This window comes from Adiantum capillus-veneris, chromosome 2, assembly GCF_014529385.1.
Source record: "Adiantum capillus-veneris isolate H3 chromosome 2, ASM1452938v2, whole genome shotgun sequence".
In the NCBI taxonomy this organism is placed as follows: domain Eukaryota; kingdom Viridiplantae; phylum Streptophyta; class Polypodiopsida; order Polypodiales; family Pteridaceae; genus Adiantum; species Adiantum capillus-veneris.
The window spans coordinates 131739829-131811917 of record NC_140932.1 but is presented as its reverse complement, the minus strand read 5'-3'; the positions used below and the strand labels follow the sequence as shown (position 1 = coordinate 131811917).

At 41.9% G+C, this 72089-nt stretch overlaps 1 protein-coding gene and 1 pseudogene across 1 annotated transcript; one reads left to right on the top strand and one right to left on the bottom strand.

The window, feature by feature from the left end:
* The first annotated feature begins 14859 nt into the window (after positions 1–14859).
* Positions 14860–45565, top strand: LOC147463642 (uncharacterized; annotated as a pseudogene).
* Positions 45566–49035: 3470 nt separating this feature from the next.
* LOC147463641 (uncharacterized) lies at positions 49036–51071 on the bottom strand. The gene has a single exon (XM_086489901.1). It carries the CDS (start codon positions 50848–50850, stop codon positions 49279–49281), a length of 1572 nt encoding a protein of 523 aa, XP_086346027.1. The 5' UTR covers positions 50851–51071; the 3' UTR covers positions 49036–49278.
* Positions 51072–72089: the final 21018 nt, after the last annotated feature.

Here is a 72089-nt window from a genome sequence, read left to right as displayed (position 1 = left end):
GGTTGCTTTCCCGTGGACGTAGCCCACATTGGGTGAACCACGTATATCGTGTGTACTCTCTCACTCTACTCTATAATCTTTTGTGTGGGAAATCTATCTCTCTCCATTAAGTAATCTACTTGAATATCTATTTAGCTACGTCATATTTCCTAACACATTAGGAGAAATATGAACCTTGCATGGGCCTTGTAAGGAATCCTAATTTTTAGGGATTAAGGCTAATGGTGTGTAGGGTTAAGGGGACAAGGGCATTCAAGAAGCTAGTTTTGAGTAGGCTTTTCTAGCCTTTTTTTTAGACACATGTAGGATGTGGACCTAAGAGGTCACCTTCTCTCTCTAGCTTTTTGAAAGTGAAGGGAGTAAAGAGGTGTGGCCACATCATCAAAAACGTGGATCACTAAGAGCCAAAATTTGACTTTTTTAAAAAAAAGTTATTTTTACTTATTTTTTACTTAAAACTCCCCCCCAACATATATCCATATCAAAAAAGTATTTTTTGACATTTTTTTAAACTTACAAGCACTAAAAGTCCAATTTTTCAAAAAAAAAACTCCCCCCCAAAAAAAAAACCTTTCTTCTCTCTTCCTCCTCCCTCCTTTCTCCCTCTCCTCTCCCTCCCTGCCCCTTCTCTCCTCCTCCTCCCCTCTCTCCCTCTCTCCCATTGTCCCCTTCTCTCCTCCCATGTTCCTCCCTCTCCCTCCCTGCCCCCTTCTCTCCTCCTTCTCCACTCTCTCTCTCTCTCCCCCACTACCCCCTTGTCTTCTCCCATGTTCCTCTCTCTCCCTCCCCCTCTCTCTTTTCATCCTTTGCTTCCTCATGCAACAACTACCATGGTGCTCAAGGACATCACAAATCGTATGCATACATATTTTCTTGTTCGCAACGTTTGCATCGAAGGCTGCACGTGAGGGTGAGCAGAGGTCATCCCAGGAACGTCGTAGCATCGGTGAGATGAATGTTGACGATTCTTCAATATCTTGCCAATACCATCACATATTTGAATAAAACACCCCTTTATGCAAGGTAACAATATACTTCTTACTTTTGATTGTGTTCTTCTTATCATAAACTTTGAAGTCTAAGGTGTTGCCTCTACTTGTTTTGTAGTGCTTGGCACAAAGGTTGCTTTTATGCACAAATAGTGAAAGGCTGCAGGTTAGAGAGGCCAAGTGTCACCACTTTTCCTCTAAAACAGTCTTCTTTGTTACATCTTGTAGGTAGGTGCTTCAAATCCATGCTTATTAGGGGTGGTAGTCTCATCCTAATGTATATTTTTATATTGTTTATTCCCAGCTAGATAGAAATACTTGCAAATTTGTACAACATATACTTAACAAGTGTCTTCATTATATAGCTTACAAATGTTGAATTCATACATGTTTTTGTTACAAGGTGACCTTTGCTATGCTAGTTGAGTGGCGTTGTTTGCAAGAACGGCTCAAGGAACTAGCATAACATGAAGCTTTTACGGTGGCACAAAGCTCTCCTCAGCGGCAATGTGGCTCCCACTACACCAAAAATCATTATGCTGACATGAAGAGATCCCTAGTAGGACAATGCAAAAACTTTTCATCAGCAGCAACACACTCTTTCCTAACATGAGGGCACTCCTACCAGAGATATTTTTATGTGATAGGTCACCCCAGGAGCATACCATGTCATGGAATGGATGTAAGAACTATGACCACACTACTCCTTGTAAAGTGTTCACAGATGTATGTTTATCAAAGTTAATGAGAAGAAATTTGGACTTTTTTGTTTGTTGATGTGTAAGAGCACTCTAGGTATACCATATTTTAGATTGTTTGATAAGTTAAATAAAATTTGTAGTCATTTAAAGTGTAATTTGTTTTTGTTTGGTAAGATTGTACATGAGAAGACATAATAAAGTATAAGAGATCTTGACGGAATAAGCCTCGATTAGATTCCTACCATGCACTTGTGACACCAGACCTCTCCTTGAACCTTTTGATTTCTATCATTGTGAGAAGTCTAAGGGTGGTCTATTTTCAAATTTTTAGCAATAACTTTTTTTTAAAAGGAAAAACTTACCACTTGATGCATAAAAATAAATCTTGTACTTGTCATTTTAGGGCCCCAGGGACCCTCAACATGAGGGGCCACAAGGGCGCGCAAATCAGCCATCCAAAAATTTTGGATGGCTGATTTGCGCGCCCTTGTGGCCCCTCATGTTGAGGGTCCCTGGGGCCCTAAAATGACAAGTACAGGCTTTTTTTGATGCATAGCCATGAGATAGAATTGGGCAAATTGATGTATTCATAGCAAACTCCCCCTCCCCCCACAATGGCAAATAGCTAAACATTGTATCATGCCATGCATAAAAATAAATCTTGTACTTGTCATTTTAGGGCCCCAGGGGCCCTCAACATGAGGGGCCACAAGGGCGCACAAATCAGCCATCCAAAATTTGGCCACAAGGGAGCGCAAATCAGCCATCCAAAAATTTTGATGCATAGCCATGAGATAGAGTTGGACAAATTGATGTATTCATAGCAAACTCCCCCCCCCCACAATGACAAATAGCTAAACATTGTATCATGCCATGCATTAAAAAAAGCTTGTACTTATCATTTTAGGGGCCCAGGGACCCTCAACAAGAGGGGCCACAAGGGCGCGCAAACTGGCCATCCAAAATGCTTGTACTTGTCATTTTAGGGGCCCAGGGATCCTCAACAAGAGGGGCCACAAGGGCGCGCAAACTGGCCACAAGGGCGCGCAAACTGGCAAACTGCGCGCCCTTGTGGCCCCTCTTGTTGAGGGTCCCTGGGCCCCTAAAATGACAAGTACAAGCTTTTTTTAATGCATGGCCATGAGTTAGAACTGGGCAGTTTAATGTGTTCATAGCAACCCCTCCCCCCCCCCAAATGGCAGATACCTAAACCTTGTATCATGCTTATCAACCATTTTTTACTTCCTTGTGTCCATCCCCTGTTCTTGGAAATATCTTGGTCCCTATTTGTGCCTGGATGGGCATTCTACGCGCCGTTGTGGTCCCTCTTGTTGAGGGTCTCTAGGGCTTCAAAATGACAAATAGGGGCTTTGTTTTAATGTATGGCCATGAGATAGAGTTGTAGTGTTTGATGTCCGGAGTATTCACTATGTCAAATTTTCCTATATCATGTCCGTTCACCACAATGGATTGAAAGTAGCCCTTATAGGCCTTACCTACACATGTTTCTGTAACTTTACAAGAATATAAATTCCCTTCTGTTGAACACATGTGCTATGTTACAATACTTTAGTGAACTCGCAAGGTCAAAGGCCTCACAAATTTTGTGCACTCAGAACATTTAGCACTAGAAATCAACCAAACAAGGAGCCAATTTTTACTTCCTTGTGTTCACCTCGTGTTCTTGGAAATGTTTTCGTTAAGCCATTTCTTTGGTATTTAAAACCACATGTGACCCCTATTGTTATAGTATCCGACCAAAGGTTTCTTGATTAGCAGTTATATAGGTTCGAGTGATACATATCTTCTATGTTAACAATGCATGTATCTATAATTTATGTTTACACTTTCTCTATCCAAATGAGCTACATAGTAAAAATCAAATCCGCAATTCAACAATTAAGTTCACAAGGTGATAGCTATTGGTATGATCTTTAACAATACCAAATAAATAGCTACCAATAGCGAATGAATAGGGATATTTAAGAAGGTTTGATACCAAAAACTTGTCAACACTACTCAAAAAGGTGGAAACTCAAAGGCTTTATAATATATATGATGAAACAACAATCAATAATAATTCACCCCTATATATCTACACCTCCATCTCAAGTTGTCATTTCTCTAAGTCAAGGTTGGCATAGGAATAGTATGGAAACAATAACATTTTGGAAAGCAAGAATTTAGCTTTCTCAACTTTTGAAATGTTGCTATTGATATATATTCAACATCCCCAAATGAGGACATCTTGACAAAGGTTATGATCCACTTAATAAGAATAACCATTAGTGATTAAACTGAAATCAAAATATTGTATGAATTTCTTCATGGTGGAATGATTAAGACTTGAAACTTCAAACATCTTACAGACAAATCAGAATATCCAAAAAAATCAAGAATATTTCTCAAATCTGTATGAAACTCCAGTAATCTAAATAAAATACTCTCACTCAGTGCAACACCATTTAACAAAAAGAAATATTTATATTTCATTTATAGAGGAATCCAGCCTCATAAAAATAATTACAAATGGAGACAATGTTGTTGTTGTTAGGCTTCTCTTACAAGTATTTGTCTTTCTCATCTAGAGATTCATATACACGAGTATTTGTGTGTCTATGACACTAGGGAAGATAGTAGTACTATAGGGATGGCTTTTCTAAGAGCTCCTAGAGAGTACCTATTGGCTCAAGATTCTACAAAAATCCTACTATTCTTATCAAAATCTTTTAACACGGTAGTGAAAGGTTCCTCACGGAAAAAAAATAGGGTGATTTCCATTGCTCATGTCCTCTCAAAACAAGTTGACTCTGTAAGTAAACAACAGATTATGTGAGCACAAAGTTATAAAGTACAAAATGATATCATTCTAATAATCTAATGACAACTATACAAAGAATAAATTATAAGAAAAATCTTTGATGACTCTCCATAGATAACACAACTTACTTACATTGTGAGACTCAATCACATGCTACAAAACTATAGATGGCGCACCAAAGCCATCAACAAAATAGAACCACCCAATGTTATGAGGTGTGAAGCCTAAACATTGAAAGCCATAAAGAGGTTAATTCCCTCCAGCATGATAAACTTAAAGACGGAGATGATCTTAAGCTCTGAATGTAAGCTACAAGGGTAGTTTTCTCACCATTCTATCTTTATGTTGGAGATGAATCCTTGCAATGCCCATGCACTATTCACACCTCCTGTTCTTGTGGTATGCAAGTCATGTGAGTTGATGCTTTTTCCACCTTCGGGAGTAGAGGTTTCCATGTAGTGCGAGTGAATGAAAGTAGAAGGAGGAGAATCTTGTTTCATGTTGTAATGGAGGTGAGAGAAGGGAGAGGAGCTAGCTTGGTGTGGAACTATGTGGTGGGCAAGGGGAAGAGATGGGGAAGAAGCTTGCTTGGTGCTACAATGGAGATGGGAGAAAGCTAGTAGAGAGATAATGTTGGACTATAGGGGGTGCATGTGGTTGTTGCAGCCATGGAGAGCTTGGAAAAGGATTTGTAGAGAGAGAAAACCACTTTTAGCTATAGAATAGGTTTGGAAAGACTTTGGAGGGTGGAAAATGATGTTTTGAAATTTTTTAGTGCACGTTTTTGACTTTTGGAGGTCAAAAATACTTTTTTGACCATGAAATAGGTCAGGGGACCTTTTAAGGAGGGAAAACTTGAAATTTGAAATTTTTTGAAATTTTGAAATTTTTAGTGTATTTTTGAATTCGGGCCAAAAAGTGGGGGAAAAAAGGTCAAAGTGATCCCCCTCCCCCTTTCCCCTAGCCACCTCCCTTACCTTCTCACTAGGTAAGAGGCCATTAAGAGGTGTAAGGCTACCTTGTCCCCCTACTTTTTTGAGGGTATAGAGTGTGTCCACCACCCTCTTCCTATTGGCTAGCCTCTAATTAACCTTAATCCCAAAGGGCCCCTAGAGGGTTCATATTTTTCCTAATAAACACACACACACACACACACACACACACACACACATAAATACTTGATCTTTTGTAAAGTCACACAAGCAAACAAAGCAGACTGTTTTATGAAAATGGTAGACGGGCATGCATGCACTCCAAATTCCACCCTCTATGCACATCATTGGCAAGAACATGAGACAACTTCCAATGGCAAGTTGAAAGGAAAATTGGAACAAACTCTAGAGAAGAAGTACATTTTCCTAGGCTGGACATTGTTGAATGTACTTGTCGTCTCTTTTGCACTTCCTCTCTCTCTCTTACACAGAATCTCTCTGTCTCTCTCCCTATGAATCTCTATGTCTTTGTCTCTCTCCCTTTGAATCTCTCTCTCTCTCTCTCTCTCTCTCTCTCTCTCTCTCTCTCTCTCTATCTCTCTCTCTCTCTCTCCAACACAATTAATGATTTGATCGTTTGCGCCATGCACGGTATTATATCAAATCGGAATTTCACTCGTATCAAGATGCTGATGATGTCATACAATCATTAAATGAATTGTACGACTCCAATCATACGGGAATTTTGTTATTTGTCTCACTGGCCACATATGCATGGAGAGAGAGAGAGACAGAGAGAGAGAGAGAGGGATCAGAACTACTTGTAAGGTTTCTTATCAACAGTCAACAAAGAGACACACAACCTGTTTTTTCAACTACAGCAACACATCAGGTACTATTTTGTCTTGACGTATTGCCATCCATTCATTTTTTCTCTGTGTGCCTAGTTTCATGTAGATTTAACGAGAGAGAGAGAGAGAGAGAGAGAGAGAGAGAGAGAGAGAGAGAGAGAGAGAGAATGCCCATCGCTTCAAACCAAGAGACAGAGAGCATGAGAGAAATCCTAGGGAGCATGAGAGAGACATCATGAGAGAGAGAGAGAGAGGGAGACAGAGAGGGTGCCCATCACTTGAGAGAGAGAGAGAGAGAGAGAGAGAGATACAGAGAGAGAGAGAGAGAGAATCATAAGCTGGGGTTTTCTTTGCTAATAGTGTGCGGGAGGTAATAAACTCAATTGATGCTGCCTTGCATGCCATTAGCAGCTAGAGAGAGAGAGAGAGAGAGAGAGAGAGAGAGAGAGAGAGAGAGAGAGAGAGATTATTATCTTACATGAAAATGGCAAGAACAAAGGGAACTATTAGGAAGGCTCAAAAAGGGCCAAGTTTGGCTACTAAAGTAGGGGGCAGGTCGGCTAGAAAGAAGAAGAGACTTGAAAAGCCTATGAAAATTTTGAAGGCTCCATGGATGAAGAGGATACAAAGACACCTAAAGTTGTTGAAAGAAATCAAGAAGGCACATAAATGCATTGAGCTATTGTACCTAAGCTTCCCTTTTAGAGGCTAGTTAGGTCAATATTTGAAGAGGCATGTTTTAACACAATGAGGTGGACGTCTTTTGCATTGTTGGCACTCCAAGAGGCATCATAAGATTTCTTGCTTGTATACTTCAATGATATAACTATTGTTGCAACACATGCACACATCGTAACCATTATGGACAAGGACACCAAAACCTTGAAGAGACTAAGATAGAGATTTGATAAACTGCTTGATTGAACGAATTTATAGACAAGAAAATGATGGACATTTTGCTTATATCTCCATCAAAGCCACACTGAAAGGTGAAGATTGTGGAGATCACCCATGATGTGAATACCATGGCCAAAGTTGAGCAAGAAAACCGTTGTGCTATGATAAGTAACCCATGGCCAAGCAAAAAACCCTAAAGTTGGCTATGGTGTTGTGCTTTCCTTCATCCTATCCCTACTAACTCTCTTTCTCCTCCGCCAATTCAATCATCTCGGTTTTACTTCGACACCCTTTCCTTTCTATTGGGACTATCATCCATGTTTTAGCTTATGGTTTCTCTCTCTAGTTTTAGCTCATCTCCCCTCCTCTCTCTCTACCCCCCGGCGTGTGTTGTTGTGTTGGTGCACATCCTTGACTCTCTAACCCCTCTTTTGCTCTTGACAGAGTTTTTTGCATGATTTCTATAGTGTTCGCCTTCAATGTAGTCTTCGACGAACAAGCTCAGGCGGACTTGGTGATTTGGAGACAGGGTACCGACTCTCATACTACACATGTCTTTGCTGGTGCTCATCCCTCTCCAAAACCCTCTCTCAAAGACTCCCTTCCCCACTCACCCTTGTCCCCTGCCTTGCAAACCCTATGTTGTGCCTCTCTCTCCGAGATCAAGCAAGTAAACAAGGTCCACCATGGCTGTATACGCTCCTATTATCTCTAGAAAATCCCAGCCTTTGACGTCCTTATTTTCCTCCAAGCGGCTAGCTGTTTCACCTCTGTCCACCTCTTGTTGGAGTATTGGAAATAAACCCTTGTTCCCTGCCCTGCAAACCCTATGATGCGCCTCTCTCTCCGAGCTCAGGCAAGTAGACAAGGTCTACCATTGCTGTATACGGTCATATTATCTCTAGCAAATCCCAGCATTCGACGTCCTTCTTTTCCTCCAAGCGGCTAGCTGTCTCACCTCTGTCCACCTCTTTCTGGAGTATTGGAAAGAAACTATGTGAAGAAATTCTCAGGTATTCTCTCGGCTTCATCCGAGGCTCTATGATTGTGCCCTACAACTATGCCTCATGTTCTGTTGGTCAAGAAACCTTGGTGAATCCTCTCCCAAACACCACATGTGCGTGCACTCCGCATCTTATCCTTACTGAGGAGGATCGCTTCAGCAAGATGCATGCAAGAGTCACAGCTGCCCTTCAATCACCTAGCCACACAAACCATCAACACAGGTCACTCCCATATTGGGCCCCTCTTACTGCTGATGCATTCTTGTATTGATGGGATCGGCATGAGATCTACTCAACCTATGCTTTTTCCTCACCATCTTACTTTACCCATACATTTTGGGATGGCAGCTAGAGTGTGCACACCCTGCATTTACCATACTCTACACCATAAACCCCCATTCTCAACCTCACATCCCTTTTCAAACCCTAACGTGGCTATCAAAGGTCTACTAGAAAACCAACATACTCCATGTTTCATGCCTACCTACAGGATATAGAGCTTGAATCTTTTCACAACCTGGATAATCAGTCCCAAGAAATATGCCTTGGTCACTCATTACACAAGAATCAACCCATTACTCAAATATTTTGCCTAATTTATAAATATCTTCCTAGCAACACTCATGGTCTCCGGCAAGTAGACATCTCTTCAGCACCCCTAATGGCTAAGTAACTACCCTCCAAACATGGACATGTAACTCAAATTGTGGCCCTGAGATAGCCTTATGATGTAATTTTTTAATCTGAGTTTTGAAGGCCATAACGGAGCTTTTGAATTCCATTCAAGGTTGAAGGCACATCATGCGTTCGGATTTAATCCCAGTTGCAGGGAGTACTAGTAGACTCTTATTACTTTTTCTTATCATGCCTAGTTTACATGACTAGTCATGCTCAAGCGATGCTTCATTAACCATGTCCGATCCTAGTATACCCTTACATCTCAAAATCACAATCCCTTACCTCACTCTACATCTTAGGCCCCTGTTACTCTGCTGGCTAACTAGTTACCCTACTCCCAGCCACTCCCAGCCCCAAGGCATATCTTGCTTCTATTACCATTTCAGAAAACCTGTCTAGTTTGAACGATAAGGCAACTGCCAACAATGCTTCTTCAACATGGTCTTCCTAACTATAGCTACCCATATATCCTAGCTTGGAAATCACACCCTCAGATTTACCCTTTCTCGTTACTTTTTGGAATACTAGTGGTAAAGCTCGCTCTATGCTAACTTCAATGACACTCTCAGATTTACCCTTTTCCATTACTTTTTGGAATCCTTGTGGTAAAGCTCCCTCTATGATAACTTCAATCTTTTCCAAATACTGGTGGTGGTAAAGCTCCCTCTATGTTACCTTCAATCTTTTCCAGATACTGCAGAACGATTACTATCTATAGCTTGGAAGAGTACAAGCGGTCAAAATGGAAGCTTTGCCAACCTTGGTACTGCAGATTTGCATGTAATCAAAATCCTGGAGCCCTAAAATGGAAATCCTAAACCCTCAAGAAACTTTCTTCATCCACGGATTGGTACTCTACACTTCTAGCTTAACAGCCCTTGCCTGATAAGCAAGCCTAGCGAGATCATTATATGACATCACATCTAGTATCCTTTCATAGTATGGAACACATCCATTACTATACTTGGTTTGAACCTTAATTATCAATCCTTTTTGTCCCCTTCCTTCGTAATGAGATGGCATCGGATCTGGAAATTGTTCAGGGTAAGAAACCGATCCATTAATGTACTTGGTTTGATCCTCAGTTTTGAATCCTTTTGCACCCTTACTTTATCATCAAATACCATCAGATCTAGCACCCTCTCATGTTACATAACCCATTCATTATTGTACTTGGATTAACCCTTGGCTATCAATCCTTTGGCCCCCTTGCTAGGGGCTTATGAACTTTCATTTCCTTACCGCTTGCTACCCAAATCCAAATTGGTGTTACCATCAAACCTATGAATAGAGATATCTTTGTGTCTGCCTGCAAGATTTCCTTTGGCATCTTGAACATATAGCCTTTCTCCCCTTTAGCTCTATGTGTTTGGACCCAAGTGGCTATGTTAAGCAAGCTTTGTATACCCACCACATCTTTTTCCTCCTATAAATGCTCAAAACTCAACCTAAGCTAGCCTTTACATTCACTAGCCTTACCTTTCTCCAAAAGAAATTGCCCACCTAAGCCTTTTTTAAGCAGCTCATCCCCTTAACACCTATCATTACTGCTCTTTTCTTGGGCTTCCCAGCTTGCTTTCATGAACACCAACAGATGCATCACATGGTTCTCGTGTAAATGGTTGCCTCATACAATCATAAATGATGGGGTACATTATAATCTCCTCCTCGTTTTTTGGTTTTCAATGGACATTTGTATGCTTCTTGAAAACCTCTAGCCCTTTGTCTAACCATAAAACCCAATATAATTGATGGTCCTTCTCAAAGGCAAACCTTTATCATGACAACTTGAATTTACCATTTCCAAGGACTAACATTCTGACTCTCAATCAAGAGACTCTACCATTCCCAATGAATCACACTTTCACTTTCAATCAAGAGGATTTGGGTACACATCCATTATGATTTAAACTCATACACCTCATGTCAAGTCCATAAAAGCTCCACCTAATCAACTTTTCCCTCCAAAAAGTGCTTATAAAAGCATAAACCTCAAGAGAGATTTTTTGTATCCATGAAATGCTCTGATGAGACTTTGTAAGTCAAAACGCATTGGCAAATGCCATGTTTTAGTGAAATCTTTCTTTTTCCTTTATGACTCCCTTCCCTTTCTTTATGGCTATGTGAAGTACTCGCACGCTTGGCTTCTATAACTAAATGAATTGTACAACTCTAATCATACGGGAATTTTGTTATTTGTCTCACTGGCCACATATGCATGTGCCTATGAGGTCAATTTGTTGGTGGAAATTGAGCAATTGATAAAGATAGAGAATTATGGATGAAGCAAGTGCAAGAGTATAGAGCAAAGGAAATGGTAAAGAAATTATAGCAGGAGAAGCAAATCCCAAAGTAGGCAGAAGACTTGGAGAATCCAGTGATTGAAGAGGAGAATCAAGAGACTGAAGAGGAGAATAATGGAGGTGTAGCAGAGGAGTTGACCCAAAATAGTTGTTTCTGAATGAAATTCTATTTAAGACATGCGAGCATATCCTATGCCTAGTTTGAATGATAAAAAAGGTTCCTACTTAGCTAGTAGGGAGTTTCTTTTGTTAGTCTATACTTTTTATGATCAAGGGATATGTGAATTTGGGTCATATTTCTTCAAAATCCACTATTGGGGTGTAACGGAAATGGCCTATGAACTTTGAGAATAGTGGAATTAAGAGAATTAGAGAGAATATTTTTGTGAGACTACTTTGAGAACATAGAGGGTAAACTTAATTGATGGTAGCAACATAATCATAGTACTTAATTAACTTGGCATGAACAATGCAAGCGAGAGAGTTTAGAGAACTTGACAAAAATTGAGGACCGTATTTATGTGGAGTCGGTCCACCCTCCAATAGGCATTTGTATTATAGATTCTCCCATCAAGAGAGACTTGGTACAATACAATCTTTGTGTTCCTTGTGACCTAGGTGATGCAATGAAGATAGAAATATTCATGCATCATGAGCATAATATAGACTTTGCAAAAAGATTTAACTATCCCTAGCCTCAATCCCAAGGCCTCAAACAACTTCAATGTGAAGAGAGCTAGCGGGGAATGAGGGTAGGGAAGAGGAAGAAGAAACATTTATAGGAGAAGGAAGTAGTTCATCACTTATCATCACTCTTCTTGCTAGCATACATAATAGCATAGTAATGAAAATGGAGAATATGGCAAGCTTAAGCATTGAAGCATGGCTTTTGGTTGGATTTGCATTCCATAGCCAAGACTGTTGGTGTAGGCTCTCAATTTCTCAACAAGCTTGGAGAAGGAGATGGAGTTCTTGCACTTCACCAAGTGAAGAATGAGAGAAAATGAGTGAGAGTGTGAGGGACTATACCCCCCAAGCACACCCCTTTCTTGCTTTGGTTGGTGCATCCATTCTAGGTTCCTCAATTACTGGTCCCTCCATTGCTTTTTGAGCTTGCACTCTTGTGACAACCTATATAGGTATCACCGATTCATTTTCAGAACCACTACTTGATGAGATTTCCTCTAACATGTTCAACATTTTTTTCATCGTTTTATTTGGGTTTTTTGGGCAGTCACGATTCAAATGAGTGATGCTACAATTTGGAAAATATACATTCACTCTAATTATCTCCGTATGAGGACAGTTTTTCATAAGGTGGTCACCGCACCACTTGCAGCATGGTCCTAATGGTTGTCGAGGCACTCTTGTAGCCTCTCTTTGTTGATAAGCAAGCATTTTTCCTGATAAGCCACCATTGGCTATGAAAAATAATGTCCTTTCATCTAGGTTGTATCTGCCTTCTCCTACAACATGAGCTGTTGTTGGTGGTCCAACATTACCGATCATGCTCTAAGTTTCCAGCGCTTTCGTCTCTTTGGGAAAATAGTATGTTGAACTAGCCCCATATCCACTTGTCTCTTCGTAAAATGCATGCACATGCACTAATGTTTGTTCCTCCGATTCTTCTAAAGTGGGTGCATACCTAATGCCTACTAGTCTTGCTCCTGGGAGAGGTGGTTGTCGCCCCAAAACTAGTTGTGGCCATTCAACCCCTACTAGTCTTGGAAAATTCCTTGCCCTATACCTAGGCATTGGCGGTGCTTGAGGAGGTGCTACCTGGGTTGGTGGGGCATACTATCACTCTCTCACATATCCCTTGTTGTAGTAACACTCTTCCATCACACTATTAGTCCATTTTTTTGGTTGCTTAGTCTGTGGCTTAGCAAATAGACGTACCCTTTTGAGCACTTGTTCAATAAGTTGCTACTAACTTATATTTGCCTTGCTCTTTTGTGTTGATTTTGTGGATTTTTATCCACTATGTTGTGATGAAGAATCATCATCTAAGTCTTTATAGTCACCTTCCTTGTAGACATCATAGTTGTCTACTAGGTATAGAGCTTCTTTGGTCAAGAGTTGTGCTCTTCTTCATATGCAGATACTTTTGAAGGTCCGTATTCCTCAGTCCTTGGATAAATATCAACATGAGTCTGGACTATGTTGGTAAGTCTTCCACAGGGCATAATTTTATGTAGCATTTCAGTCTTCAAGCTTCTTTTTGTACAGATTCTCTTTCTTTTGTTTGATTTTATGGATTTGCGAGACCGTATTGTGAGCTATCCCTCTTTGAGAGAATTCCTCAATAAACTCATCAAATACCTCCCCCATTGACTCAAAATTTCTATGTTCAACAAAATCAAACTAGGTGGAAGCATCTTCTTCTAGCGTCAACTCAAATCTTGCAAACTACCTGGAAAAGTCTAGGACTTCCTTATCTCTAATGACACGCACAAATGCTGCCATGTGATCACTTGGGTCCCTATTTCTAGAATATTTCTTGTTAACCCATTTTTGGACTTGAGATGGTATGATCCTACGATAATCCAGCAACCTAAGCATAGAATCCCCCATTTCTCCCTTGTGAAGCTCCTCAGACTAGGATATGATATGTGTTCCCCACCTAGGGATGCTTCTAATCTTTAATTCCTCATTGTTCTAGCAAGTGGTAATTGACCCTATCTTCTTGTTTTCGTTCTTGATGTGGTGCTTTAGTCCTGGTCAGATTTGGCATTCTCGTTCGACTCTCATCTTGATATTGTTCATGGAGTGGTGGTTTTGGTGGTGCTTCTAGCCCTCACATGGCCTAATATCCACGTCCTTTCGTGTCCAGGTATGGTGTTGCAAACTGCTTGAACATGCTTGAAATGATAACAGCAATGAGGCTTGTGAGTTCTGAGGGTTGGGCAATGGTTGTTTATTTGATTGCAATGTGGTGTCGTAATCATCTGAGAAGAGATTTGTAGATTTTCTAGGGGTTTCTACGGGATTCTTCTTCTCTTTAGATTCCAGAAGCATGTGCCAACAGTTCTTGCACTATCACTCTCCCTACATCTTTTAGATGAATTGGCTCGTATTCTCGTATGTACTTATTGACAAAAATGATATGGATTTTGTTACCATATACATGTGGTAGTGATGTGTGTGAACACACTAGGACCGCCGGGGCATTTTTTCCCTCTTTAGGAGGTTTTTTCCCCCGTGCATTGTATATACGCCCATCACTCTAGGGCTATCTATCTTTCCATAGCACACTAAGTAACACACTCTCTATTGTGTGCCTTGAGCTTCCTTTGTCTTCTCCAAGCTGTGTGGTTTTCTCTACAACCCTAATTCCAACAATTGGTATCAGAGCAGGTCACGTCCTCCCGGGCTTAGTCGCCAGCTGCTCTAGCACACGCCTGCTCACTTTCTCCGATTTCAGTGAGCTTTGGCGAGCGTTCGCAGGTCAAAAAAAATTTTGGAGAGCTCAAAGATCTTGGTCTGCTCAGAATTTTGATTTGGGCTCATTTCGGCCTCCGTTTCCACTATAGGCAGTACTGCACAAGCTATTTCGTCATTTTGTGCAGAATTTTTGTCAGTGCCATTTTCTACATAATAGGTGCCTTATAGTCTTCTACGGTTTGTGCTATATAGCACAGGTTATTCCTGCTCCAGTTTTCACATCAGGTGCAACATTTACCATGGCTGACAACAACAACACAGATGTGTTCAAGATGTTTGCTGCTGAGGATAGGTTGGATGGGGACAACTACCCTATGTGGGCTTATATGATGCAACATGTTCTTGTGTCAAAGGGTGTCTGGAACATTGTGCAGGGCATTGATGTACGTCCTGGTTCTGAGGATGAAGGCGATGTTGAGGATGTTGCAGGTCTTGCTGCAAGGATTGCAGCTGTTAGAGTTGTTTTGCCTACGGCGGCAGAACAAGCTTGTTGGCATGTTAAGGATGCGCGGGCTCATCCATTGATTGCGTTAGCTGTGAAGCGCACCATTGTTCCTCACATTCGTTCAGCAAAATTTGCAAAACAGGCTTGGGATATTCTAGCAGGTCTTTATGCAAGCCGCAATGAGGCTAAAATTGCTTTGCTGCGTAAAAAGCTGGAGTCGAAGATTATGCATGAGGAAGATGATATGGACACTTTCCTTGCTAGTGTCAAGGATATCAATGGGCAGCTTATTTCTGTAGGTGAAGTCATTTCAAACAGTTCCCTTATGCAGACTGTTCTTGATGCCTTACCAGATTCCTACCAGACTTTTGCTAGTACTTGGAGACTGATGACCCAAGGAAATCCTGAAGTTGTCAAGTTTGATGCATTATGCACATTGCTGTTGCAAGAGTCACTTTCTAGAAAAAACAGGACTAGGCAGCGTGCGGTTGAACAGGCTTTTATTGCTTCTCAAAGAAAGGGTGGTAACAGTAATGCAGCCACTTCTTATGGTTCTACTGCGACTGGCAAAAATTCTGTTCCTAATGCTTCTGCTGGCAGTACTTCGTCTGGAAATTCTGGTGATAAGGGCAAAAAGAAGATGCGTTGCCATTATTGTAAAGCCAATGATCACTTGATCAAGTCGTGTCCTAAGTTGAAGGCCAAAGAGGCTAAGAAGAAAGAGGGTGGTTCCAGTGCAAATGCTGGTTCCACTACAAATGCAGCCATTGTTGAGTCTTCTGTGAAAGGAGACTGTGTTGCTGATGTTGATGCAGAATGGGATTTTAGCGCAGAGTGCACTTACAATCCTGTTGTCCATGATGTATGCTGATGTTGATGCAGAATGGGCTTTTAGCACAGAGTGCACTTACAATCCTGTTGTCCATGATGCATGCTTGTCAGTTGCTGCAGATTCACATGTGTGGTATTTCGACAGTGGTGCTACAAAGCACATTACCTCACATCGTGAATTGTTTACCTCTCTCGATTCTGCCCCTCATGGGAATTCAGTCACTTGTGCCAACAACTCCTCTTATCCAGTTCAAGGAGTTGGAAAGATTGTGCTCACTGCTGCTAATGGCAGTTCCTTCACACTTGTTGATGCACTTTATGTACCTGGGATCAAGAAGAATCTCTTGTCTGTATCCGCACTTGCTAGACTTGGACTTGTAGTCAAATTTGTGGATGACAGATGTACAGTTCATGATCTCAGTTTCGGTGATGAAATTGTTGCATCTGGGCTTTTGTGTCGTGGGCTGTATAAGCTCACTTTGTATGACAAGTGTGGACAAAATTTTGCAAATGTTGTTGCAGATTCAAGGGCTATTTCAGATGCAAAACTTTGGCATGCACGTTTTGGTCATCTAAATTTTGCCAGTTTGCTACGTTTGCAGAAATCTGATATGGTTGCTTCTTTGCCACCTCTTGAAGCACCTGTCAAACATGTTTGTGAAGGCTGTACTTTGGGTAAGATGCAGCGTTCGAAATTTCCAAAGGATGGTTCAGTTCGGGCCACATGCAGGTGCAGCTTGTGCATAGTGATGTTTGTGGGCCCATGCAAACTCCTTCCTTGGGCAATTACCTGTACTTTGTGACTTTCATTGATGACTACTCCAGGCATGCATGGGTATTTCCGCTTAAAGCGAAGTCCGAAGTTTTTATGTGCTTCAAACAATTTCTGGCTATGGCTGAAAATGTCTCGAAATGTACTATGGGCACCCTCCGTTCCGATCGAGGGGGGGGAGTATATGTCTCATGAATTTAATGCATTTTTGGCTAGTCGTGGGATAAAACACCAATGTACAGTGCCTTATACACCTCAACAAAATGGTGATGCTAAGAGGAAAAACAGGTCACTGACGGAAATGGCACAATGTATGGTCAAAAGTCAAGTTGTGCCGCATTCTTTTTGGCTTGAGGCCATCATGTGTGCCACTTATGTACTTAACAGGTGTCCTACGAAAGCTTTGCAATCTATTACTCCATATGAAGCATGGCATGATAGAAAGCCTTCTATTGAGCACATGTGTGTTTTTGGTTGTTTGCATATGCTTTGGTGCCACAAGTGCAGCACAGAAAATTGGATGATAAGGTTGTCAAATGTATTTTTGTTGGTTATAGTGCTGAAAGCAAAGGTTACAGGTTGTACCATCCTCAAACAAAACGTATTCTGGTTTCTCGGGATGTAGTGTTTGTGGAAGATTCTGTTCAGCCCTTGCTGTCGTGTATTAGAGACAATAATATAAGCTCACAGGACATTTATGACACTTTGTTGCCTCTTTTCAGTGGTGGAAATACGAATGTAAGTTCCAATAGGGCAAATGTACAGCCTATGGGGGTTTCTGAAAATGTTTTAGATCAGCCTATTACTAATGCAGATGTACATGATTACTTGATGAGGAAAGGGCTGAAATTGAGCAGGCTAGAGGTATGCCAAGATGGCTGGTGCACACTTTGTGTGACAATAAATTGGATGCACCTTTGTATAGTCGTACTCGTTCAGGCTCTCGCCATGCATCTTATGCATCAGATTGTTATGCTTTGGCTGTGTCTAGCTTACATGATGTTGAGGAGCCTCTGTCTTTTGATGAAGCACAGAATTCAAAAAATTGGATGGCTGCCATGTAATCAAAATATGATGCACTTATAGAGAATGACACATGGACTTTATGTGATTTGCCTCCTGGCAAAAAGGCCATTGGTACAAAGTGGGTTTACATGTTGAAACGCAAACCGGATGGTGAGATCGATTGCCATAAGGCTTGACTTGTTGCAAAGGGTTATGCACAACAAAAAGGCATAGATTATGAAGAGACTTTTGCTCCCACTTGTCGTATGACTATTGTGCATTTTCTATGTGCATTGGTAGCTCATTTTGGTTGGGATGTACATCAATCAGACATTGTTACTGCTTTCTTGAATGGTGACATATTTGAGGAAGTTTATGTAACGCAGCCTCGCAGTTTTGTCATAAAAGGACAAGAGGACAAAGTGTGCAAATGTAACGAGGCTTTGTATGGGTTGAAGCAATCACCTCGTGCTTGGTATGAGAAAGCTGACACTCATTTGGTCAAACAAGGCTTTCGTAACAGTCCAACAGAAAGCACATTGTATGTAAAGCGTGAGGGTGATGTATTTCTCATTGTGGTTCTTTATGTTGATGATTTGTTGATCACTGGACCAAATGAGAGACATATTGCTGAATTTAAGGCTGATTTGAATGATACTTTCAAAATGAAAGATTTGGGGCTGTTGCATCATTATTTGGGTATACAGTTTAAGCAATGTGATGGTGGTATTGCCTTGTGTCAGAAAAGTTACATAGAGACATTGCTATGTAAGTGTGGACTTGAGGATTGCAAACCTATTTCCACTCCCATGGAAACAGGTTTGAAGTTAAGTCTACATGATGTTGGCTATCCTGCTGATGTCACTCTTTACCAAACTGTTGTTGGCTGCCTCATTTATGTATGCAACACGAGTCCAGATATTCAGTTTGTAGTCTCACAGGTCAGCAGATTATGCATAGCCCAGGGTCTAAGCATTGGCAGGCCGTCAAGAGAATTTTCCGCTACCTTAGTGGCACTTTACATCTTGGCTTGTTTTATCCCAAGGGGGGATCATTGCCGCTAGACTTACATGCTTTTTCGGAGTCAGATTGGGCTGGTTGTTTTGACACGCGAGTGTCCACAAGTGGTTTTTGTTTCATGCTTGGCAGTTCATGTATATCATGGTTGAGCAAGAAGCAACCTACTGTGGCCACTTCGAGTTGTGAGGCTGAGTACAGGGCAGTCTTCACAGCTACGGTTGAGTGTGTATGGCTCAGAGGCCTTATGGCTGATTTGGGTGTTGGACAGGACACTGCCAACACTATCTACACTGACAGTCAGAGCTCATTGGCAGTTGCGAGGAACCCAGTTTTTCATGCTCGCACAAAGCACATTGAGGTGCATTACCACTATGTCAGGGAGAGGCTCTCAGCAGGAGAGATCAGCTTGGCTTTTGTGCCAACACAGAACAACCTTGCAGATATTTTCACAAATGCATTGTCTCGTGAGAAGCTTGAAGCTTTCTGCAAAGCTTTGGGCTTAGTCCCCTTTGTGGACAGATCCTGTCCTCAAGGCATGGCACTTCCCTTTACTCATGTGCCAGCTCTCGTTCACCGCATCACTCCAGGGGGGATTTGTTACCATATACATGTGGTAGTGATGTGTGTGAACACACTAGGACCGCCGGGGCATTTTTTCCCTCTTTAGGAGGTTTTTTCCCCCGTGGATTGTATATACGCCCATCACTCTAGGGCTATATATGTTTCCATAGCACACTAAGTAACACACTCTCTATTGTGTGCCTTGAGCTTCCTTCGTCTTCTCCAAGCTGTGTGGTTTTCTCTGCAACCCTAATTCCAACAGATTCCATTTACAAAATCATACGAAAACAAGTATAGTACTTTGTCTTTGCTTAACTCATTTACATGGGGTTCCATGCAACGGTAGTAAGAGGTGACTCTCCCCTCTCCGTGCTTGTAAATACCAATATTTTTGTGAATGGTAGCCACTCTCACTACTCTCTTATCATGAATTTAGAAAGCTCTAGGAAGGGTGAGTTTATGAGGCAATTCTTGGCTCTCTATAACCATATTCCCTTTTTCTATGTTGTCTACATATCGATTGTAATTTTTTGAGTCTTTGACAATGAGGCAATGGTTTCCCTCCTCATTGCACGACCTATCACCATCATCGTTTAACATGATCTGCCAATCCTCTCACTCATCGTTCTTCAATACAGATGCATTGATGTCCTTGAACATTAGTATACACTAGGGCTCCATTAATGTTCATTCCCTTTAGGAAGATTTTTGTGTATTTTGTCATGTTTAAGGGTTTTTGTGAGGTGCTACCCCCCATAGTCCCTTGCTATTGAAAATCTCCAAGTTGTTGGTTAGCCATCCACTAATATGATTCATCAAAAGAGGTGTCAATATCACTGCCCTCCTCTATGATTGGTGCTAGCGGATCTATCCTTGCTTGGTTTAAACTTTCTTCTATCGACATTAAGCTAACATGATCTCCTTTCACTCTTCGATCTCTCTAAAGACACCTACCAGATCTCAAATTCATCAAAACTTTCACACACACAACTATCAACCCAAACATTTACCTTCGAAGTCTACTTGCAGTTACTCTTTGCTCTAATTTTCCTTCAAACTACTTTCTCTACTTGTAAAGTACTTTGTACTCTAAATGATCACCAACTTGGAGGATCCTTGGTTCTGTCTATCTGTACAAAACTTTATGCTCTGCAATTCTTCGTCAAAATAGTGATTCTCACATAAGTACTCTATGATGTTGATCGATATAACTAGAAGATGAATTCCAACCAAACAATTATATAGAAGGACTTGATTCCCTATGTGAGCTCTATACACTGTTGTAAGGAGACAGATGGGATCCTAGGATCACAAGGAAAGCTCTTGGACAATCAAAATCAATACTTCAGCCCTAAAATGAGCCTCCAGACTTCATATGTGTATGATGTCTAAGTGCTCAAAATTAGCCCAAAAACTTGAAATTTAGACTCTCCTTGATGTGTTATGTCCAAATATAGTCCTACTTTGTGCTTATAACACCTGTAGGCATGTTTGTTGTCAGCTTCTTCTGGAGGTCTTCCAAGTCAAAGATGATCCAAATTGGATGAAACTTGATCTCTTATCTTTTTTTATGGCGCTAAACACTTTGATAAGCTCTAATGTAAACTTTGGTCTCTAAAAATGTCTTTCAGACATCATATGCTATGATGTCTTTTGTTCAATGATGAGGTAAAACCTTCTCCATAGGTCCTCCACCAAACAAGCAACTCACAGTCGCTTTCAAAACTTAATTTAAACAATTTTTTTTCTAGATATGATCAATTCAAGAATTCACTTCGCCTTGATCCATCTCTTTGCCTTTACACGCCCAAAATGTATTTGCTTCATAACTTCTATAGATCACAAGGGTGCACTCAGAGGTGTCCTTTGACCCCAAATCTAGCCTCTAAGACATCATATTGTATGATGTCTATCTGATCATATTGAAGCTCTGTTCCTACCACAATTGCCCCTTGATGTGTATAACATGCACATGTGCTCACATCCATTTTTGGAAGTCAAACTTGCACAAAATCACCACTTTTTGACAAGGAATTTCCCAGAAAGAGTAAAATACTCTCAATACTCGGTCTATATGTCCAAATGAAATGAAACTTTGTGTATGTGCTCAACACAACATGTAGAATACGGGTATAAAGTCAAAAAGTCAATTTGGATACCAAAATCACTCTTCAGAAATCATACGCATATGGTGTCTGTTGATGGATTTTTGTCCAAAACTTATCCAGAGGAGGGCCAAAAGTCTCCAGCACTCGTTTTCAAGCACTTTTACCAATTTCCATGCAAAGATTTGCTCAGAATCACAAGTTTCCATTGTTTTCGTTTTTGACACTCCGTCTTTTGTCTTTTGGGTACTAAGTGTTGGTCAAAACTTTACTTTCAAAGTGTACTTACGATGAAACACCCTTTTGAACACTTCGGTGCAGTCTGTTTTGTCAAATTTGGCCTTTTGCTAGCCCTTAGAACATCAAACACGTATGAAGTCTAGAGTCACAAAATTGCGAATTTTCTCAACGTATCTCTTGTATATGTTTTCTTATATGCCCAGCATCATCTTGTCATGTACAAATATCCCCAAAATCTTGTTTGTTTCATGTTTACCCTAAAGATCAAAATTTTCCAGAATTTTAAACGCAAGCAAGCACACAAGCAAACAAATCTGTGATGAATAGCTCTAGATCATAATCAACATGTCCTATCTACAACTAGTTGTATGCATCATATGGGGTGTTGCATTTATGATTAGAAAGCGCTTCATTGTCTCACACAGACTAGCTATCGCTTTTAGTATCACCTCATAAATCACTCACATATCATCAATGCTAAACCACGGCTAATACTACCTATGGCCAAAAATCCAAGCGAGTCACACGCTCCCTAGCACTTCCCTAGATCTCAAGAGTCCAACTCCTAGATCCTACCTAAAATAAAATAATAAGATTCTGATGAACCAGAGGGACTTCTACCTCATAGGAACAGTCTAAGGTCACCTACCTAGGGCTCTCATCCCAGACAATGACACCAATGTTGGCGGATATGCCGCAAGCAGATGCTAGCAAAAAAAGAACTAAACCAACATACCAAAATGTCGGCCAAGGACGTAGCTTGACCCGCAGGCATGTGGAAGAAAACAGATGGTTGTCAATCACCTACTCGATCTTCTAAGACAATCGCTACTTGAGGAAATCAAACCCAGACAGTCTACGTGCTTGTGACTGCAATACAACATACGACGATCAAGCTACCAAAATCAAGACCAAAGTCCTCAAATTGCCTCGAAACTCACAGGGAATCCTCTACCTACCAAGAGGTCACTACCCTATGGACTTTGAGCATATATCCCACCCGTAACCACTTGGTGCAGAAAATGCGTATGAAGACGAGCAATCTATTACAGGTCGTTGATGCTCAACATGCATGATTATAATGTGTATCTCTTGTTTCCATGAACCTACAAGTATAAAGAACACGCAAAACAGACAGATGGTTTGCAAGATAACTCACTCAAAAGCTCATAAAAGCTCGCCTCACGATACGGAACTGAAAACTCACAAGCTTGGAGTTGGTGTGTAGCCCTTGTCATTGCTAACTAGCTCATGGTGTTGGCGTTGCAATGTCTACTCCATAGCGCACATAGCAAAGAGATAATACCTCTCTCTCTCTCTCTCTCTCTCTCTCTCTCTCTCTCTCTCTCTCTCTCTCTCTCTCTCTCTCTCTCTCTCTCTCTCTCACACACACACACACACACACACACACACACACACACACACACGTGACACACACAAACACGACACACAATAAATGCAAAGATTGATTAATTCAAAAGTCTCCTTAGGGTTACAAAACTTTGGCTTGTATACATTACTCTTGAGAGGCACATTCCCATCAATAATAATCTCTCAGATCTATCAAAATTAAATACTACAAAAATGGATGATCCTTCTCAGCGTTTCTCTAGTCAACAAGCATCAAGCACCGTGGTGCACAAGATGGACCAAGTAGAACTGGGAAAAAAGAGAAAAATGGATCAAGGTTTTTTTCTAAAGGGGTTTTTAGTGAGAGGCATGGGAAGAGTATAGACCAGGGGGTCAAAGTGGTCATTGGACAAAAAAACTGTGACCATTCAGAAAGAAAAGAGAGTCCAAAATCCACAAGAAAAAGAGAGCTACATTAAAGTGCAAAAGAAAAATTGATGCTTTAGCTATAATGAGGAAGGGCACACCAAGGCCAAATACCCAAAGCTCAAAGCTAGCACTAGTGATAGTGAGCCCCCGTGGGGTACACCTTTCAAAAACACCTATAGCATATGTGTTACATATTTTTAAAACCTCTCTACACACACTTCATCATGAATTAAAAGACCCATCTTCCTTCATAAATCTATAACTTTTTTCAATTTTGCATTTTTAGACCCCTCTTGTATATGTAATTATGTAACTCTTTGTTATATAGAAAACCCCTCCGGTCAACTCACATGATGCACTTACATATTTTTAGGTGGACCCCCTAGAGGTGAGTCTAAGAGAGATGGAAAACACTTTAGGCAATTGCACACTGTCCAAAGGCTTCCTCTCCATTTCAACGATTTCAGACAGGTGAGGTGTGCCCATGCTTGCTCAGTGACACCGACTATGTGGCAGCCTAGGGTATGTCTCATGACATGGTGCACATGTATGGTACCACAAGTGGCCGTAGGGTCAATTTTTTCATATAGATTACTTCTTAAACTACTCGCTGTATTGTTTAAGAAGTTAAGGTTGATTGAGAGCATGAGCAATCATGGGTACACTATTATCTTGGCCAATGGTTATAACAAGATGGTATGGAATACTATAGTCTTGGAAGTTCCATTAGCCATGCCAGGCTATGAGATTTTGCTTGACTTTTAGGTCATGCAGTTGGCTAGAATAGACATTTACCTAGGTAAGGAGTGGTTTTACAGTCTGGGCCCTAGTCTATTGAGGAGTTATTTACACAACACTATAATTTGAGCATGGTGGTAGGGTCATCACCCTACAGGGTGATTGTAGCGTATCCAGGTAGGGAGTGGTTGTACAATCTATCCCATAGTCTATTGAGGATTTATTTGCATGCCATGCTACAATTTGAGCATGGTGGTAGGGCCATCACCCTATAGGGTGACCATAGTGTCTCCTCTATCCCTCTCATCTCTTCCATGGAGAGACACAAAGAAGTCACAAAGGATAGATAGCAGAGGTATTTACTCGTTACTCTCTTTTAAATTCTATTGTTTTGAATGAAAGTAATAAAAGTCTTTTTGTAGTTGAAAGTGTGAGTAATGTTTGTGTATATAAGTACGCTAAAAAAGATGGCGGTGGATGAGACATACTATTTGAGAACTCTATTTGTCATGCATGGGATTCTAAAACAAAAAAATCCAAGGCAAAAAAGGCCCTTAATAAAAATTAAATAGATGTTTTAATGAATTTATAAGAGGAATTTTAGGATGTATTTTTTGGTGATTTGCTAAGTGGTTTGTTGTAATCTTGGGAGGTAGACCATGGCATCAATAATGTGTCAAGTTCAAAACCTATAAGCAAACCCACTTATAGATTAAGCCACTTAAAAGCATAGGAGGTGGAAAAACAATTAATATAATACTTGAGAAAAGGCTTTATTAGGCTTAGTTCTATTCTGTGGGCATCACCTATTCTTATGGTAAAAAAGAAAGACAGATCCAAGCGGATGTGTGTAGATTATAGGACTCTTAATCAGATGATGATTAAGAATAAATACCCGATGCCATGTCAGCATGAGTACTTTGATCAATTCTTTGGGTCAAAGTTAGTTCCAAAGATAGACTGAAATCTAGTTATCATCAGGTTAGGATTAGACTAGAAGATGTTGCAAACACAACATTTAGGGCCTGTTTTGGGCATTTTGAGTTCTTGATTATGCCATTTGGGCTAGCCGCTGCACCAACAACATTTATAAAGCTTATGGATAGAGTTTTATATTTATACTTAGGAAAAATCATAGTATTTTTCCTAGTTGATAAACTAGTCTATACTAACTCAAAAAGAACACTTAGAACATTTACTTTTAGTATTTGAGCTCTTGAGAAAGCATAAACTATTTGAGCATGAAAGCAAATGTGATTTCTTTGAGACCAAGATTCATTATTTGGGCTACATTATATAAGCATAAGGAACATGGATGGAGCTTGAGAAACTGGAATTTATACTCAAGTGGCAATCACCAAAAAATCTCAAAGAACTATAGATTTTTCTTAGTATAATGGATTTTATTGACAATACATAAAGGACTACGCAAAGATTGTAGTCCCGTTGATAGAACAATTGAGGGAAAAAAAAATTTAAAAGTATAAGCTAGGGGGAAGCCCAACAGAAAATCTTTGAAAAACTTAAGGAGGCTATAACAATTGTACCTATACTGACTATAGTGGATCCAAATGAGCCACTTTTCTTGGAGGCAAATGCAAGTAGTGAGGCCGTTGGAGCCGTACTTATGAAAAGAGGACAATCAATTGCATTTGAGAGTAAAAAGTCAGATCGTACCAACGTAACTACTTGGCCTATGAGCAAGAGTTACTAGCTATCGTACATGCACTCAAAAAGTGGAGACACTATTTATATGGAAGTGTACGATCCCTTTCAAGTCAAAATGAATTGAAGGAAATAAAGGCTTGGCGGGCAAGGTCCTACAAGATTTTGATCTTCAAATACATTATCAAAGAGGTAAATATAACGTAGTGACAAATACACTTAGTCGCATGCTGCAAATTAATAAACTAATCTTCATGGTCTTCAAGAATGGGTTCTTGGAGTCACTTCATGGCTTATGTGAACATGAACCATCTTTTACAAAGGTGTAGCGCACCGTACATGATAACACAACTTTATAGACACGATATCGGCACATAGTGCTATTCTAGAGAGACAAGTCGTAGGTGCAAGACAAGTAGGGAAGCAAGAGTTTTTACGAAGAGACTAACCGATAATTTTGGGTATAGTTTTGGGATGGAGAGCTCTAATGTACACCCTTCATCACATTTGATAGCTATGACTCTAAAAGGGGGTGATAGCCTTTGTCAGAGTGAGAAGTATGATAAATACTCCACGACGGGTACATACTCTACAAGGGTAGAGTGTGCATACCCTATTGGTGACTTTTGAGCATGCAGCCTTAAAGTGATGATTGTCCAAGTGCCGGCCATCTCGGGATTCAAAAGACCAATGCACTAGTTAAAAGACAATTCTATTGGCCTAGTTTATTTTAGGACACCCAAAAGTATGTGCTAAACTGTAATAAGTGTCAGGTCATTAAACATGAACATCTAAAGGTTGGGGGACTATTCCATCCTTTGGAGATTCATTAAGGGAAATGGGAAAGCATTTCCTTTTGGAATTAGGGTTGCAGAGAAATGCACACAGCTTGGAGAAGACGAAGGAAGCTCAAGGCACACAATAGAGAGTGTGTTACTTAGTGTGCAATGGAAAGATAGATAGCCCTAGAGTGATGGGTGTATATACAATGCTCGGGGGGGAAAATCTCCTAAAGAGGTAAAAAATGCCCCGGCGGTCCTAGTATGTTCACACACATCACTACCACATGTATATGGTAACAAATCCCCCGTGGATTGATGCGGTGAACGAGAGCCGGCACATGAGTAAAGGGAAGTGCCATGCGCTGAGGACATGATCAGTCCACAAAGGGGAGTAAGCCCAAAGCTTTGCGGAGAGCTTCAAGCTTCTCACGAGACAATGCCTTTGTGAAAAGATTTGCAAGGTTGTCCTGTTTTGGCACATAAGCCAAGCTGATCTTTCCTGCTGAGAGCTTCTCCCTGACATAGTGGTAATGCACCTCAGTGTGCTTTGTGCGAGCATGAAAAACTGGGTTCATCGCAACTGCCAATGCACTCTGACTGTCAGTGTAGATAGTATTGGCAGTATCTTGTCCAACACCCAAATCAACCATAAGGCCTCTGAGCCATACACACTCAACCGTAGTTGTGAAGACTGCCATGTACTCAACCTCACAACTCGAAGTGGCCACAGTAGGTTGCTTCTTGCTCAACCATGATATACATGAACTGCCAAGCATGAAACAAAAACCACTTGTGGACACTCCCGTGTCAAAACAACCAGCCAAATCTGAGTCCAAAAGAGCATGTAAGTTTGGCGGCAATGATCCCCCCTTGGGATAAAACAAGACAAGATGTAAAGTGACACTAAGGTAGTGGAAAATCCTCTTCATAGTCTGCTAATGCTTAGACCCTGGGCTATGCATAAATCTACTGACCTGTGAGTCTGTAAACTGAATATTCGGCCTCATGTTGCATACATAAATGAGGCAGCCAACAACAGTTTGATAAAGAGTGACATCAGCAGGATCGCCAGCATCATGTAGACTCAACTTCAAACCTGTTTCCATGGGCGTGGCAATAGGTTTGCAATCCTCAAGTCCAAACTTATATAGAAATGTCTCTATGTGGCTTTTCTCACACAAGGCAATACCACCATCACACTGCTTAAACTGTATACCCAAGTAATGATGCAACAGCCCCAAATCCTTCATCTTGAAAGTAGCATTCAAATCAGCCTTAAATTCAACAATATGTCTCTCATTTGGTCCAGTGATCAGCAAATCATCGACATAAAGAACCACAATCAGAAGTACATCACCCTCACGCATCACATACAATGTGCTTTCTGTTGGACTGTTACGAAAGCCTCGTTTGAGCAAATGAGTGTTAGCTTTCTCATACCAAGCACGAGGAGATTGCTTCAACCCATACAAAGCCTTCTTTGCATATGCACACTTTTTCCTCTTGTCCTTTTATGACAAAACCGCGAGGCTGCATTACATAAACTTCCTCAAATATGTCACCATTCAAGAAAGCAGTAACAATGTCTGATTGATGTACATCCCAACCAAAATGAGCTGCCAATGCACATAGAAAACGCACAGTAGTCATACAACAAGTGGGAGCAAAAGTCTCTTCATAATCTATGCCTTTTTGTTGTGCATAACCCTTTGCAACAAGTCGAGCCTTATGGCGATCGATCTCACCATCCGGTTTGCGTTTCAACTTGTAAACCCACTTTGTACCAATGGCCTTTTTGCCAGTAGGCAAATCACATAAAGTCCATGTGTCATTCTCTATAAGTGCATCATATTTTGATTACATGGCAGCCATCCAATTTTCTGAATTCTGTGCTTCATCACAAGACAGAGGCTCCTCAACATCATGTAAGCTAGACACAGCCAAAGCATAACAATCTGATGCATAAGATGCATGGCGAGAGCCTGAACGAGTACGACTAGACAAAGGTGCATCCAATTTATTGTCACGCAAAGTGTGCACCAGCCATCTTGGCATACCTCTAGCCTGCTCAATTTCAGCCCTTTCCTCATCAGGTACATCATGTACATCTACATCAGTAATACGCTGATCTGTAACATTTTCAGAAACCCCCATAGGCTGTACATTTTCCTCATTGGAACTTACATTCGTATTTCCACCACTGAAAAGAGGCAACAAAGTGTCATAAATGTCCTGTGCGCTTACATTACTGTCTCTAGTACATGACAGCAAGCGCTAAATAGTATCTTCCACAAACACTACATCCCGTGAAACCAGAATACGTTTTGTTTGCGGATGATACAACTCGTAACCTTTGCTTTCAGCACTATAACCAACAAAAATATCTTGACAGCCTTATCATCCAATTTTCTGCGCTGTGTTTGTGGCACCAAAGCATATGTCAAATAGCCAAAAACACGCATGTGCTCAATAGAAGGCTTTCTATCATGCCATGCTTCATATGGAGTAATAGACTGCAAAGCTTTCGTAGGACACCTGTTAAGTACATAGGTGGCACACATGATGGCCTCAAGCCAAAAAGAATGCGGCAAAGCTTGACTTTTGACCATACATCGTGCCATTTTCGTAAGTGACATGTTTTTCCCCTCAGCAACACCATTTTGTTGAGGTGTATAAGGCACTGTATATTGGTGTTTTATCCCACGACTAGCCAGAAATGCATTGAATTCATGAGACATATACTCCCCCCCTCGATCGGAACAGAGGGTGCCCATAGTATATTTCGAGACATTTTCAGCCATAGCCAGAAATTGTTTGAAGCACATAAAAACTTTGGACTTCGCTTTAAGCGGAAATACCCATGCATGCCTGGAGTTATCATCAATGAAAGTCACGAAGTAAAGGTAATTGCCCAAGGACGGAGTTTGCATGGGCCCACAAACATCACTATGCACAAGCTGCAACCTGCATGTGGCCCGAACTGAACCATCCTTTGTAAACTTAGACCGTTACATCTTACCCAAAATACAGCGTTCACAAACATGTTTGTGAGGTGCTTCAAGAGGCGGCAAAGAAGCAACCATATCTGATTTTTGCAAACGTAGAAAACTGGCACAATTCAGATGACCAAAACGTGCATGCCACAGTTTTGCATCTGAAATAGCCCTTGAATCTGCAACATCATTTGCGAAATTTTTTCCACACTTGTCATACAAAGGGAGCTTATACAGCCCACGACACAAAAGCCCAGACGCAACGATTTCATCACCAAAACTGAGATCATGAACTGTACATCTGTCATCCACAATTTTACTACAAGTCCAGGTCTAGCAAGTGCAGATACAGACAAAAGATTCCTCTTGATCCCAGGTACATAAAGTGCATCAACAAGTGTGAAAGAACTGCCATTGGTAGCACTAAGCACAATCTTTCCAACTCCCTGAACTGGATAAGAGGCATTGTTGGCACAAGTGACAGAATTCCCATGAGGGACAGACTCCAGAGAGGTGAACAATTCACGATGTGAGGTAATGTGCTTTGTAGCACCACTGTCGAAATACCACACATGTGAATCTGCAGCAACTGACAAGCATGCATCATGGACAGCAGGATTGTAAGTGCACTCTGCGCTAAAAGCCCATTCTTCATCAACATCAGCAACACAGTCTCCTTTCATAGAAGACTCAACAATGGCTGCATTTGTAGTGGAACCACCCTCTTTCTTCTTAGCCTCTTTGACCTTCAACTTAGGACACGACTTGATCAAGTGATCATTGGCTTTACAATAATGGCGACGCATCTTCTTTTTGCCCTTATCACCAGAATTACCAGACGAAGTACTGCCAACAGAAGCATTAGGAACAGAATTTTTGCCACTCGCAGCAGAACCATAAGAAGTGGCTGCATTACTGTTACCACCCTTTCTTTGAGAAGCAATAAAAGCATGTTCAGCTACACGCTTCCTAGTCCTGTTTTTTCTAGAAAGTGACTCTTGCAACAGCAATGTGCATAATGCATCAAACTTGACAACTTCAGGATTTCCTTGGGTCATCAGTCTCCAAGTACTAGCAAATGTCTGGTAGGAATCTGGTAAGGCATCAAGAACCGTCTGCACAAGGAAACTGTCTAAAATGACTTCACCTGCAGAAATAAGTTGCTCATTGATATCCTTGACACTAGCAAGGAAAGTGTCCATATCATCTTCCTCATGCATAATCTTCAACTCCAGCTCCTTACGCAGCAAAGCAATTTTAGCCTCAGTGCGGCTTGCATAAAGACCAGCCAAAATATCCCAAGCCTGTTTTGCAGATTTTGCTGAATGGATGTGAGGAACAATGGTGCGCTTCACAGACAACGCAATCAATGCATGAGCCAACGCATCCTTTACATTCCAACGAGCTTGTTCTACCGTAGGAAAAACAACTCTAATAGCAGCAATTCTTGGAGCAAGACTTGCAACATCCTCAACATCGCCTACATGTTCAGAACCAGGACGTACATCGATGCCCTACACGATATTCCAGACGCCCTTTGACACAATAACGTGTTGCATCATATAAGCCCACATAGGGTAATTGTCCCCATCCAACCTATCCTCAGTAGCAAACATCTTGAAGACATCTGTGTTGTTGTCAGCCATGGTAAATTTTGCACCTGATGTGAAAATTGCTCAAAAATAGGAGAAATGGAGCGAAGAAAACACGTGATATATAGCACAAACCGTAGAAGACGGCAAGGCACCTGTTATGCAGAAAATGGCATTGAAAGAAACTCTGCACAAAATGACAAAATAGCATGTGCAGCAGTGCCTATAGTGGAAACGGAGGCCGAAATGAGCCCAAAATATTTGTCGACGTGCAAACGCTCACCAAACCGCAGTGCAATCGGAGAAAGTGAGCAAGCGTGTGCTGGAGCATCTGGCAACTAAGCCCGAGAGGACGCAACCTGTTCTGATACCAATTGTTGGAATTAGGGTTGCAGAGAAACGCACACAGCTTGGAGAAGACGAAGGAAGCTCAAGGCACACAATAGAGAGTGTGTTACTTAGTGTGCAATGGAAAGATAGATAGCCCTAGAGTGATGGGCGTATATACAATGCTTGGGGGAAAAAACCTCCTAAAGAGGGGAAAAATTCCCCAGCGGTCCTAGTGTGTTCACACATATCACTACCACATGTATATGGTAACATTTCCATGAACTTCATTATTTGTTTACCTAAGACTGGTCAACGGAATGACTCAATGTGGGTGGTAGTGGATAGGTTAACCAAAATGGAAAATTTTATTGTTACGAAGAAAATGATTACAACTCTAGAGTTGGAAAACTATTTATTGAATATCTCTACATGCTACATGGCCTGCTTGTAGATATAATGTCAAATAGAGATAGAAAGTCTATCATTCATTTTTGGAGGAAAGTTTTCAAAATCTTGGATACTACTCTGAGCATGAGTACAATAGATCATTTGCAGTCTGATGGTCAAATAGAAAGGGTTAACCAAATCCTAGAGGACATGTTGCATTCTTATGTAAGTAAGAAACAATCTAATTGGGAAGAGTACTTACCCACTTTGGAACTTTCTTACAATAGTTCCAAACATGTAGCAATTGGATTTGCACCATTCATAATGATGCATGGTTTTTAGCTGAGATTTCCTATGCCTATAAGGCTAGAGAAGGAGAAGATTCAATTTGTCAAGGATTTCCTTGAAGATATGAATGACATGCTGAAGGCAACAAAATAAAGCATTCATAGTGCACAATGTTGTGCTAAAATATATGGTAATAAAGGGGAAAGCTAGCTTTGTAGAAGGTGTTATTACTAAAGGTTCTTGCAAGTCAAGAACCATGAAAATGGGAAATTTTGATAAACTTTCTCCTAGATATTATGGTCCCTTTAAATTCCTTAAAAGGATTGGGGACCATAGAAACTTGATTTACTAGAGACTTCTCAAGTTCACTCTATCGTCCGCGTAAGTAAAATGAAGAAATTATTTTCTTGGGCCGGAGAATGCAGATTCTCTTGTTGACTTGGTAGAACCACCAAAGATACCACATGAATTGGAAAGGATTCTAGGGTATCAAGATAGACAAACACGTCATAAGTTGTACCAAGAGCTACTAATTAATTGAACAGACTTAGGAGGAAGCCAAAACTTGGGAACGTCGTGGTACAATTGCCAAGAGATTTCCCCATGTTGTTTTTTAAGAAGAAAACTCTTTAGAACGGGGGGGGGGTAATATCACGTAGCTTGTAATGGAAATGACCAGGTTGCCTTGTGCTCATAGAGCTAGAAAGGTGGGGTTTATTGGAATTAGGGTTGCAGAGAAACACACACAGCTTGGAGAAGACGAAGGAAGCTCAAGGCACACAATAGAGAGTGTGTTACTTAGTGTGCAATGGAAAGATAGATAGCCCTAGAGTGATGGGCGTATATACAATGCAGGGGGGAAAAAACCTCCTAAAGAGGGAAAAAATTCCCCGGCGGTCCTGTGTGTTCACACACATCACTACCACATGTATATGGTAACAAATCCCCCCTGGAGTGATGCGGTGAACACGAGCTGGCACATGAGTAAAGGGAAGTGCCATGCCCTGAGGACAGGATCATTCCACAAAGGGGAGTAAGCCCAAAGCTTTGCGGAAAGCTTCAAGCTTCTCACGAGACAATGCCTTTGTGAAAATATCTGCAAGGTTGTTCTGTGTTGGCACATAAGCCAAGCTGATCTCTCCTGCTGAGAGCCTCTCCCTGACATAGTGGTAATGCACCTCAATGTGCTTTGTACGAGCATGAAAAACTGGGTTCCTCGCAACTGCCAATGCGCTCTGACTGTCAGTGTAGAAAGTGTTGGCAGTGTCCTGTCCAACACCCAAATCATCCATAAGGTGTCTGAGCCATACACACTCAACCGTAGCTGTGAAGACTGCCCTGTACTCAGCCTCACAACTCGAAGTGGCCACAGTAGGTTGCTTCTTGCTCAACCATGATATACATGAACTGCCAAGCATGAAACAAAAACCACTTGTGGACACTCGCATGTCAAAACAACCAGCCCAATCTGACTCCGAAAAAGCATGTAAGTCTAGCGGCAATGATCCCCCCTTGGGATAAAACAAGCCAAGATGTAAAGTGCCACTAAGGTAGCGGAAAATTCTCTTGACAGCCTGCCAATGCTTAGACCCTGGGCTATGCATAAATCTTCTGACCTGTGAGACTGCAAACTGAATATCCGGCCTCGTGTTGCATACATAAATGAGGCAGCCAACAACAGTTTGGTAAAGAGTGACATCAGCAGGATAGCCAACATCATGTAGACTCAACTTCAAACCTGTTTCCATGGGAGTGGAAATAGGTTTGCAATCCTCAAGTCCACACTTACATAGCAATGTCTCTATGTAACTTTTCTGACACAAGGCAATACCACCATCACATTGCTTAAACTGTATACCCAAATAATGATGCAACAGCCCCAAATCTTTCATTTTGAAAGTATCATTCAAATCAGCCTTAAATTCAGCAATATGTCTCTCATTTGGTCCAGTGATCAACAAATCATCAACATAAAGAACCACAATGAGAAATACATCACCCTCACGCTTTACATACAATGTGCTTTCTGTTGGACTATTACGAAAGCCTTGTTTGACCAAATGAGTGTCAGCTTTCTCATACCAAGCACGAGGTGATTGCTTCAACCCATACAAAGCCTCGTTACATTTGCACACTTTGTCCTCTTGTCCTTTTATGACAACACCGCGAGGCTGCGTTAAACTTCCTCAAATATGTCACCATTCAAGAAAGCAGTAACAATGTCTGATTGATGTACATCCCAACCAAAATGAGCTGCCAATGCACATAGAAAACGGACAGTAGTCATACGACAAGTGGGAGCAAAAGTCTCTTCATAATCTATGCCTTTTTGTTGTGCATAACCCTTTGCAACAAGTCGAGCCTTATGGTGATCGATCTCACCATCCGGCTTGCGTTTCAACTTGTAAACCCACTTCGTACCAATGGCCTTTTTGCCAAGAGGCAAATCACATAAAGTCCATGTGTCATTTTCTATAAGTGCATCATATTCTGATTGCATGGCAGCCATCCAATTTTTTGAATTCTGTGCTTCATCAAAAGACAGAGGCTCCTCAACAGCATGTAAACTAGACACAGCCAAAGCATAACAATCTGATGCATAAGATGCATGGGAAGAGCTTGAACGAGTACGACTAGACAAAGGTGCATCCAATTTACTGTCACGTAAAGTGTGCACCAGCCATTTTGGCATACCTCTAGCCTGCTCATTTTCAGCCCTTTCCTCATCAAGTACATCATGTACATCTGCATCAGTAATAGGCTGATCTAAAACATTTTCAGAAACCCCCATAGGCTATACATTTTCCTCATTGGAACTTACATTCGTATTTCCACCACTGAAAAGAGGCAACAAAGTGTCATAAATGTCCTGTGAGCTTACATTACTGTCTCTAGTACATGATAGCAAGGGCTGAACAAAATCTTCCACAAACACTACATCCCAAGAAACCAGAATATGTTTTGTTTGCAGATGATACAACCTGTAACCTTTGCTTTCAGCACTATAACCAACAAAAATACATTTGACAGCCGTATCATCCAATTTTCTGCGCTGCACTTGTGGCACCAAAGCCTATGCCAAATAGCCAAAAACACGAATGTGCTCAATAGAAGGTTTTCTATCATGCCATGCTTCATATGGAGTAATAGACTGCAAAGCTTTCGTAGGACACATGTTAAGTACATAAGTGGCACACATAATGGCCTCAAGCCAAAAAGAATGTGGCAAAGCTTGACTTTTGACCATACATCGTGCCATTTCCCTCAGTGACCTGTTTTTCCTCTCAGCAATACCATTTTGCTGAGGTGTATAAGGCACTGTACATTGGTTTTTATCCCACGACTAACCAGAAATGCATTAAATTCATGAGACATATACCCCCCCCCCCCTCGATCGCAACGGAGGGTGCCCGTAGTACATTTCGAGACATTTTCAGCCATAGCCAGAAATTGTTTGAAGCACACAAAAACTTCGGACTTCGCTTTAAGCGGAAATACCCATGCATGCCTGGAGTAATCATCAATGAAAGTCACAAAGTACAGGTCATTGCCCAAGGACGGAGTTTGCATGGGCCCACAAACATCACTATGCACAAGATGCAACCTGCATGTGGCCCGAACTGAACCATCCTTTGGAAATTTAGAATGCTGCATCTTACCGAAAATACAACCTTCACAAATATGTTTGACAGGTGCTTCAAGAGGTGGCAAAGAAGCAACCATATCATATTTCTGCAAACTCAGCAAACTGGCAAAATTCAAATGACCAAAATGTGCATGCCAAAGTTTTGCATCTGAAATAGCCCTTGAATCTGCAACAGCATTTGCAAAAAAAAATCCACACTTGTCATACAAAGTGAGCTTATACAGCCCACGGCACAAAAGCCCAGATGCAACAATTTCATCACCAAAACTGAGGTCATGAACTGTACATCTGTCATCCACAAATTTGACTACAAGTCCAAGTCTAGCAAGTGCGAATACAGACAAGAGATTCTTATTGATCCCAGGTACATAAAGTGCATCAACAAGTGTGAAGGAACTGCCATTAGCAGCAGTGAGCACAATCTTTACAACTCCCTAAACTGGATAAGAGGCGTTGTTGGCACAAGTGACTGAACTCCCATGAGGGACAGACTCGAGAGAGGTAAACAATTCACGATGTGAGGTAATGTGCTTTGTAGCACCACTGTCGAAATACCACACATGTGAATCTGCAGCAACTGACAAGCATGCATCATGGACAGCAGGATTGTAAGTGCACTCTGCGCTAAAAGCCCATTCTTCATCAACATCGGCAACACAGTCTCCTTTCATAGAAGACTCAACAATGGCTGCATTTGTAGTGGAACCAGCATTTGCAGTGGAACCACCCTCTTTCTTCTTAGCCTCTTTGGCCTTCAACTTAGGACACGACTTGATCAAGTGATCATTGGCTTTACAATAATGGAGACGCATCTTCTTTTTGCCCTTATCACCAGAATTACCAGACGAAGTACTGCCAACAGAAGCATTAGGAACAGAATTTTTGCCACTCGCAGCAGAACCATAAGAAGTGGCTGCATTACTGTTACCACCCTTTCTTTGAGAAGCAATAAAAGCATGTTCAGCTACACGCTGCCTAGTCCTGTTTTTTCTAGAAAGTGACTCTTGCAACAGCAATGTGCATAATGCATCAAACTTGACAACTTCAGGATTTCCTTGGGTCATCAGTCTCCAAGTACTAGCAAATGTCTGGTAGGAATCTGGTAAGGCATCAAGAACCGTCTGCACAAGGGAACTGTCTGAAATGACTTCACCTGCAGAAATAAGTTGCTCATTGATATCCTTGACACTAGCAAGGAAAGTGTCCATATCATCTTCCTCATGCATAATCTTCGACTCCAGCTCTTTACGCTGCAAAGCAATTTTAGCCTCATTGCGGCTTGCATAAAGACCTGCTAGAATATCCCAAGCCTGTTTTGCAGATTTTGCTGAACGGATGTGAGGAACAATGGTGCGCTTCACAGACAACGCAATCAATGCATGAGCCTGTGCATCCTTAACATCCCAACGAGCTTGTTCTGTCATAGGCAAAACAACTCTAACAGCTGCAATCCTTGCAGCAAGACCTGCAACATCCTCAACATCGCCTACATCCTCAGAACCATGACGTACATCAATGCCCTGCACAATGTTCCAGACACCCTTTGACACAAGAACATGTTGCATCATATAAGCCCACATAGGGTAGTTGTCCCCATCCAACCTGTCCTCAGCAACAAACATCTTGAACACATCTGTGTTGTTGTTGTCAGCCATGGTAAATGTTGCACCTGATGTGAAAACTGTCCAAAAATAGGAGAAACGGAGCGTGAACAACCTGTGCTATATAGCACAAACTGTAGAAGACTATAAGGCACCTGTTATGCAGAAAACGGCACTGACAGAAATTCTGCACAAAATGACGAAATAGCCTGTGCAGTACTGCCTGTAGTGGAAACGGAGGCCGAAATGAGCCCAAATCAAAATTCTGAGCAGACCAAGCTCGTCGAGCTCTCCCAAAATATTTGTCGACCTGCAAACGCTGGCCAAAGCTCACTGAAATCGGAGAAAGTGAGCAGGCGTGTGCTGGAGCAGCTGGCGACTAAGCACGGGAGGACGTGACCTGCTCTGATACCAATTGTTGGAATTAGGGTTGCAGAGAAACACACACAGCTTGGAGAAGACGAAGGAAGCTCAAGGCACACAATAGAGAGTGTGTTACTTAATGTGCAATGGAAAGATAGATAGCCCTAGAGTGATGGGCGTATATACAATGCACGGGGGAAAAAAACTCCTAAAGAGGGAAAAAATGCCCCGGCGGTCCTAGTGTGTTCACACACATCACTACCACATGTATATGGTAACAGGGTTTAGGGGGACCGCCATCCAGTCGTAGTGCCCAAGCGGCCGAACCATTGTAACGATAGGCCACACTTATAACTTAGGGTTTGTGCATGAGGGGTAACCTCATTGTCTCATGGTGGCTGGGCAACCGAACCTTCTAGTGATGAAATGCCTGTAGTGAAATTACCATAATGTAGCACTCTAGCTACCAAACATGACGTTTAATTGCTTACATTCAGTACAGTTAGAGGGGAATTGGGTAGCAGTCTCACTGAAGGAACCTTTTACTTATACTATTATTTTCATTTATGCTTTCTAATTCTATTTTTGAAAGAGGTATTATTTGGTTAGATCGTACTTAATTGGCTATACCTCTTTTGAATATAGCGGATTTCAATATGGTCACGTGCATTTAAGACAGGTGGAGCTCTAGGACAAGTAATTTAAGGAAGTGAAAGACAGTGCTCGGAAGACATGTATGACAAATAGACATGGTAGATGTTTTTGAGGAGTGTGGTTTGACCTAGTCTAATAAGCAATAGGGAAATTTCTTCGGAGCTGCAAGGCTTGATAGAATTTACAGGTCTAGAGATTTAATGCAATATCACTCATTGGTAAGCTATAAAATTGACTCCTCTTTATTGTTGTCTGATCATAAGCTTTGATGCTACCATATATGTGGTAGTGATGTGTGTGAACACACTTAGGACCATCGGGGCATCTTTTTCCTCACTAGAAGTTTTTTCCCCTATGTGTTATATATACACCCCTCTCTTTCTATTGTGAATTAATCACACTCTCTCTTGTGTGCCTTGAGATTCTTCCTCTTCTCCAAGTTATGTGTGCATCCCTGTAACCCTAATTCCAACAATTGGCATCAAAGCAGGTTGCGTCCCCTTGGGCATAGTCCCCATCATTGCTAGCGCCCACTTGCTCACTTGATTTGATTTGGATGATATTTTTGTGACCATTAGCAGGTTGATTAATACTTTGGGTAAGCTTGTAGAGAATGGTTTGCTGAGAATTTTGATTTGGGCTCATGTTGGCCTCTCTTTTCACTACAAGAAGTACTACGTATTAAATTTTGTCCTTTTGTGCAAATTTTTTGTCATTGCAATTTTTTGTAGAGAAAGTCCCTTACATTCATCGTTGGATTGTGCTATATAGCATGTGTTAGTCCTTCTTCATTTTACTATTTCCACGTAGTCTTTACATTAGGTGTAGTCACTCACCATGCCTGACAACAACACAGATGTTTTCAAGATGTTGTTGTTAAGGATAAACTAGATGGGGATAACTACCCAATGTGGCCTTACATGATGGCACATGTTCTATGTTTGGAATGTTGTGCAAGGCATTGATGTACATACGCCTTTTGTGGATACAGGATCTGTTGAGGATGTTGCAAGTTCTGGCAGGCCTATTATTGCTAGAGTTTTTTTTGCTACAGTTGAGTGGGCTTATTGGGATGCTAAATATGTGCCTGCTCATGGATTGATTTCATTATCTATGAAGTGCACTATTACTCCTCATATTCCCTCAACAAAATCAACAAAACAGGCTTGGGATACTTTGGCTGATCTTTAAGCAAGTCACAACAATGAGGAAAAACATACATTGTTAACTAAAAAGCTAGAGTCAAAGATTATGCAAGGTGAAGATGACATGGACACTTTCCTTGCTAGTATCAAGGATATTAATGAGCAACTCATTTTTGCAGTGAAGTCATTTTTGGTAGCTACTTGTGTAGAATGTTCTCAATGCTTTGCCAGATTCTTATGAGACTATTTCTAGTACTTGGAGACTTATGACCCAAGGAACTCCTCAAGCTATCAAGTTTGATGCATGAAGCACAATGCTATTGCAAGATTCACTTTCAAGAAAGAACTAGGCTAAACAATGTGCAATAGAATACGCTTTTGTTGGTGCTCAAAGAAAAGCTGGTAATTACAATGTAGCCAATTCTCATAGTCCTTCAATGAGTGGAAAATCACTTGTTACTAATGGTTTTGCTGGCATCACCTCGTCCTGTAATTTTGGTGAAAAGAGAAAGAAGAAGATGCATTTTTATCATTGTAAGGCTAATAATCACTTAAGCTGAAGGAAAAAGAGGCCAAGAATAAAGAGGTTCAATCCACTACAAGTGCAACTATTGTAGAACCTTCTAAGAATGGAGATTATGGTGTTGATGTAGTTGCAAAGAAGGCATTTAATACAGTGTACTTATGATCCTTCTATCCATGATGCATGTATGTCAGTTGTTGCTGTAGATTCACATGTATGGTACTTTGATAGTGGAGCATAAAGTACATCACTTCACATCATGACTTGTTTACCTCTCTCAAGTCTATCCTTCATGGAAATACAATCACTTGTGCCAACAATGCCTCTTATCCGATCAAGGGAGTTGGAAAGATTGTGTTAACTACTGCGAACGGCAATTCTTTCACACTTGTTGATGCACTTTATGCACTAGGGATCACAAAGAACCTTTGATGTGTATCTGCACTTGCAAGACTTGTTCTTATTGTCAAATTTGTGGACGATAGAATATAGTTCATGATCTCAATTTTGGTGCTCAAATAGTTGCATCTGGCATTTTTTATCGTGGGTTGTATAAGCTCTCTTTGTACGACAAGTGTGGGTCGAATCTTGCAAATGCACTTCTGGATTCAAAAGCTATTTCAAATGCAAAACTTTGGCATGCATGTTTTGGGCATCTGAATTTTGCCAATTTGCAAAAATATGATATGGTTTCTTCTTTGTCGTCTCTTAAAGCACCTCCTAAGCATGTTTGTGAAGGCTATATTTTGGGTAAGATGCAACATTTTAATTTTTCAAATGATGGTTCAGTAAGGGCTACATGCAGGTTGTAACTTGTGCACAGTGCTCTTTGTGGGCCTATAAAAACTCCATCCTTGGGCAATCACCTCTACTTCGGGACTCTCATTGATGATTACTCTAGGCATGCATGGATGTATCCGCTTAAATCTAAGTCAAAAGTGTTCATGTGCTTCAAGGAATTCCTGGCTATGCCTAAAAATGTCTCTAAATGTACTATGGGAAACCTCCATTCATATTGAGAGGTGGAGTATATGTTTCATGAGTTTTTAATGGAAATGGACTAGGAACATTGAGAATAGAACTTGATTAGAGGTAGCAACATATCCATTATACTTAATTAACTTGGCATGAACAATACTTTGCAAGACAGAGAATTAGAGAACTTGACAATAGTTGAGGATTGGATTTATGTGGATCCAGTCCCTCCTCCAAAAGGATTTTGTTTATAGTTTCTCCCATAAAGAGAGACTTGATACAATACAAGCTTTGTGTTCATTGAAACCTTGATGGTGCAATGAAGATAGATAGCTTTATGCACCACAATTATGCATGTAACTTAGCTAAATAAAAGCTTTAACTTGTCCTAGGCCTCAGTCTCAAGACCTCAAACACCTTCGAAGGTGGAGAGAGCTAGTAGGGAATGAGGGTAGGAAATGGGAAGAAGAAGCATTCTTACAAGAAATAAATAGTTCCTCACTTAGCATCACTCTTGGTGAGTAGCATAGCATAATAGCATAGTAATGATGATGAAGAAGATGGCAAGCTTAAGCATTGAATCATGGCTCTTGGTTGGATTTTCATTCCATAATCAAGAGTGTTGGTGTAGGACCTCAACTTCTCGACAAGCTTGGAGAAGGCGATGAAGTTGCCCTTCACAAATTGAGAGTGTGTGTGAGTGTGTGAGAGGGTGTATATCATACAAGCTCCCCCCTTCCCTTGCTTGGGTCGACCCCTCATTCTACCTCATGCCTTGTGCTCATTGGCTCTTTCAAGCCTAGCCAATCACAAGCCTAGGTCAATTCAAGCAATAGAGGTAGCCTTTGGACAAGTGTCCTCCCTTCCCATTTGACAGAGAGGGCTTGGAAAAATCCTAAACAATTAATTTAATTAATTTATATTCTCATTGGACCTCTCTAAGTCCCTCAAACAATAGGCTTTAGGCACACTATGGAGGCAACTTAGCTAGGGCCTTGACATGTGTCCTATTTGCCTCTTTGAGCAAGGGGTGCCCCTAGGGTGAGGGGAGTGTCATTCTCTCTCATCCCCTACTTGTATGTCTCTCCCCCTCCTTTATAGGCATGCTTTTGACTTTCAAGCACCTTAGTCATCATGCATGGGTTTAGCAAGATCATGGGCTCTCTCTCTCTCTCTCTCTCTCTCTCTCTCTCTCTCTCACACACACACACACACACACACACACACACACACACACATGCCGCCTTAGTCAATCAAGCATGGACGTTCATGTCTCTTTAGAATTTATCTTTGAATTTAACATTTCAAAATCTTAGTCATTTAAGCATAAAAATCACCTCAAGCTTTGGACAAGGTTCCCACAGCCACTTTAAGCGTCTTAGCATCTCATGCTTGGGTAGGATTCCCACCTCGAGGTTAGCCCTAGCTTGCATAAGGTCAAAGGACTTTCTAACACTAACTTTTGGAGGTCTTTAATGAAGCTAACTCTAAGGTCTTTTAAGCTCCATTAGATGCACGTTACTCTTTGATAGACTACCTTCGTTTGAACCCCTTTGGAGATGTAATCATATCTCCTCTTGGTCCCTTGCTGAGATAAATTTAGAAGCACTTATTGCACATTGCTCTTTGGTAGACCGTCTCCTTTTGGACCCCTATTGAAATGATTTCTCCTTTTGGTCCCCTGAGATAGGTCTAGAAGCACATATATATATATACTAACTCTTGTTCCCCTTTTATCTTCCCATATTGAGAGACCCGTTTAATATGAGAAGATCATTTGGTAAAGTTAGATATTATATTTAATGACATTACCTCTCTCTTGAAATCATAGTCATCCTCAACTATGAGGTAGAGAAGATAAATCCTAGTGATTAGTCCATGTTTCTTAGCGGGTAGAGGATCCCTTTTTACCTACGACATCATTCCAGTATAGATGACTGATCCATTTGGTGCTCAAGAGACTTAGCTTCCGCAAGCATGTCTGCTCTTTAGTCCATATCATACTTCCAAAGTAGAGTGACAAGTTCTACTTGGTATTTGGGAGACGTCGTCACCACAAACATGACCCTAAACATGCATACTTCTTAAATTTTGTGCACAATAAAAGAAAGAGAATGAGTCTCATAAGACAAAAACGTTGTTCATTTAAAATGCATTTTCATTTGCTTACTCTAGTTTATCATTGTAAGCATTGACAAGGTTCATATTATCCTTAGGCTAGGTTCCTTGTATCCATCTAGCATCTCTAAAAGGATAATTCTTAAACTTAACAAAATATCATTGGATAATCTTACCATTACTTAGTACCTTGGGGGTTTCTAAAAATGTTATGGATCAGTTGATTACTAATGCAGGCATACATGATGTACTTGATGTGGAAAGAGTTGAGGATGAAGAGGCTAGAGGTTTGTCAAAATGGTTGGTTCATACTTTGGTGATAGTAAACTGGATGCACTTATGTCTAGTCGGACTCATTCAGGTTCTCACCATACATCATATGCGTCAGATTGTTATGCTTTGGTTGTTTCTAGTTTGGGTTATGAATCAAAGCTTGGGATGTTGCAATTAGGAATACCCAAAAAGCTTTGACCAAGTTTAAAAGAATGGCCAAGGTGATTAGAGTAAATAGATGAATGATGACAAATAAATAGATTTCTCTACTAGAGAAACATGCCCCAATTAGTGATCCTCCCACCTTTGAGCTTTTGAACCTTAAGGAAGAATTAAGAAGGGATAAGCTCCTAGAAGCATAGGGTGCACTTGCTTGGACCAGAAAATTCTGGGCAACTAAAATTGATAAGCCCGATTCTCAAATGTTCTCACTGTTGAAAAAGAAAAAGTGTAATCCCCTTTTTGAAAAATAAAGATGGCCTCCAAAACGACACATAGAGAGAATGTGGATTTTGTAAGTCTTTTTTGTCCAATATTTTCTCTCCTCTCCTCCAAAGAAATGGGGAGATCAGTAAGGTCAGGGCATAAATGGACTCTGTCAGGAAAAAAACAGTGTGTGCTTATGTGGATAAATTATTGGATCAACCTTTGTCTGAGGGGGGGATTAGAGAAACTATTAGAAGTCTTAAGACTGGCAAAACACTTGGCTTGGATGGAGTACTTAAAGAATTTTATATTTTATACCAGGAATTTCTAACACTTTATTTCCTTCTGGTTTGGCAAGAAGCCGTCACCATAGGAGCTCCCCCCCCCCCAATACACACACGCGCGCACACACACACACACACATAAATACTAGAGTTGTTAAGTTGATTTATAAGGGAGGTTCAAGGGAGGATTTATCTTACTAGAGGTCAATAACTTGTATGAGTTCTATATACAAGATTTTCTCTCTCCTTGGTTAAAAGGCTCAACATGTTGATGGATCAGTTTATCAAAGAACAAAAAGAATTTCTTAAAGGAAGGTTCATTTTGGATGCTATCACAGCCCTCTTGAAAGGAATGGAACATGCTTCTGAGTCAAATCAAGACTTTATCTTTACTAAGATTGACTTGAATGGGAATTCATCTTGCAATGCTTGCATGATATGGGGCTAGGAAGACAAATCATAAGATTTATTCACATTTGTCTTCCTAGCCCCAGATGAAATGGCATACAATAGTAGTGACAAAGGGATGGTTGGTCATAAGCTTTCATACAACTGGGAAAATTGAGAGCCATCATTATACCAAGTTATGTAGATCAATTATGCGTGCGAAAGTTTGCAGATGACATTAATGCCTTGGTGAGAAATGATGTGTGGTCAGTGAAATGCTTTTGGGAATGTCTGAAAGTTCTTTTGCTTGGCTAGTGGGTATGTGATAAACCATTCTAAAAGTGGGTATAGAGTTTCAGAAGGGGAATGTCGTGCAATTGTCACACAAGTTGGATGTAAAGCAATAGTCTTTTCATACTTCTAGGAATTCTAATGGGTTTTCATGTAACATTTAATCAAAGGTGGAATTGGGTACTGAACAAGTTCAAGAAAAAGTTGTCCTCATGGTGAATTATCAACCCAATTTTTTGGCTCGATTTTGTGTTCTTAATCATTAGCTTTTGTCTTCCCTCGTCTTTTTTATGTCTTGGCAGATGCCCTCACATTACCACTTCAATATGGTAAGAAGCTTTCTATGGGGCGGCTCTAAGGATATTAACACAATACGTAAGATAGTGTGGCAAACTTTCTACATGGAAAAGGATAGAGGAGGCCTTGGGATTGTGGACATTCAAATGCTCTCCTCCAAGCTGGCTTCCAAGTGGATTATGAGAGCTAGAGGAGGCCTTGGGATTGTGGACATTCAAATGCTCTCCTCCAAGTTGGCTTCCAAGTGGATTATGAGAGCTACAACATTCGAAGGTTACTAGGTTGTTCTTATTAAGAGAAATGTGCACAATTTCCATATGAAAGACTAAAGAAACTTGGAAGGTCCGTTGATCTTTTCATTTCATTTCTAACGATAATGTTGTGCCAAAAGCTTTGCTCTTGTTTGCAGGTATTGGAGAGCTTTGTTGAACACAAAAATAAAATGGTTTCCTCATAGGATCTCTTTGAAATTTTGTCACCAAGACTCTATTTGGTTTGATTTCCACCTTCAAGTCAACCAAAAATGCATCTCTCAAGGAGGGCTCATAGTTGTTACAAAGCAGGTATTAGATTATGAAAACATGTCTTCAAAGAAGGAAGATGGCTCACCAAATTAGAGTTGCTACAGTGAAATCTGATCGGCTCGTTGTGCAGATTTTCTCTTCGCAAAAATGGAACTCATGAAACCCATCCTTTAGGGTGTTTCAAAGGGAATTTACTTTCTTTGGGGTTTGAAAAGGCTTCATTAGGCAAATAGACACAAAATAGTTGGGTGGAAAAGTACCCAACTTCTCGCTATGTGCAAAACTGCTCTTGAGAAGTACTGATGCTCGTGTGACCATGCATGAGGCATAGTTATTCAAGCAAGTAATTTATTACTATGCTTTGCAAGGCCGGCCTTAGCGTGCTCCATATATAAGACGCTAGGGTCTATAAGCCTTTGTTACTATGCTTTGCAACGCCGGCCTTAGCCTGCTCCATATATAAGTCCCTAGGGCCTATAAGCCTTTGTTACTATGCTTTGCAACGCCGGCCTTAGCCTGCTCCATGTGTAAGTCCCTAGGGCCTATAAGCCTTTATTACTATGCTTTGCAAGGCCGGCCTTAGTCTGCTTTATATGTAAGTCCCTAGGGCCTATAAGCTATAATACTTGCAACAATATATCTATTGAATCTCAAGTCTTGAATGCTTATCTGTTATTGACTTTTGTCATTGTCACCCAAGAGGACAAAGATGGCATACCAAATTTTTCATGAAGAGATAAGGGAGCATAATAAAATATACAATGCACAATGGCAACAACAACAGAACAAGAGGAAGACATTCAAGCTAAAAACAAAGCAAGAAGAAGACATGCAACCTAAAGCCTCTGGCCCTTTTAAATGCCAAGTTGCCAACCAAAGTTGTAGATGAAAAGGGCCTTTTTGTCATTACATCACAAGTCAAGGATAACATTGACATAAAGTGGAGGAGGGGGAGATCTCCTCAAATCATTGTATGGAAGGAAGGGAAGTGAAGAGCTCAAGGTGGCCCAACAATGATTTGGTACAGTTTGGCACATGCAAGTGGAGAGGTCATAATACTGTTGTTACAAATGAACATGCTGAAAACTTGAAAAGATATCAAGACAGTGCTCACCAAGAACATAGTTCCTAGCTAGTGAGTTCTTGTTACATGGGGATGGGAACGTGACGGGCCCGGCCCGTGCAAGAGGGATCCGTACAGGTTGTTTATGGGACACCTCCATGATGCATGTTATCTTGCGCCCCAACTTGGGGGCGTGTATTAGGTAAAGAATGAAAATTTCCTAGTTCTTGTGTCAAAATTTGAAACATTTGCTAGTTTTTACACTACAATATCTAAAATTTGGCCCATTTTTTAACTTGGATTTTGGAAGTTCACAATGCTTTTTCCCATGTTAAAACATGCCTTAGAGAACAAATAGAAAAGCGTCCAAATTTTTGAATCCAAATTTTTTAGTTTGTAAAAGGGTCTTCTTTTCATTGTAGAGACTCATAACTTGCTTTTTATTTTTATTTTTTTCAAAATGGCTTTTATATTAATTTGTAAATAGTCCCTTTGTTTTTTAGGGGCAAAGACTTTTTCAAAACATTTTTGGTTTAAAATGCCAACGAGAATCTTCACCTTGTCTACTAACATCTATAACATAATATCTATCTACTAACATAATATGGCAGAAGGGGGAGCCCTTTACAGGTGTCGCAATCTGCGACCTGCAGGCTAAAGTCCAAAACTAAAAAAAGCCCCTTTGCACGCAATAAAGAGGGAGAGAAGGGGGGAGAGAGAGAGAGAGAGAGAGAGAGGCTACCGAAGGCGGCCAACCGTACTAGTTTAGGCCTAAAATTGAAATTTCAAAATAAAATGATGTTTTTTTGGCTTTTCCTTTTTTCATACAATTTAAAAATTTGGGTTTCGTCAGCAATTACGAGTTGAAAGCCTTCATTTGTAATTTCTTTACAAAGTAGTGGAAAAGAGGCTGGCTTGATATTGATATAAAACCTCCTTTTGGGTGATGGTTACAATAGACTTGGGCGTGATCTTCAATAGTTAAACCACTTGGAAACTATTTCAAAAAGACAATGACAGGCATCTCATCTTGCTGGCTAAGGAGGCATCAATCCACTGCACTAGCAATATCACCGTTTCGAGTGGCGACAGGCGATGGCACACTCTTACCATTGCTTTCGAAAAGTCCACATTGTCAAGCAAGGGTCTCTATTATGCTAGTCACCATTCGAGTGGCGATGGGCGATGCACGCTCTACCATTGCTTTCGAAAACACTCCCGTATTGTCAAGCAATTGTCTCTATTATTGTCATCTTTTTTCAATAGCGTACTTATGTTGGAACACCCATAATTACAAAACACTGCAAGTCAATCTAGTCCACTATGAAGTGTTTTGTATATATGGCCATAGGTGTAGTTAATGGGGCCGACATTATATCCCATTTTGTAATTGAACAATCTAGTCCACTATGAAGTGTTTTGTATATATGGCCATCGATGATGTTAATAAGAGGGCCGGGGCGACATCATATCCCGTTTTGTAATTGGATAGTCAGTATAATGAATCGACGACGATGACAAAACAAAGCTCTTACCATTGTGGGGTAACTCTAGGTGCACAACATCAAGATCTATACCTAAGACACCCTGGCATATCCAATTAGCTCCCGGACCCATCAAAATTCTCCTGGATCATGTACATTTCCATCTTTGCTAGTTCTGTTACAACCATGCTTTGAGATGCTTTTCACATAAGAGTTTACTCCAAAAAGATGTCAAGGGGCCTTGGCCTAGCCTTGGAAGGCAAGGGGCTCCAAGCTCGCCCGCCATAGCTCAACCCTTGCCTTGCGTTGCGACATGCAAGTGTGGGTGCATGGGCACAATTCTGTAAAACAAGCTGATGCAAGCACCAAGACTGCCCAAAAAAAAAGAGGAGGAGAATTAACTTCAAAAGCTACAAACAAAGTAATTTACAATTGAGAAGGAATTGAAAGGATCTCCCAACCAGGATTTTCTACAAAGAGACCTAACAATAGTAAACCCATTGAAAGACTAGCATAACCTACAGTAGAGAAGGAATTGAAATGCTCTGAATCAGAATTTACTTCAAAGAAACCTACCAATACTAACCCATTGAAAGACTCCGCCATGCGGGATTTCCGGTAATACATGCCACTGCCAGTCATATTAGGATATGCAACTCAAATCAACCACCACATGTAGCCTTGACCAATGTTTGGGAACATAATTTTCCATCACATTCAGCAGCTTGTAGAATCCTCTCTCTCTCTCTCTCTCTCTCTCTCTCTCTCTCTCTCTCTCTCTCTCACACACACACACACACAACAAGATAGCATTGGACACATCCCCAATTGACATAATCATATATTTCAATTCCAAAAGAAACCATGTGTTTGGCCAAGATCTAAGGTTACATGGCATCCATCCCAAAATTTCAAAAGACCAAAGAACATTGAATGAACATGGTTATTACAATGGGGGAAAAAAATTTCTCTTGTATGTCTTCTGTGCTGTATAGACAAAGTATCACACACATTCACTTTGCTGCTACTACTGTAAATGACATTGTTGCGGTTATCTGTTAATATCCTTTTTTACTTGACAAGTTCACTAACCCAGCCGAAGTCCGGCATTGAGTTGTCAAAACTTGAGCTTTCGTCTCCAATCTTGTTAGCACCCAATTGCTCATACGCAGAGGCATCTCCTCCTTGCAAAAGATCCAGCACTCCGCCACTCCCAGCACTTGCAAAATCAGTTGAACTGCCCCACAATGCTTGCTTCTTCGATGCACACGGAAAATTCGATCCTAAATGCTTCAAGAAAGGTTGTTGAGTAGAAATGCTCACTTCCCTTGTTCTCTCTCCTACGCGTGGGCTCTGCAGCACATAGCCACCACCATCATTGCTGTGAGTTAGGTGTAAATTCTGAAGGCTAAAGCCAAGATCCTCCATGTATCTTGAATTATGATACATGTATGTCCGATCGCAATTGTTCATGTACGCAGCGGTATCATCCACATAGTAATTGTGGCAATCATAAATTGAGTTAGAAAAGGACTCTTTGGTTTGATTGCTGTTAGGAGAGGTTAAAGGGGAGAGTGGCGGAGACAAGGGAGGAGGGGAAAAAATGTGTCCTGCTAATGTCGAGGTCGGCGATGCAAATCCATGGCTATGGAGCTCATAGCTGTTTTTTTCTAGTGGCAGGTTGAATTTAGAGAATAAGCTCTCATTGTGGCAATTTCTGGCTTGCATTACCTGAATATTCAAATTTGAAGCATGCGCCATTCGAGCTTCAGAAAGCCCTTCACATATGTCAGACCCCAGAGGATACTCTGCAGCACTCGGATTGACACCATAGCCCTTGCAGGCCAAGAGATTTTGCACCATAGCTCGCCTCAGCGCAGACCCATTTGAAGATTCTAGATGCATAGATATGGGACTCACCTGGACAGGGGAGTGAGCAGAAGATGGCGGTGACGACATGGCTGAGGATGAATTGAATTGGAGCCCACGGGACATGCTGACAGAGCTCGACAACAAAACCTCCTGCGAAGATAGCCTCTCTGTAGAGCTTTTATAGGCATCCACCTTCTCCATTGGAGAAGGTGTCGATGTAGGCGCAGATGCCATTGATAAAGGGAGAATGCGCAACTGCTCTGGTGAATGCGCAAAAAAGCACACCCTCCTCTTACAATTCTTCCCATCTTTGCATACTTGAGTTCTGTACCTTGCAGGATGCAGCCAGCACTCGAAAACTCCATGCGCAAACTCGCACGCATCTCCTCTACGACAGCTCCCCTTGCGGAAGTCAGGACACGGTGAACCAGAGTAGTGTATTCTTCTTGGGTCTCTTCTCCGAGCTTTCTCACCAGGATGAGCGAATGGGCACTCTGTCCAGTCATGACTTCTGCCCCTCATGCAGCGCCGCACCTTGAATTCATACATACGGAAGTCATCACAGGAAAAATGCGCAGTGGCAGGGGAGGCATTGGGAGGGAGGGAGTCGAGGCTGTCGTAGTTGGAGGGGAGAAATTTGAAGCCTGGGCACTTCTGGAGAGCGTAGGCAACGGCATCCGCGAGGGAGGGGGAAGGAGGGCCAAGGCTATGGTCAGCATTAAAGAGGGTGAAGTCGGGAGCTAGGGCCGGTTCATGGACCAAAGCAGGCATGGCGGTGAAAGACGGTAGTGCGAGAGAGAGAGAGAGAGAGAGAGAGAGAGAGAGAGAGAGAGAATGTGTGTGAGTGATACGGAGAGTTCACGTTTACGGAAAGCAGAAAGCAAAGAGAGAAGCCATCGAAGCTTTGAAGTCTGCAGAAAGAGAGAGAAGACGAAGGCAATGCAGGGGAGAAGCCGAGAAGACGAAGATGAAGAAAATGGGGGCGGGGCGAGGGTTTGTATGTAAAACCGACTTTAAAACCGTACAGCGCCCTTTGTTTCAGTGCTGTCCGAAATGCCTTACGTGGCAAATCTCTACGTGGCACCGTTTAAAAATCTGTTATAATGACGTGGCAGAGAGCCACGCCACGTCCGTAGAGAATCTCCTTCCACGTATACTAATAGCAGCCACGTCTGCTGCCAGGGCAAAGCATATTCTACACGTAGAGCTCAATGACTCGTGGCACGTCAACAAACATCCGTATCAGCACGCTCAAGCTTGTGCCAAGAGTGCGCTCGATTGGCCCACGTGGCACCAATTTTTAATTCTTTATTATGACCCGATGATAATCTTATTATTCTCTTAAAACAGGCAGCAGAAAAAAAGGGTACCAGCTTCCTATCTTATCCATCGTTGCCACGTCAGCGGGTCCCGTAATTACTGCAGGGGGGAAATCTTTTTAATAAAAAACAAAAATTCGTATCTGAAAAGGGGGAGGGTCGTATATAGCCAGATTTTCTTTTTACTTTTTTAATTATGAGACATTTTCCTTTTTATATTCTTGTGGCTTATCCAAAGAGCACTTGCATTTTTTAATCATTTAACTTATTTTTAAAATTATTTTTAAAAAATCGATTGATAGATGCTGCCAAGCTACCCGCCACACGCATATATCTACAGCTTGGCAAAGGAAGCCCCACTCTTTTGTGTCCTTTGTCCCAACAGCACCTTTGAATGAAGACATGCTATCTATCCACCACTTTCCGCCATGTTCTCCTGTTTCCAACACTTGTTCAACGTGTTAAAATATCTCCTAGCTTCTCACCTCAGCAAGCCTTCCCACAAGGCTCCTATCACACACCCCAAAAAGGCGTCACAATCGTGCAAAATTGGCACCGTTCCATCTTTAGGTGAACCCATATCACAGAGCTTGATCTCAATACATGACAACCCCACACAATCTTTCGATCAAGTGTAAACTGTGTTCAGCCCCTAGCCACCACACAACTGCTCAAAATATATTGTAACATGGCGACATATAGAATGAGTTTTGGAGTTGCCCTTTTTGGAATACACAACCGAAAGGAGAGTTCTACTTGCAAGATTCTTCTAATATTCCTAGTTTCCCAGTAGATTAGGAAAAATTATTTTTAATTGAGGCGACTAACGGACTCTCTCTAAGCTCTCGCATATATTCTCTTCCTATGATCTATTACTCAGATGGTTTGAGCTCTCTCTCTCTCTCTCTCTCTCTCTCTCTCTCTCTCTCTCTCTCTCTCTCTCTCTCTCTCTCTCTCTCCCCCAACACACACACACACGCATACACATTCTGTTATGGAGGGCAATCCAAATATCCAATGCATGTACATTGCTACTCTTGTCGGTCTAGAGCGGCACGACCAACAACAAGTTCCATCTTAATTTGAAAACATGCCATTATCTTGACATTATAAGCTCCGATGGTATTTGAATTGAGATGGTATTTGAAGATTTTGGTGAAGGGAATAGAGGAAACATCAATAGCATTCTATATGGGTATTCCTCCCTGATCTTGAAGATCCAAAGTGAGCACATTCCTAATCTATGTTAACCCTCACGGCTCACGGACACCCTATCTCCTACGATAGACGTTGTACTATTTACTTGGTAGAGTCAGGTACGGGGCTTGTCGGTCCAATAGGAATGGTTAAGAGTGATCGCCGATGAGAAGCGCACTCTAAAACTGGAACGTATAACGTTTGGGTAAGATTGGCTAAGTGTGGGCGCCCAAATGTGAACGGGCGAACCCATATAAAACTCAATCTAAACCTAAAAAACCTCATTCTCTCATTTGTGCAATTGAAGAGTGCTCTTGCTCCATCTCCATCTTCCTCTTCTTCATCTCCTTGTGTGTGTGTATGTGTGTGTGTGAGAGAGAGAGAGAGAGTGTGTGCGATCGAGCATTGCGGCCGGCGGCACGACTCCCTCTTCTTCGCACAGGAATCCTCCACGACAGGAAGCGTAGAGTGGTGAGTGACACACCAACGCCATCTTTGAGCTTACTAGTTTAGGCTTGTTGTGTGCTTGGACCCTCACAGCTCACAGACACCCTATCTCCTACGACAGACGTTGTACTATTTACTTGGTAGAGTCAGGTACCGGGCTTTTCGGTCCAATAGGAATGGTTAAGAGTGATCGCCTGTCATAATAATCAATATCTAATTCTCCTAAATGATTTTCTCATGTTAAACTGATCATTTAATATGGGAAAGTGCCAGGGGAGAAAAAGCTAGAATATTGGTTAAGCTAGCAGACCGGCCACAGTAGGGAACCAAAGGAGGGAAAATAGGGATCCAAAGGGGTGGCCATCTGCAAAAGAGCCATGTGCAACAATGGGATTAAAAGACCCTAAGGTTCATCCCATTAAGACTTCCAAAATGCTAAGGTTCCAAAATTCAAAGGTTGTGTCCAAAGGTCAAGCATGGGGGGAATTGGATGCTTTGTGTGTGTCCCAAAAGTCTTTATCAATCCCTACATAGGAGGGGGCGAGCCTTGGGAGTAGGGGATGAGAGAGAAACTCACACTCACACACACAAGCTCCCTTTACACAAAGGAAATGAGGGACACATGTCAGCTCCCTAGCCCAGATGCCCACAAGGTGTACCCAATTCCTATTGGATGGCCTTGGAGGTGGACCAATGAGAATTAAGCTAGAGTAAATCTAGTTTAATTAATTTAAAAACACTGACCAATGAGCATCCAGCAGCCCAATGGCTTGCCTGATTCCTATTGGCCAGGAGGCAAGGGGTCCAATGAGAGTTTAGTTGCATTTATTAATTACATAAAGCTCTCACAAAAGGGGAAAGGGAGACACATGTCAGAAGGCTATCACTTATACTGCTCAATTATCATTGGCTAGCCCTAGGGAGGTCCAATGAGACTGTAGCATGAGCAAATAGCAAGAGGGGTTGACCAAGAGAGAGAGGGGGCTGATTTTTGCAAGGCATTATCACACACACACTCACACAATCTCATGTGTGAAGCAAAGAAGACTCTCTCTCTCCTTCTCAAGCTTTAATGAAAAGCTTACCACCTACTCCAAGCTTGTGAGAAGGGAGGCCTACACCAACAACTCTTGGCTTTGTGATGCAAATCCAACCAAGAGCCAAGCTTCCATGCATGCTCATCTCCTCTACCATGCTAATTACTAAGCTAAGCTATGCTAATATGAGTGATTATGTGAGGAGATGTACATCTTTCTCGTAGGAATACTCCTTCTTCCTCACGATCTACTCTCATACCCCGCTAGCTCTCACCATCTTCGAAGGTGTGTGAGGTCTTGGGTCTGAGACCGGAGAGAATTGATGTTGTGTTTGATAAGTGTTTTGCTTAGTGCATGAAGCTTTCATCTTCATTGCACTAGCTAGTCTTGAAGGAACACAAAGAATTGTATTGTACAATGTCTCTCTTGATGGGAGAAACCATAATACAAAGCCTTTTGGAGGAGGGACCGGCTCGATGTAAATCCGGTCCTCAATTGTTGTCAATAGCTTAATTTCTCTCTCTTTTGAAAGTATTGTTCATGCTATCTAACTAGGTGTTATGCTTTTTGTTGCTCTCTCCACCCAAGCACTCTTGTGATTCTCATTAGGAATTTATTCTAATGAAATGCCCACTATGTTCATATTAATTTCTGTTACACACAAGTTACTAGGCCATTAAATGTTACATTGGTATCAGAGCACAAGGTTTCTCTTTTCTTGCTCAAGAAGGAAGGTCCTCAAGCTAGCTATAAATGGTTGGTATTAATAATTGCCTGTGAGTAAGTAGAATAGGGATTTTTCAGCCTTGCAGTGCGCCTGCCTTCGTGCAACTAACGGGGCATCACCGTCGAGAGCTATGGTCGTAATAGTGGAGTCCTAAGGGGCTTGCCTACGGCTTAACCACTATTGAGCTATTAGAAGCTTGACAGGAGCCAGTGCTGTTTTGGTGTTGAACGACCCTATCTTCTATTCCTTGCAATAATGGTATTCGAGCCACGGGTACAGTAGCTTGAGTGCTTTTTCTAAAGGGGTAAAGAGGAGTAGCAAATAGGGCTTGAAGTGCCAAAGTACACCTAAAAAATTTACACCTAAAAGTTGCTAGAATGGCTGACAATAGTAAAGAGAGTGAAATTAATGTTGATAACTTTGATTTTGCTAATGAGCAAGTTACTAATGATGCCCCGATGCTTGTTAACTATCTTGTTTCTAGGCTTCAACAAGCCATGGGAAATCCATCTCTCCAAAGTGAAGTGCAACGGCAGCTCCGTGCTCATGGGATTCTCCAAGCTCCCCACCATGACGAGAGAACACCTAGGAAGCCTCCTTGTGAGACTTCCAAAAGAGGTCTCTCTCCGATTTGGGAAGAAGAAGAGAATCCATACGAAGGGCTCAAGAATTTACTTCTTGATGATGCATCTCCTTCCCAAAGGAGAACTCAAGAGCCTCCACCGAAGGAACGAGAAAGAAGTGAGTCTCCCGCCACCTCGGTGGAGATGGCTCCACAAAGACGGCGGGCTAAACGCTCTCCATCACCTCCAAAACGGAGAAGACCATCGCACCCTTCTCCACACCATAATTTAAAGAGGGATGACAAAAAGCAAGAGAAGCAAAAGGTGAGAAAGAGGACACCCTCTTCTCCATCTTCTTCATCCTCTTCCTCTTATGAAAGTGATGGTGAAGACGATGAAGATCAAGACAAGAAAAAGGCGAGAAAGAGGTCACCCTCTTCTCCACCTTCCTCAAATTCTTCACCTTCTGAAGAAAGTGATGGTGCAACCTTTGAACTATCAAAAAGAAGAGGCCATGGAAATCCTATGCCGCATGGAAGACGTCGTCCAAGCTCAAGAAGTTCAAACAGGGAGGGAAGAGCATCTCTTTCCTTACTTATGATGGCACCTTTGGTGCTACGGACAAAGTCTTAGCCTTTATCCAACAATTTTGATGCGGCGTTCGGAGATGAGGGCTTCACGGAGTCCTCTAAGCTATGCCATGTAGCTATGCACTTTCAAAAGTCCACCACGCAATGGTGGTCTAGCCTACGAGCCAACGGTGAAGCTCCGCGAACATGGAAAGCTTTAAGAGCTTCCATTATGAAGCAATTTTGGGCCACCGATGCCAAAGACAAAGTACTCACCGAATGGCGAAGCTTAAAGCTCTCTCCCTATGAATCCATCCACAAATATGTAGACAAGTTTTGGGACCTACAACTCAAAGCCACTGTCTTCAAAAAGTTGGATTTTGGAGAGCAAAAGCAACAATTTTGTGCGGGCTTAACCGAAGAAATGGCGAAGTATGTCAACTCCCAAAGGCCACGTACCATATCGGCGGTAATACACCATACTATGGTGGCCTCTCGAATCAATTTCCAAATGGGGGCTAAAAGAAATAATAAGCCCATGGAAAACAAGGGTTCCAATGAGCCTAAGGGGAAGGACAATGTCCAAAAGTCTCCTAAGGGCAACTCCAACAAAGCTAAAGAGAAGGGAGTTTGCAAAGGTAAAAACAAACTCTCTCCTGAAGAGCTTGAGCGTTATCGCAAGGATAACCGGTGTTTCAAGTGCGGAGAACAAGAGCATGCGTACCGCGCTTGTCCCCAAAAGAACAACCGCCAAGATCCTCCTAGAGCTACCTTGGTTGAAATCCAAGAGGAGGAGACTCACCACAAAGGATCTCCTCTATGGCATGCTTGGGGAAAGGTAAGAGAACATGATGCTTTTATTCTCTTTGACCTTGGTTCTACTCACAATTTTATATCTATAGAGTTGGCCACCAAGCTAGGCATACAAGCCTATGAGATGGGAGATGTTCTACCCACCACAGACAGTGCTTTCAAGGGGCAAGAAGCTTCAGTCACTCCCTTAATCGGGAAATTGAGGCTCCATGTCCAAAGCTATGTGGACAAATGTTACCATATACATGTGGTAGTGATGTGTGTGAACACACTAGGACCACCAGGGGCATTTCTTCCCTCTTTAGGAGGTTTTTTCCCTCGTGCATTGTATATACGCCCCTCACTCTAGGGCTATCTATCTTTCCATTGCACACTAAATAATACACTCTCTATTGTGTGCCTTGAGCTTCCTTCGTCTTCTCCAAGCTGTGTGCATTTCTCTGCAACCCTAATTCCAACAATTTGTATCATAGTAGGTTGCGTCCTCCCGGGCTTAGTCGCGAGCTGCTCCAGTACACGCCTGCTCACTTTCTCCGATTTCAATGAGCTTTGGCGAGCGTTCGCAGGTCGACAAATACTTTGGGTAAGCTCGTAGAGCTTGGTCTGCTCAGATTTTTGATTTGGGCTCATTTCAGCCTTCGTTTCCACTACAGGCAGTACTACACAGGCCATTTCGTCATTTTGTGCAGAATTTTTGTCAGTGCCGTTTTCTGCATAACAGGTTCCTTATAGTCTTCTACGTTTTGTGCTATATAGCACAGGGTGTTCCCACTTCGTTTCTCCTATTTTCGGACAGTTCTCACATCAGGTGCAGCATTTACCATGGCTGACAACAACAACACAGATGTGTTCAAGATGTTTGCTGCTAAGGACAGGCTGGATGGGTACAATTATTCTATGTGGGCTTATATGATGCAACACGTTCTTGTGTCAAAGGGCGTCTAGAATATTGTGCAGAGCATTGATGTACGTCCTGGTTTTGAGGATGTAGGCGATGTTGAGGATGTTGTAGGTCTTGTTGCTGTTAGAGTTGTTTTGCCTACGGCTGTAGAACAAGCTTGTTGGGATGTTAAGGATGCGCAGGCTCATACACTGATTGCGTTGTCTATGAAGCGCACCATTGTTCCACACATCCGTTCAGCAAATCTACAAAACAGGCTTGGGATATTCTGGTTGGTCTTTATGCAAGTCGCAATGAGGCTAAAATTGATTTGTTGCGTAAAGAGCTGGAGTCGAAGATTATGCATGAGGAAGATGATATGGACACTTTCCTTGCTAGTGTCAAGGATATCAATGAGCAGCTTATTTTTGCAGGTGAAGTCATTTCAGACAGTTCCCTTGTGCAGACTGTTCTTGATGCCTTACCAGATTCCTACCAGACTTTTGCTAGTACTTGGAGACTTATGACCCAAGGAAATCCAGAAGTTGTCAAGTTTGATGCATTATGCACATTGTTGTTGCAAGAGTCACTTTCCAGAAAAAACAGGACTAGACAGCGTGCAGTTGAATAGGCTTTTATTCAACTAGACAGCGTGCAGTTGAATAGGCTTTTATTGCTTCTCAAAGAAAAGGTGGTAACAGCAATGCAACCACTTCTTATGGTTCTGCTGCGAGTGGCAAAACTTCTATTCCTAATGCTTCTGCTGGCAGCACTTCGTCTGGCAATTCTGGTGATAAGGGCAAAAAGAAGATGCGTTGCCATTATTGTAAAGCTAATGATTACTTGATCAAGTCGTGTCCTCAGTTGAAGGCAAAAGAGGCTAAGAAGAAAGAGGGTGGTTCCAATGCAAATGCTGGTTACACTACAAATGCAGCCATTGTTGAGTCTTCTGTAAAAGGAGACTGTAATGCTGATGTTGATGCAGAATGGGCTTTTAGCGCAGAGTGCACTTATAATCCTACTATCCATGATGCATGCTTGTCAGTTGCTGTAGATTCACACGTGTGGTATTTCGACAGTGGTGCTACAAAGCACATTACCTCACATCGTGAATTATTTACCTCTCTCGAGTCTGTCCCTCATGGGAATTATGTCACTTGTGCCAACAATGCCTCTTATCCAGTTCAGGGAGTTGAAAATATTGTGCTTACTGCTGCAAATGGCAGTTCCTTCACACTTGTTGATGCACTTTATGTACCTGGGATCAAGAAGAATCTCTTGTCTGTATCCGCACTTGCTAGACTTGGACTTGTAGTCAAATTTGTGGATGACAGATGTACAGTTCATGATCTCAGTTTTGGTGATGAAATTGTTGCATCTGGCCTTTTGTGCTGTGGGCTGTATAAGCTCACTTTGTATGACAAGTAAGGACAAAATTTTGCAAATGCTGTTGCAGATTCAAGGGCTATTTAAGATGCAAAACTTTGGCATGCACGTTTTGGTCATCTAAATTTTGCCAGTTTGCTGCCTTTGCAGAAATCTGATATGGTTGCTTCTTTGCCGCCTCTTGAAGCACTTGTCAAACATGTTTGTGAAGGCTGTATTTTGGGTGTAAGATGCGGGGTCCTAAGTTTCCAAAGGATGGTTCAGTTCGGGCCACATGCAGGTTGCAGCTTGTGCATAGTGATGTTTGTGGGCCCATGCAAACTCCGTCCTTGGGAAATTACCTTTACTTCATGACTTTCATTAATGATTACTCCAGGCATGCATGGGTATTTCCGCTTAAAGCGAAGTCCAAAGTTTTTATGTGCTTCAAACAATTTCTGGCTATGGCTGAAAATGTCTCGAAATGTACTATGGGCACCCTCCGTTCCGATCGAGGGGGAGAGTATATGTCTCATGAATTTAATGCATTTTTGGCTAGTCGTGGGATAAAACACCAATGTACAGTGCCTTATACACCTCAACAAAATGGTGTTGCTGAGAGGAAAAACAGGTCACTGACGGAAATTGCACGATGTATGGTCAAAAGTCAAGCTTTGCCGCATTCTTTTTGGCTTGAGGCCAACATGTGTGCCACTTATGTACTTAACAGGTGTCCTACGAAAGCTTTGCAGTCTATTACTCCATATGAAGCATGGCATGATAGAAAGCCTTCTATTGAGCACATGCGTGTTTTTGGCTGTTTGGCATATGCTTTGGTGCCACAAGTGCAGCGCAGAAAATTGGATGATAAGGCTGTCAAATGTATTTTTGTTGGTTATAGTGTTGAAAGCAAAGCTTACAGATTGTATCATCCGCAAACAAAACGTATTCTGGTTTCACAGGATGTAGTGTTTGTGGAAGATTCTGTTCAGCCCTTGCTGTCATGTACTAGAGACAGTAATGTAAGCTCACAGGACATTTATGACACTTTGTTGCCTCTTTTCAGTGGTGGAAATACGAATGTTGAATGGTGACATATTTGAGGAAGTGTATGTAACGTAGCCTCACGGTTTTGTCATATAAGGACAAGAGGACAAAGTGTGCAGATGTAAGAAGGCTTTGTATGGGTTGAAGCAATCTCCTCGTGCTTGGTATGAGAAAGCTGACACTCATTTGGTGAAACGAGGCTTTCGTAACAGTCCAACAGAAAGCACATTGTATGTTAAGCGTGAGGATGATGTACTTCTCATTGTGGTTCTTTATGTCGATGATTTGCTGATCACTGGACCAAATGAGAGACATATTGCTGAATTTAAGGCTGATTTGAATGCTAATTTCAAGATGAAAGATTTGGGGCTGTTGCATCATTACTTGGGTATATAGTTTAAGCAGTGTGATGGTGGTATTGCCTTGTGTCAGAAAAGTTACATAGAGACATTTCTATGTAAATTTGGACTTGAGGATTGCAAACCTATTGCCACTCCCATGGAAACAGGTTTGAAGTTGAGTCTACATGATGCTGGCGATCCTGCTGATGTCACTCTTTATCAAACTGTTGTTGGCTGCCTCATTTATGTATGCAACACGAGGCCGGATATTCAGTTTGCAGTCTCACACGTCAGCAGATTTATGCATAGCCCAGGGTCTAAGCATTGGCAGGCTGTCAAGAGGATTTTCTGCTACCTTAGTGGCACTTTACATCTTGGCTTGTTTCATCCCAAGGGGGGATCATTGCTGCCAGACTTACATGCTTTTTCGGACTCCGATTGGAGCTGGTTGTTTTGACACGCGAGTGTCCATAAGTGGTTTTGTTTCATGATTGGCATTTCATTTATATCATGGTTGAGCAAGAAGCAACCTACTGTGGCCACTTCGAGTTGTGAGGCTGAGTACAGGGCAGTCTTCACAGCTACGGTTGAGTGTGTATGGCTCAGACACCTTATGGCTGATTTGGGTGTTGTATAGGACACTGCCAACATTATCTACACTGACACTCAGAGCGCATTGACAGTTGCGAGGAACCCAGTTTTTCATGCTCGCACAAAGCACATTGAGGTGAATTACCACTATGTCAGGGAGAGGCTCTCAGTAGGAGAGATCAGCTTGGCTTATGTGCCAACACAGGACAACCTTGTAGATATTTTCACAAAGGCATTGTCTCGTGAGAAGCTTGAAGCTTTTTGCAAAGCTTTGGGCTTACTCCCCTTTGTGGACTGATCATGTCCTTACGGCATAGCACTTCCCTTTACTCATGTGCCAGCTCTCGTTCACCGCATCACTCCAGGGGGGATTTGTTACCATATACATGTGGTAGTGATGTGTGTGAACACACTAGGACCGCCAGGGCAGTTTTTCCCTCTTTAGGAGGTTTTTTCCCCCGTGCATTGTATATATGCCCATCACTCTAGGGCTATCTATCTTTCCATTGCACACTAAATAATACACTCTCTATTGTGTGCCTTGAGCTTCCTTCGTCTTCTCCAAACTGTTTGCATTTATCTGCAACCCTAATTCCAACAACAAAGAGGACTTCTTTATCTCTCCTCTCAAGCATGAGGATGTAATCCTAGGGGCACCATGGTTTGATCGCCTGGCTGCCAATGTTAAATTCCCTGAAAGGAGAATCTCCTTTACGTTCAGGGAAAAAGACATGTATATAGATGCTAAGGAAATGGGTAACACTATCCCCATTGTACGTACACCAACTTTCAACAAGTCAATAAAGAGCTCTATTTCCGTGTACATGATTTTTGTTAAAGATTCTCAAAATGAACCTAAGGCTTTAGCAAAAGAAAATAAAATCAACCAAAAGGAATTAGAGTTATCCAATTTTCTCAAGGGGTTTCAAGATGTTTTTATTGACGACATCCCTTGTGAGCTACCTCCTAAACGAGGTAATGATGACCATGCAATTGAACTTCTTCCAGGAAGTTCACCGCCTAACAAACCTCCTTATAGAGTTTCTCAAGCTCAACAAGAGGAGATTATGCAGCAAGTGCATGAGTTAGTTGAGAAGGGCATGGTTAGGCCTAGCTCATCTCCATTTTTCTCACCTGTGCTATTAGTACAAAAGAAAGACGACACAATATCGTATGTGTGTCGACTATAGAGCACTAAATAGGATCACTATCAAGAATAGGTTTCTCGTTCCACGGGTAGAGGACCTATTTGATAAGCTACAAGGATCGACCTACTTCAGTAGGATTGACCTAAAAAGTGGCTATCATCAAATAAGGATAGTTGATCAAGACATTGTAAAGACCGCATTTTGCACCACATTTGGTCTTTACGAATACATTGTCATGCCTTTTGTCTTGACCAATGCACCCAGCCACATTCAACCGCTTGATGGAGAAGCTGTTCAGGCCTGATCGAACCTTCACTAGAGTGTTCTTTGATGATATTATCATCTACTCTAATTCATTAGACGAACACAAGCAACACCTCCAGGTAATATTTCAAGTTTTAAGAGAGAATAAACTTTATGTAAATCGAAAGAAAAGTGAATTTTTCTTGCAAGAGATTCAGTATTTAGTTCACATTATCTCTCAAGATGGCATCCAAATGGATCCATAAAAGTTAGAGGTAATAAAAGGATGGCCTAAACCAAAGAATCTTCATGAACTAAGAAGCTTTATAGGTATGTGTGCATATTATAGACGCTTCATAGAAAAGTTCTCACAAATTGCGGGACCATTACATGACCTAACAAAGAAAAGCGTGAGGTATACATTTGGATTGCCTAAGTCTATCCATGGGAATACGGGAATATGGACGATAGTAGACAAGTTCAGTAAACAAGCTCATTTTACACCTGTCAAAAAGACTATCAAAGCCCATCAAATGGCAACCCTCTTCATTTCACAAATTTTCAAGTACCATGGCTTGCCAATGTCCATAGTGTCGGATAGAGATCCTAGAATGACAGTAATTTTTGGAAGGGTCTCTTTGAGAATTTAGGGACAAGGCTAAACTTCTCTTCGGCCTATCATCCACAAACGGATGGCCAAAGTGAAATAGCTAACCTAACAATTCTCGATCTACTAAAAGCCTATGTAATGGAAGTAGATCAAAGATCCCAATGGGAGAAGTACTTACCCTTAGTGGAGTATGCTTACAATAACACTGTACATACTTCCACAGGAAAAGCACCTTTTGAGGTAATTGAGGGAAGATCAAAAAGTCCCTTGCTACTTAAGGTACATGGGAAGATCTTCGCTGCAGATGAGTATAGCCGAGACCTACAAGAATCTTTTCAAAAGATTAAGGATGCTATCTCTATCTCACAACAAAGGCAAAAGGCTACTGCTGACAACCACAGAAGAGCCCAAGCCTTTAAAGAAAATGATTGGGTCTTATTAAAATTACCAAAGGCTCGATTAAGGCACACAACGGGCAAACATCCTACGAGACACCAAAAGTACTATGCTAAACTAGCAAAAAGGTACTATGGTCCCTTCCAGATTCTTAGGCCAATCAATGAGATGGCCTATCAACTCAAGTTTCCCAATCATTGGCTCATACACAATGCTTTCCATGTGAGCCTATTAAAGCCTTACAAAGGAGAGCCACCTCAAGAACCAACTACTGAAGACCCACCGGAGATCGAGGACCAAGAAGAGGTGCTGCAGCCCGAGTCCATTCTCCGACATGAAGACAAGGTACTAAGAGGCGGTGTGGGCGGGATGGAAACACACAGAACGCCTCTATAACGACCCGACACACACTCTTGGAAGGATATACACACACACTATGGGGCACCACTCGGCTTACACAACACACCTGGCCGAGACAGGGAACACACCTTTGGAGTGAGAGGAGAGAGACTATCCACTTGCCCACTCCACACAAACACACACACACACACACCCAAAAAACTCAGCTCAAAAGATGATAACTTCTGATAATTAGATACAAATGAGCTTGGGCCAACACCAATGGGGCAAACAGCTCACACAATATGGGTAAAATATGCCAGATACAATCACAAATTGGAGAAGAAGCTTCATTCATAGGAGAAACTTACACAGCCAAAACAACAGAAAAACACTGAGGAATTTGGCAAAATGGACAGCGCCATCGCGTCCGGAACGGCCCAAAACCCCAATCTACAATGTCAAAGTGCTCAAATCCCGACTTCGGATGAACAGTTTATGGCCAAAACAGGCTCCAAAATGAGCAAAAACACAGTTGCGGCTGTTCCTCCTCTTCTCTCCACGTTTTTTTCTGGTCTTCTCTCTCTTTTTTTAGTTCCCACACTTAGCTTTATCACTTGGGCACCCTTGGCCTTTTAGATGACCTCAAACAGACCCCGAACATGCCAAAAACTGACCTCGCAGTGCATAGTTGTCACCTTTTTGCATCATCCGCACACCTGACACTCATTTCTTTTCAATAATGCATCCCGTCACCACGTGAAGTGGCCCCAAAAAGTGGTCCTCATGATGACCTTTTTGCATAAGTATCACAAGAAAACACCCACGTCGTGTCTGTACTTCTCCGCGTGCAAGTATTGACCCCGTTCGACCTCCTGACGCCACTCGATGCCATCTGACGCACCTGCTTACCTCATGTCGTCGGCCTGCGGATAGCTTCCTCAAGAAGTTTAACGCGCTACCAACTCCTCATTATTGTAGAAAAAACACACTGGTACTGATAATAGTGAAAATCGCTGCACTATGTACATCTTGTCCTACCTGTACACACGTGGGCCCCACGTAACCACCTGGCTCTGGCAAATGGGCAATCCTTTATTCGATGCACCATGCATGGGTATGAACATATGTGCAATCCCTTGCTCCAAAAAGCTCCTGACATAATTTGTCCATCCCCTAGCCTGCTAGATCATTCATGATCAGGAGCAGCAAAGAGAGATATGAGACTCGCCGCATCACAGTTCTCCTCATCTCTCACCAACACTGCTTGATCCACAGACAACTCATCTTGCTCCACCATCATCAATCTAGCATGATACAATTTAAGACGCAATCCATTTACCCTTGACTTATGTAGAACACCATCCAAGTTAGCCAGCTAATATGTGCCATTTGGAAAACACTCCACTACCTTGAAAGTGCCTTCCCACTTAATTTGAAACTTCTTTTGGAAGGCGTTGTCCAGCTTACTGTTGTAGCGCAAAACCAAGTCATGTTTCTTGATACCCTTACTTTTTACCTTTTCATTTATCTTTGCCAAAGCCTTATCCTGCATCTGCCCATAATGCTCCAATGCGCTCATCCTATCCAACTGGACCTCTTGTAAGTGCAAGAGCCTCTCTTTGAATGCATCACTAGGCGGCCCAAGCAACTTCTCTAGCATCTTGACCGCAAGCAACTCTACCTCCACAGGCAATAGTGCTTCCTTTCCATACACCAAATGAAATAGAGTAAACCCTGTACCTGTCTTCACCGAAGTACGGTAAGCCCATAATGCACTAGGCAATTCCAAATCCCAATTCTTTCCTTGGTGCTCTGTCACTTTAGAAAGAATTTGTACCAACTCACCATTGAATCTTTCATTTAAGCCATCACACTGCGGGTAATAAGGAGTGGTATGCTGATGCCTAATCTTCATCTTTGCACATAAAAAGTATAGCAGTTTAGCTCTAAATCCTGGCCCCTTATCTGAAAGTAGCTCTAATGGCACCCCAAACTTGCAACATATTTCATCATTCACAAATTTTGCCACATCCTTTGCAGTGATCTGTTTTACTGCTATAGCCTCTGCCCATCTAGAGAGATAGTCCACCGCAGTCAAAATATAGCTTTTTCCCTTGCTTGTGATAGGTAACGGGCCTATTGCAGCAATCCCCCACTTTTCAAACACATCAAACGCCATAATGGTTTTTCGTAGCTCTGGCTTCAACACTCTCTTCCCAAATGCTTGACACCTATTGCAAGACCTACACCAATGGTGAACATCCTTGTGCAAACTAGGCCATACATACCCCTCTTGCAAAATCTTATGCAAGGTGATCTTTAGAGCAAAATGGCCACCACATGCGTCTTCATGATTCTCTTCCAACACTCTGTAAATCTCCTCCCGCCAAGGTACACGTCTCAACATGAGATCAGCCCCTTTCATGTATAAGACATCACCAATCAATTTGTACCTGTATGCTCTACGCACAAAGCCATACTTCTTAGACTTCTGAATCTCCTTTGGAATGATTCCTGTTAGCAAAAACTCCTCTTCTTGAGCCAAACTTTCCCGGCCATGATAAAGAGGTAAAGTGGTCCTCAACACAAATAGCTCCCCAATCATGCCTTGAGCTGCTTCATGTGCCTCTCCATTTAGATCACGTTCAATGTGTCTGATGATCCATGCTTCGAACTTTTTTAACAGGCCTTTAATTCTGAAGCACATTTCCTTCAATGAGGTGTTCTTGCTCTTCCACACACCCAGCACTTGCTTCACCACTAACAAGGCATCACCTTTTATGCTCAACCTTCGAACCCCATGCTTCAAACAAATGTGTAATTCGGCTTCCAGAGTAGCATATTCAGCCTCATTGTTACTATGAGCATCCAATTTGAACCCTCTCTTGCATACTAGCTTCCCCTCTGGATCATAAAGTGCTATTCCCCCTGAAGCCGCATCATGGCTCTTTCTGTATGAACCATCAAAAACAACACATGTGCATTGCTGATCTGTGGCACTTCTTCAACTACCTTTCTCACCACCTCTTCCTTAACAATAAGGGGATTCTCCTTGTAGGTCAACAAATCAGCTAGGGTAGCCCTTGTACTATCTTCCACTAGAAAAGAGAACTCAAACTCTTGCAGCTCAATTACCCATTTCTTCACCACATTTGACATGTTAGTACCATTAATTAACTGTGGCAAAAATTCATAACTCGTCAATAAAAAAAAAGGCCATGGTAGCAAGTAATGACAAAATCGTCGACAAGCAAATATTACACTGGCCATCACTAGCTCTACTTCCGAGAACTTTCTCTCCGCTACCAACTTCACTCGGCTTGCACAATACACTGGCCTCATATAATGGCTGCCCTTCCCCTTTTGCAATAGCATGGCTCCAATGGCATCATCCCCTACTGATGGATTTACATAAAACACTTTCTCCCAATCAGGAGCCTGCATGGCTGACAACCCCCCTAACACCTCTTTCACCTCTTGAAACACTTCTTCACACTTGTCATCCCATTGCAATGGATCATGCTTTGCCACTTGTTGTAATGGATAAAGAATCTGAGAAGACAATGGAATAAACCTTGCCATGTACTTCACTTTGTGTATAAAGGTTGCCAATTGCTTCGTACTCGTAGGTGATGGAAGAAGAATAATAGACTTAACCTTGTCTGGATCAGCCTCAATGCCATTTTCTGACACCATGTGGCCCAATAACTTCACCCTTGGCTGTGCTAGATGACATTTCTTTGGATTTATTTGTCCTCCACATTCATCATATCGAGCCAATACCATCTGCAACTTCTCATGGTGTTCAACCTTGCTGCTATAAACACAGAAGTCATCCATAAAAGCTTTAACACAACTACCAATGAATGGTTCCAACACCCAATTTGCTCTCTCTTGATAGAAAGATGGTCCATTTGACAACCCAAACGGCAATACTGTATAGCAATAGCAGCCCCATGGCATAATAAAAGTTGTCTTTGTGCGGTCTTTAAGGGCAATCTTCAATTGAAAATAGCCTGAAAAACCATCACACACACTGTACCTCTCATAACCTGCCACTGAATCCAAGATCTGATCGATGGATGAAAGAGGATATGGGTTCTTCTTAGTGGCTGAATTTAAGGGCTTAAAATCTACACAAATCCTCCACTTCCCATCCTTCTTTGGATTGACTACTACTGGACTCACTCATTCTGTGGTCTCTACTGGAACTATGAACATTGCCTTCAATAACTTGTCCACCTCTACCCGCAAGGCTTCCATTTGCTCTTGACCCATCCTTCTTAGCCTTTGCCGTACTGGCTTAGCACCTTCTTTCAGCTCTATATGAATCTCTTCACCTTTGAACCCTCTGATCTCTTCATATGAAGTAATGAACAAACCAGGAAAACTACCCAGCATGTGCAAATATATCTCCTTCTCCATAGCTGAGAGGTCTCCACTGATCATTTGTGTCATCAATTCTTGCTTCTTTGACAACTCAACCTTGGTTTGCATCAGCCCTTCAATCACTTCATAAGGCCCTTCACTTTCATCTTCAACCTCATTCACAAATGCAACTAAACCAAACTCTTGGATTTCTTTGTCCATCAAAAGAAATGCAACATCAGGATCCTCATCACTGCTGGTAGTGCTATCACTGTCCTCATCTGTCGCCGTGGAAGAGTCTTCATCACTAGACTCATCCTCATCTTCATAAAGCTCCTCTAATCGTTTCCTTGTGTCCATATTATAAAGCTTCTTGGTACCTGTCTTTCCATAGAGGCTAATCGTACCATGTCGCCAATCTTGAACAGCTCCCACTGCACGTAACCATGGTCTGCCCAATATAATAGGATATGCTCCCAACCCTGCTGGCATCACATGAAAATCAACCGCTGCCTTTGCATCATATGCCTCCACTTCTAAGCTCTTTACAACACCCAAGCATTTTACTTTTTGATAGTTTGCCAATCTAATCCGGAAACCTGACACCCCAGCCATTGTGAGACCCATCTTCTCAACGCATGAGTGTGTTATGATGCATATTTGGGCTACGCCATCCACATAACCTTGTCCCAAATTTTTCCTTTTATGCCACACATGTCTGGTAGCTCATCCATTGCCAACACCTTTACTGAACCTCTCTCTGGTTCTTTCTCCATTGGGTTGACCATCCTCTTCCACTGTCGCTTTAGCGTAGGAACCATCTCTATAAGCTGCCCAAAAGTAACATCTGCCTTCCTGCTCATCAGATCCTCCTTCAAGTCATAGCTTAATTGCCCATCCCCTAGTGGAAAATCTGAAACATGAAACTTTCGACGAGCTCTCCTTTTCCTTTTGGCCTTGACATCCTCGCCTTCATGGCTCTTTCCTTTCTTCTTACTAGGACCTGGGGTACTTCTTCCTTCCTTATCCTCTGTGGTCCTCTTCCCAATAGGCATCACTAATGTATCCTCTAGCTTTGATGCCTTCTCCAAGGTGACTACACTTAGCACTTTTGTCTTTCCCTTTTCCTCCTGGGTCAGTCCACCGGTTCCTTCGTCTCCCTTAATTTCGATGCCATAATCATTTGACCAAGTTAGCACCTGTCTTGGCAATGGATACATGTCTCCCCCCATCCTTGGTGGCTTATCACATTGCGGGCTGATGTGACCCAACTCTCCACAATTGTAACATGTGGGCGTCTGCCTCCAAAACCTACCATTGCTTTGTCCAACACCATTCCTAAGCCTTTCTTCACCTCCTGGCTGATTTGCAAACCTCCCTCGACCTCGATTATTTCCCACTTGACCTAGCATGTTTAGGCTAAGATTCTTCATCAAATCTACCAGTTGCCTCATGTCTTGCCTTAGCCCATCATCTTGCACCGATGTAGTGACCACTGCTGGCATAACCTGAGTAGTAACAGGAACCACTGGTTCATGATGAACCCCTGACATGCGACCTTGTAAAGAGTCCATAGGCTGAAATTCAGACCTCATGGGCAAAGACTCCACCCCTAACTGGCTCATTTTCCTCAACTTCCACTCTTTGTACCTTGCTACCTCTAGTGCATCTTCATATGTCCTAGGCTTCTTTAGCTCCACTCTCCAACGTATATTCTCCCAAAGACCAGCCAAGAACCTATCCTTCTTCATCATGTCAGGCGGGGGTACCTGTGGTGCTAAGGCCTTGCACATCCGCTCCCATGCCAATGAGAACTTATGTATGTACGCATCTACTGGCTCACCTTCCTTTTGCACCAAACCTTGTACTTCTTGCCACACTTTGTCAGGATCTTCTATCTTCACAAACTCCACTTCCAATCCATGCCTTAGATTGTCCCAACTCAATCTTACAGGTGGATCCGCTGCACGCAACTCCTCTTCAAATGCTTTGGACCAGACTCGTGCATCACTCTTCAAACAAATTTGGAGAAGACGTAACATCTGCGCAGGGTCATGAATCTGGTTGCTAATGCAGGCAACCTCCATCTTTTCCAAAAAATCTTCCACATCTTCATCACTTCTTCCATGAAACTCCGGATAAGAGAAAGCCATGGCTACCCAAGTTACAATGCTTTGAGAACCCCTTTGAACACACGTGCAAGAACCCAAAACTTTTGACTACCCAATCCCCAGAAACTTCAATGAAGCTCAACTTTAGATAAGGACAAACACATGCACATCAAATGAGTTTTCATAGTTGATCATCGGAATTACACCAGGCAAAGGACATTCCAAGATCTCTCGTAATCTTCTTGGCCCGAACATAAAGACTATGCGCTGCTGGAAAAAAATCTTCCTGGACACATGAACATTTATCTGGATTCTTTGAGTTAAATGAAATGGAGTGAATTGAGGGCCATTTTGATCATCCATTAAAGCCAACCATGAAGCTCCCAAGAAGGCACACTTGACTTAACCTCTGATTTTGCCAAAATTTCAGCAGCATAACAGCATAAATGGCTCAAAAGACCAAAAAACCAGCCATCATAACTTGGAAAAATTTTGGCAGAGTTTCCCCAGAAATAGAGCAGTAGGAACCCAAAATATAGACTGTATATGTATGCATAAATTGTCCACAATAGAACCCGAGCATCAAGTAGGACTCACTAGTACATAGCCTATGGCGAGGTCACAAAAAGGGTGCTCCAGCTACCTGTATCACCGAAAGGATCTCCATATTTGAGATTCCCCCAGCTCAATAAAACCTCACTGTATCGACCCTCACACGAAGGCTTATGGAAATCGCATATAGTCAAGTCTCAGAAATGACTATCTTCCAGACCAAGTCTCAGAAATGGCTGGGACTGCCAAATAAAACCAAATATAGCTCCACAAAGGCGTACAATTGGTAGTTTCCACAAGTAACGTACAATCCAACAGACAATGCGCTCAAACAGGCGCCAAGTGATGCATACCCACAACAACTGCAAGTGACATCACTGCTAGTATATCACTGTACTCCAGCTACCTGTACCTGTCCTTGTAACCTGTAATTTGCAACCTGCAACCTGTAATCCCGAATCTCGAAGCTTGAAGCTCGAAGCAGAAGGTACTCGAAGAAGATCCTCTGTGGGGGCGCCAAAAGAATGTGGGCGAGATGGAAACACACAGAACGCATCTATAACGACCCGACACACACTCTTGGAAGGATATACACACACACTATGGGGCACCACTCGGCTTACACAACACACCTGGCCGAGACAGGGAACACACCTCTGGAGTGAGAGGAGAGAGACTATCCACTTGCCCACTCCACACAAACACACACACACACACACCCAAAAAACTCAGCTCAAAAGATGATAACTTCTGATAATTAGATACAAATGAGCTTGGGCCAACACCAATGGGACAAACAGCTCACACAATATGGGTAAAATATGCCAGATACAATCACAAATTGGAGAAGAAGCTTCATTCATAGGAGAAACTTACACAGCCAAAACAGCAGAAAAACACTGAGGAATTTGGCAAAATGGACAGTTCCATCGCCTCTGGAACGGCCCAAAACCCCAGTCTACAATATCAAAGTGCTCAAATCCAACTTCGGATGAGTAGTTTACGGCCAAAACAAGCTCCAAAATGAGCAAAAACACAGTTGCGGTTGTTCCTCCTCTTCTCTCCACGTTTTTTTCTGGTCTTCTCTCTCTTTTTTTAGTTCCCACACTTATCTTTATCACTTGGGCACCCTTGGCCTTTTAGATGACCTCAAACAGACCCCGAACAGGCCAAAAACTGACCTCGCAGTGCATAGTTGTCACCTTTTTGCATCATCCGCACACCTGGCACTCATTTCTTTTCAATAATGCATCCCGTCACCATGTGAAGTGGCCCCAAAAAGTGGTCCTCATGATGACCTTTTTGCATAAGTATCACAAGAAAACACCCACGTCATGTCCGTAC

Bases quoted from the DNA above. Each gene is read 5' to 3' on its own strand.
- LOC147463641 (XM_086489901.1), bottom strand. From the start codon at position 50,850: ATGCCTGCTTTGGTCCATGAACCGGCCCTAGCTCCCGACTTCACCCTC.